This window comes from Vanessa cardui, chromosome 17, assembly GCF_905220365.1.
Source record: "Vanessa cardui chromosome 17, ilVanCard2.1, whole genome shotgun sequence".
NCBI lineage: Eukaryota > Metazoa > Arthropoda > Insecta > Lepidoptera > Nymphalidae > Vanessa > Vanessa cardui.
In genome coordinates this window covers 13,146,139-13,218,227 of record NC_061139.1, presented here as the reverse complement: position 1 = coordinate 13,218,227, position 72,089 = coordinate 13,146,139, and the positions used below count along the sequence as shown (strand labels likewise).

Genomic DNA, 72,089 nt, shown 5'->3' with positions numbered 1-72,089 from the left:
GTGAGCCAGTGTCATTACAAGTACAAAGGTACGTATGAGAACACACTGACCCCATTTGTTTCTTCTCGAAAATATTTAAAAAAAATAACTAGGATTGCGCAGTAGTTCGAACATATGAATCTTTAAAATTTATAGTATATCTTATTCGTCAACATTTATATTTATTCATATTTACAAGAGGGCTGGTTCGTTTTTTGCCCAGAGGATCGGAATTGCGATTCAACGGGGAAATGCTGCTAGCATTCTTGCCACCATTCCACGCGGTCAAGATTTATACAGTAACTAGTTTTAGTTCATATTTGTATATATATATATATATTTAAGCATTTAATGTTGTTAATTCTTATGTTAATAAATTGTTTATTCGTCTAAAAATAATGTGTTCACTATAAGTGTCCACAATATCTATATTACTATTATAAATGTGAAAGTAACTGTCAATCTGTCTGTCACTCTTTCAAGACCAAACCGCTGAATCGATTTTGATGAAATTTGGTATGAAGAAAACTTGAAGTCCAAGATAAGACATAGGCTACATTTTGCCTAGCATATGACAATTAACACCCTAAAACGCCAGCGACGCCGCGGGCCACTACTAGTGGGTTATATTCGAGTAGAGTTTTAAACCTTCTCCGCAAAGGGATGCTTACAAGATAGAGTTTAATTTTGCTGTATATATTTATAGCATATATCATACAGGACGAGTGACATATAAGGTTTGATTAAAATTTAATTTAAAAATAACTCGCATGTATTTTTGTGTACATAATAACACCGTCATTATTTACAGATTTGGAAAATTATTTCGTTGTTTTGGGAGGTATACTTCCCGTTTGGCCCCATTTCAATTTGATGACAAAATACCACCCCTTAGGGTGCAAAAATACGAAATTATTTCCTTATGGGGTCCAATTTAATTTGATTTTGAATCACTTTTTCTTTGTTAAAATATTATGTGTTAAATAGTGTGTTATCATTCTGATGAGTATAAAGTAAAAGTGATCATGCGTTTCATTAAACCGTCAAAGTAATTAGTATTATTTTATAAACATACGAGTCTGTTTTTATCGTTTTACTTTCACGGCCTGATGCCTTAACCGGTCGTTGTAAAATTTTCCTAGTTAAGGTAGTTTTGTAATGCACATAGAACATGGATACAGAACTTTGTTATCGTTTTGTTTTATTTATTTATATTATGAGTTGTATAAAATTAACTAGACTATAATATGTACCAGTTAAACAAAGGTAACCAGTTCAGTTCCGTGCCAGTACCGTTGAATTTTCATTTTATTAATTTGTAAAACCTTAACTAAAGATGATTTCTTTGTCCAGCGAAGAACTAACAGCGCTTTATTATGTTTTTGCTGGTCTCTTTATTTTGATGTAAAATATTCTAAAATATATAACATATATGTATATCATATAAAATTAAATGTCGATTAGAACCTCAAAGCTTATCCATCCAAAGCTCAAAAAAGCTAAAACACAAATACATTAAAATCAAACTAAAAGCTGATAGCGAGCGGATTAATTGGACAACGCTTAATGTGTTGAAACATTTGTTTTACGTTTAAAAAAAACACGTTTACATCATGTTCCGACACTCCATCAAAGTTAGCCTAACCATGGTTCAAGCCAAAGTTAAACTAACATTCATTCCAAACATAATTTATCAAAATCGCTTGTTAAAACAAACAATATAACCCACAACGACAGTAAAAAACCAACCTTATTGACTATAATGGAGAATCTAAATTTGAACAACTTTGAATTGTACACATGCGATGAGTTTTGAACTCTATAGGACAAAGCGAATTTAACATTTCCATGTGTGTGTTGAATTAATTGAATATGAGCTTTATACACTACAGAATAAGATTCAACGATTGTGACGGTCAATCTTAGGTATATATTGCATCATGTGCAATGTAAGATCAAGATCAAGGTTACATGGACCTATCTAGATTTAATAACTCCTATAAACTACTCGTATTTGATATGAGTAGCGTCAGGCGGAAAATGCTTTGTTTTAAAAATAATAATAACAAAGAGGTTTTACTCAAAATTTTTATTCGTTCTAAATTAAAAAAAAAACCGCACATAATATCGATATCAAGTATATGTTGTGTTACCAGAATTTGTCTTAGTTTTAATAAAAGTATCAATAATTGACATCATTGTGACATTTTATTTCATCTTTTCTTTTTTAAACATTTTTTTTTTAAAGTATGCATAAAAAATTTAACCAACTTAACAAAGGGCTAAGGTGTGAAACCTTTATTACTTTTCTGCCTTTGTTCTCAATCTTCTTTTATGAACCAATTTTAGCCATTTGCTTAGAATAATTCCAAGTTGAAGTAATGGTTCTTAAGCTACCACAAGAAACTCTTGTACAAAATAAATATTTTAATATCACTGGTAAGTTTTTATTTCAAGTGTACTTACATGCAAATTGATGTCGGTTTATTATTTTTAATAATATATTATAACATCAATCGAAGCGTCAGAGATTGTAATTATTAAAGACAGGCAGTCTGTCCGTCAACGATTACATCACGTGGACGGCTCTGACAAATGGATGGAACTTGTACTGTATGACAGCATGAATCCAAGGTCAATCTTGCTGACAGAATAAATGCAAAGTGTTTATCCCGAATCTTGTTACGTAATAACGCTTAAACGACTTGATAAATTCTAAAGAGATCAGTTATATGGTAAAACTCGATTATGAGGTTAGATCATTATGCCATTTTATATGTGTTATATTTATCAAATAATAAAAAAAAATCGTGTATTTTTGGTTTATGTTTTTATGTAATAGGGTCAGAGCTCACCTGATGTAAAGTGTCTACGCTCATGGACATCCACAACACCTTGGACTTACAGGTGTGTTGCTGACCTTGTAGAAACGTTTCTTTGGCCTTAAAACCATGGTCTCGTAGGGATCTTCTAGGGGAGATTGGATAGGGCGTCTGTGAAATCTTAAACTACCTTTATTGCTTCTAACGAAAAAAAAAATAACAAAGAGCAAAACTATATGTGTCAAATAGTTTTATGGAGCAGTTTCATGCATCCCAAGAAAATGGGATATGGGGTAAGGACCATTATAATAATTAATCGATAAAGATCTTACGACTCATTAATGCCAAGATTATACCCGTTTTAACACGATTTTCAGAATGCTCAAGTATATTTATTTAAACGACGATAGCTCCATAGCGATGTTAAGACGCAGAACGGTTAACGCTAATTTTAGTCACGACATCTGTTTTCACTTACCTCCCCCCGGGCGCGTCAGATGCTCGTGACGTCGGTACATTGGGAATTAAAAAAAAAAACAAATCTTTTTAATATGTTAATTGCTTTTTCATTGTTAATTATTGACGCAAATTGTACAATAATGGCATAAGGTGTTAACCAAAAGTTAACAAAGAGGTTCGATGTGATGTAAATGCTACTCATAGTACACATTGTAATACTATAAACCAAAGAGTACCTTTAATAAAAGTATCAGCCTGTATATGTGCTACTGTCCTGCTAAGGACGGTTCTCACGTGGAAGGTTCAGTTACATGTGGTCATTCAACACAGGCTGGTATCCTCACTGTGTTATTTATTATCGCCAAGCAAGAGATTAAAATGAACATAACACAATAAACCACGAGAGAAAAATAGAACTGGGTCATAGTTCCGAAGATTACCACATATAAATAAATGTTCGAAGCCAGTCTGGATAGGTAGCAGCCACTTATCAGATATTCAACCACCAAACAGCAGCAGTAAGCGTGAGTAAGTAAGTTACGAGATACACAAAGGACAAGACATCTTGCTTCCCAAAGTTGGTGTCGTATTGGTAATGGAAGAAGTGTTCAATATTTTACAGCATGATATCTATAGAGGATAATGTGACTATTTATTAGATGGTACATTTGCCACTTACAACAACAACAACAGCCTGTAAATTCCCACTGCTGTGCTAAAGGCCTCCTGTCCCTTTGAGGAGAAGGTTTGGAACACATTCCACCACGCTGTTACAATGGGGGTTGGTGGAATACACATGTGGCAGAATTTCTATGAAATTTGTCACATGCAGGTTTCCTCACGATGTTTTCCTTCACCGCTGAGCACGAGATGAATTATAAAGACAAATTAAGCACATGAATCAGCGGTGCTTGCCTACTTTCTTACCGCTGGGCCATCTCGACTCATTTGCCACTTACTATTAAACATCTTGTTACCAAAACCGATCATTGCTTGTGTTCTGAAGTTCTGTCTCCAAGGGATATTGAGAACAATTTTGTTAGCAAGTATGCACTTCCAAAGGAGATGTTCTTTGCTTTGGTCTCATCAAGGTTAAGTGACGTATCGTTTTCATTGTAAAGATATTTTTTTCACACATACAGACAAATATGTCGAAGTATCTGTTTGAATTTCCTTTGTTTATTTATTTGTGTTCGAGAGTTTTGTAAGCAATGTATTGTTTATTAAATATACGTTTCGTGTCCGATGAAATCTCACGCCTGTGACGTAGGACATTCTATAACGAGACCTGCCCTCTGATTGACTGACCGGGATACATTTACTTGTTATTTGAGGTGCTCAACAAGAGGCCCATGATGGGTTGTAGCCCAGATAGTATGAGAACCTCCTCCCCCTGTCTACGATTGTGTAATTATAGAAAGCAAAATTATTACTTTAAGGGCTGGTGCAATGCTGATACAAAATATACTAAAGAATTTGTTTATTTACGTCTTATTAAAAACTTACAAATGATCAGTGTTTCTTTATTATATTGTCCATGTATACTTTCCTTTCGAATCACTCTATCTATTAAAAAAAACCGCATCAAAATCTGTTGCGTAATTTAAAAGATCTAAGCATACATAGGGACAGACAGCGCTAAGCGACTTTGTTTTATACTATGTAATAATGATGATATTATATTTAATAATCAAAGAAAATTCCGTAACATTTACAAAGAAACCACAATATAACAATTATCTGCATCAGACGTTTGAAAATATAAAAAAAGAAATATTATTTCTTGAAACACGCAACGATTTATGAATTAAACATAACATAATATATCAATTATAGGCTTATAATACATATATTACGTTCATATAGCCTATAGCAATCGAAGAAGTAAATAAATCTTAGATTTACATATCCAATGTGATTCGCTAATAACTCTGCTATATTATGTTGATTTAATGTATAATACAAGACTATTCCACTTTACTACATATATCTGCATTTATTATTTTAAGCAGTATTTATTTTATTTAAATAACGCGTCACATGGATAATGTTCTTTATATAGCTTAATTACTATTGTGGTTGAAAAAAGCTGTATAAGATAGCTGAATAACTTTAAATACTACATGTAGTATATATATATATATACTATATAAGTATATATATATAGTGGTATATATATATTGTTATAAGTACGTAACAATATCACAAACATATGAAGAAATAAGACGTGCAAAAAACTATATGCCTTACGTTAATAACTGTAAGACCCATATTCGTCTTATACTAATTTGAACTCTAATCAAGAATAAAGGTATTTAACCTAGATGTAACCAAATTTTAGGTTGTGTATGTAATTATGTTCATCTGTTCACGCATATCTTGTAAACTGACTATCATAATTTGACAAGTTAAACATCATTAGAAGCATCTTTGTCATTCCTCATTATCTGTTGATTGTATGATATATGTCGTTACAATAAGCTGAATATGGCGCTCTCTAGAGAGCACAGCTCGTAAAGCTCTTAGTTGATGCTTTGCTTGCATCAGATCCATAATCATTATCATTACGTAGTATAAAACAAAGTCGCTTACCGCTATCTATTTTTTAACAGCTATAATGATTTGAGATTAAGGTTTCTGTATATATTACATGGACAATACAGCAAAGGAACACTGATCATTTGGAAGTTTTTAATGCGATCTTGTAAAAACTCAAATTCTGTAGTATATTATGATATCAGTTATTGTACCCGTGCGAAGACGGGACGGGTCGCTAGTTTAGTATAATTTACTTTCACACGACCGTAGTTGTAACTCCTACTATTGAAGAAAAAAACATCAAATAAACGGTTACAAAACGCCTGGCACCCGTTTGCACCCACTTTCACGGCTGTGAGCATGCGAGTGGGCAGCGTTAGTAGGCAAACACTCTGCCTTCTACGCTACCGAGTGTTCTAGGCAGAATACACATCACAAGATGTGTACTGAAAGTAAACGTAGCAATACGGCGATTGCTTTACCATAGATATAACCCATATCAAATAATTCGTTCTTTATTAACATAAGAATTAATAACATTAAATGATTTAATATATACAATTATGAACTAAAATTTGGCAAGAATGCTAGCAGCATTTCCCCGTTGAATCGAAATTCCCATCCTCTGGGCAAAAATCGAACCAGCCTTCCTGTCACCAGTGGAGGCAATGATGCGAGGTCTTATACTTTTGATGAAGCTTTTTGCACCACTATTCCAATGGCCAAGTTTTTAGACAGCAACTGAAACAAAAATGATATCCAGACAAACACTAAGATTAAAGTCCTTCAATCGTTATTATAATTTAGAGGAAACATCGTGACTAATTACGTATCAGGTGGCACTTGCATGCTCGCTTATATGTGTTGTTATACCAGTCGCGTTTTGATATAATCTCTAATTTATTCTCGATATAAGAGCAAGCGTTTGTCTAATTTTGGGCCATTGACGACAACTTTTTACTATGTCTCGTGTTTAAGTTCCAATGACATATCATAATTTTATAGCCATAAATCACAACTTAATAATTTAATTAACAGTTCTGAAATAATTATGAATAATTAAAACGAATATTCTATAAAATCAGATCGCTGTACATTTACAACAAACTTCGTTAAATTAACGAGAATTATCGAGAATAATAACTTTTTTAATAAAACCTAGATGGACTAAGCTAGGCCACGCATGCGCAGATTAAACAGCGGTTTTGTGGTCAGTGAGGTTTTGAACAAAAGATAATAAATTAATTATAAACACAAGTAAGAGTATTGATTGACGGGTCACAGCGGTAAATAATATTTATTAAATAAATACTTGTTTAATTGTAATATTTAGACCGATTGGCCCTTAAATCGCCGATACGCTACCAACTTTGGCAACTAATGTCCCTTTTGCCTGCAGTTACACTGACTCACTCAATCTTTGTACTAAATATTGCTGGATAGCCTAAAAAAATACATTACAATCAAATTATAGGATTGTAATTTTATTACCTATCACACAGTTATTGTGCAATAGTTTCTAGTATTGGATTTTAGATTCCTTTAATCTTGTCGACTGACCAGCAAGATTAAAGGATTCTAGATTCCTTTAATCTTGCTGGTCTCTCCATCATGAACACACACAGTCAGTGTGTTACGATGTAATGTCTATTATAGCAAGCGTTTGAAGTGAACGGATAGTCAGCTATATAAATAAAAAATCGAAAATCAATATCAAAATTTACTTTATTCAAGTAGGCTTTTACAAGCACTTTTGAATCGTCATTTTACAATTAAGTGACGCTACCACTGGTTCGGAAAGTAGATTCTACTTTACTCAGTAGTTACTCTTTTTCAACGTTTATAAAATACAGTCATATTAGTTAAAAACAATTATATATTCATGTAATGTAGCCTAACGCCTGGAAGTCAACAGGTAAAAAATAAAAAAAAGTTAAGAATCGAAATAACCTCCCATTGCTCATAACACAACTCGATATTGCCAAATCGGTTAAAGACTGGCGATGTAATCGGCAAATTGCATTTGATACGAGACAGCTCGGCGACGCAGCGATCCAATTATACTAAGCCCGTCTAACCCGCCGACATCAGGTGACAGGGCTTCGTGTACGTTAATTTCATTTTATACCTCTGCCTTAATCCTTTATTGACCATCGGCCGGCGAACCTCCGGGAGGGACTGAAGGATTTATCGCCTTTTGGGAATGTATTTCATTTGATATACTGAGAAACTACCGACTTTTCTAGACTCATAAGATTTTAAATTAACATTGTTATTATTAAAGTTATTCATCTTGTTCACGAGACTGAACACTCGTGAACAAGACATTCGTAGATAATGTCGAAATATCGAGCTCCACCGAACATAAAAAACATGGTAAATATCCCGAAATGAATAACTTCAATTTTCTAGACACGTTGATTCAAGAGTACTTCTAAATAATATTTTAATTATCTTTTTTATGAGCTATGAGCCGAGATGGCAAAATGGTTAAATAGAGTCCATCTTAACCGATGATTGAGGTTCCAAACCCAGGCAAGCACCGCGGAATATGAATGTGCTTCATTTGTGCTTATAATTCATCTCGTGCTTGGCGATCAAGGAAAACATAATAAGGAAACCTGCATGTGTCTAATTTGTCATGTGTATCCACCAACCCGCATTGGAACAGCATGGTGGAATATACTCCAAACTATCTCCTCAAAGGCCTAAAGAGAGGAGGCCTTAGTCCAGCAGTGGTAAATTTACTGTTGATAATGATGATGATGAATTTTATAATAATTTGTAAACTAAATGTTACTAACAACATTTTACAGACATGAAATGGAATTTACATTTGATCGTTATATGTTTATGTAACCAATTAAAAATATTTCAATAAAGTTCTTGACGGTTGTATCAGCTTTACGTCAAATGCACTCTAAAATGCGATAGCATGGAAACTCCCTTGATACGTTATTTGGCTTTTTTTCCACACCACGTGTAAGCTGTTGCCAGCCGGCTGAGGATGGCAGCGGGGGGAGGGTGTGTGCGCAGGCGCCGATAAACCGGCCACTGCAAAATATTTACACTGTGTGTTAGCACCGCGCTGTAAAACATGGCCTTGTTCGGGATTGCTCATTAGGCCGGCGCTACACATCTGTGCAAATATACATGCAAATCTTTCGATTGCTCGAAGATCACATTGCCCTTGCACCTGGATGGGTAACTCATCATACATGATATCACTAGGCAGATCTGTTCTCACTCCTCTGATTGAATATGCATTGTTTTGAAATATGTATATGAAAGTATAATCGACATAGTAACACATGTGTTACCAAAACTAATGCCACTTATAGTGTAAAAAAGTAAAGTTGCTTATATTTTTAAGCACAGCTGAGCCTCACCAGAATATAGTATGCTAAATCGCCTATCAAAAACTGCTCTAAAAATAATGAAACTTCTGTTTTCGACAATTAACCGCTATGGTGCAATATTTTACACAAAAATAATTAAACACATACCTTGACATGTGTCTGTTTGTAGATCTTCGCCTTCGTCGCTTGTGTGGCGCCGGGGTTAAGACATTGGCTTGTTCTACTGTGATCATGATTATATTCGTATATATTTGAAGCTCTTATTACGACGTCATAGAGGTTATATTGCTTTATCAGATAGGGCTGTCGAAACACTTATTAGATGTTTAAGGACAAATATTGCTGTATCTGAGATAATTTGTTTATGGAACCATTGTTTTTTTTATATTGGATATATTTTTAGACTATGTGTTAATATTTAAACTTATGATAAGTGGCTATAATTTGTTTAGTACGTTAAGAGTCATTTCAGTGCTAAAGATTATTTTTGTCCGCGGAAGTAGATACTTAAATGCAACGTGTATATGTTACATGCAAAACCTGCCGCTATCAACTGATATATACCATTAGTCATGGCGATTAAAATATCTCCTAAAACACTATTATATGGAGACAAAGAATGTGCGTAATTACAGATACATCGGTTAATTTGAACTCTTTTCATATTCAATTAAAATATTAAGTTCGCATTTCATAACAAGTACAAAAAATGAAATATGAAAATAATACATAATTGAGATGGCCCAGTGGTATGAAGGCGTGCATCTTAACCGATGATTGCGGGTTCAAACCCAGGCAAGCACCACTATATACATGTGCTTAATTTGTGTTTATAATTTATCACGTGCACGGCGGTGAAGGAAAACAACATGAGGAAACCTGCATGTGTCTAATTTCATCACCTAATTTCAATTCTGCCACATGTGCATTCCATTGCAATACAGGTTGCATTGGAACAGCGTGGTAGAATATGTTCCAAACCCTCTCCTGAATGGAAGGGGAGGCCTTATCCCAGCAGTGGGAAATTTACAGGCTGTTACTTTATTTTACTTTTACATAATTGATATTTACAGTCAGATTTTTTTTTATAAATAATTTATATTCCATAGCCTAATACTTATAATAGCGTAAAATTAACACAAATATCTTCTATGATTTCAAAGATCTAGACAACCCTATAATTCGATATCTCTTAGAAATTAATATATCATAAACCAGTGATGGCGCTGCGGAGGTCGTAAATGTAAATTTCAATCATACGAATCTCTCACTAATTATACATTAATTATACGTATTTAATTAATCAAATTTAAATTTTACTGATATTTGATTGGACCGCAATCTATACTTGTAAAGATAGTATAATTAATGAACATAAATATGAAATTAAAAATGCTATTAATTAGTTTTACTTCTGGTCAAAATTTCATAATGAACAGATAACCGGCGGGTAAATGTACCATCTGATGAGAGTGACCTAATGCCATAGACGTTGGTACGGTAATTATAACCATTCCTTACATCAGCAATGTACCACCACTTTGGGAATTAATCCGTTGCGTCTGTTATTACACTGGCTCACTCACTCTTGAAAAACACAATAATACCGAGCCCTACAAAGCATACTCTTTGTATGATTACGTTAATTATAACATGTTTTTCCAACAAATTTCCATTTCTCAGAAGCTGAACTCGTTACACTATTATCTCTTGTCAATGTACTGCTATTTATAATCTGTGTACAGTGACTCAGACGGAAACGTTAAGAAGAATGGATGATACGTGTTTTTTTTCACGTAGGCCTCTGATAAAAACACAAAACACATTGTTATTCTGACGACCTCTGTGGTCGAGTGGTGGCACACCGGCTTTCATACGTACGCCACTCCGTGGTCCCGGGTTCGATTCCCGGCCAGTTTTTTATGTTGTTTTGGGTCTGGGTATTGTGGTATCGTCGTTACTTCTGATTTTCCATAAAACTAGGGTTAGCTACTTACATTGGTATCAGAATGTGATGTTGTCTCATATTTATTATTATTTATTCTGTTAAACACTAAATTTGAAATATTCTTCATGAAATGCAAATCGAAATTCAATAATGAATTTATAATATTGAATTTGTATTCAATTATTTGTTCCATTTTAATTTTTATACAACAATTGTGTTCTGAGATTTTTCTCAGAAGTTGTAAAGGAAAAAATATTGCTAGAAAAATCTCTGGTGTTAATAATACATTTCATTAATATGTGTATATACCAATATATATTATATACTCAATCGAAAACGTGGTCTATGTTATGTCATTTCACAGTTTTCAAGGGAATTTACAAAAAATGCAATACTATAATTATATATTATTTTTATGGGGCAAAGCGCTGAGCACTTTAGTTGATAATACTTGGAATACTAGATGTAAATCTAGTATCTCTAAACTATATTTGTGTTTATATTTAAGCAAAAAACATTTACAACAAACAACTAAATATATTTATTTATAATTGAAGTCACGAGTGGATATGTAACATGTTATAAAAAAATTATGTCATGACACCTTCATTTGTGACATAAAATTAAATTAAAAGAACATAAATGTCATAAAAATGTAATTATATTTTCAGTATCATAATGCAGTGGATACACAGACGAAATGATATTTACACCCAACGTGCATTCCACAAACCTGCATTGGAACAGCGTGGGGGAATATGTTCCAAACCCTCTCCTTAATGGAAGAGGAGGCCTTATCTCAGCAGTGGGAAATTTACTTACTTTTTTACTTTACCCAACGTGCTTACAATATTTTCATTAAAACTTTAATAATTCCTAATAATGAATAAAAATATCGAAGCGTTCAAACGGTGTTCGTATTTATAAACGCTGTAAATTATTTGTCAAGAACGACGATTCACTGAAAGCACGAATTTACATTAATGAATATTTGTTACGTAGTGAATGAAAACACACGCCTGACCTCGGCTGAGTCATTCCAGGAATTTCATTATCTTCAAATTAACAATATCACGCCACTAACTACTTACAATAAAACGTGGAATGAAGGGAAATTTCAATTTATTCGATGAAATGTGACTCGAACCCGTGAAACCTTTTTTAATTTGGGCCGTTGACGTGACAATGGGATTTCATCTTGTTTATTTATAAGGGGGCGAGTTAATCAGACGCCTGGTTACCTTCAGCGATAGGTAATGACACTGTTTAAAGTCAATCACTTCTATCTGAAAACTTAATTGTGCTCGATCAGGTTTGAATTTGGACTACAGATCCTATTCGCGTTCTAAGCTATGGCCTATATTGATCTATCTTAAATTGCTCAACTGTGATATACAGACAAAGTAACGGAGTAGGACTAGTCATACCAAAGTCGCTTAACACTTTCTTTCCCTATGTATGCTTAGATATTTAAAATTATAATTATAATTTAAAATTAGCGATTTTTTAATAGATAGATTGGTTCGAGAGGAAGGTTTTTGCATATATACAAGTTTGTAATGTGATATCGTAACATATTTTGTGATATATTTATTATCAGTATTATGCCTGTGCGAGCCGGGTTAGGTTGCTGGTATGTAATAAATGGATTCACTGAAAATATATGTGTAACACTTTAACCCGTACGACCTTAGCCTTAAATTCAAATTTAAACATTTTAGCGCGAAGACAGACAAACAGGGCGTTCCGACACACCTTTCATTATATGTTAATATCGACAATGCCACTGTAAGTTTACGAATGATGATTAATATATACATATAATAAGAGTAAGGGGTACTTGTCTGTCTGTGAAATGTTTCATAAGAGATAAAAAACCTAAATATTATATAGACACTTATATCGTGATGGAAAAGAATAAACACTGAGTTTTTGGTCGGTTCACTAGAATCTACTTTCAGAAACGGTGGTAGCTTTATATTTAATTCAATACATATTTGACTTCATAGTGTCGTTTCATTGGTTTTTTTAATAGCCTTCTTGAATAAAGAAGTATTTTGATTTTGATTTTATAAACGTATTTTTACACGCAGAAGGAGAGATTTAACCCACCAGAATGTTAGTTTACTAATATTATACAAACATCCAAGTTGTTATAAATAGTTAAGGAAATCTATTATAATAATATATTCGATTACTTATTTCCAATGTGAGTAACGTATAATATAAACATATTTTATAATTAAAGTATTTTATAAAGAGTAATTTCATTATAATTTGTAATATTTGTTTTTGACCAATGAAGTATTTGTAGACTGGTAAATATGTGACTTGATGGTAAATCTATAGACAACATCGTCTACCTTTACCAACTTTGGATTCTATTTACACCAGCTCAACCTCAGACCCAACCAGAAAACAAAAATACCAAATATTGCTGCTTCGCGGTAGAATATATCAAAGCCAAAATATCAAGTAATGTTTACTTCATGTGCTCCAATTAAACAGGGTTATTCAGATTGCTCATAAATTTACATCGATGTTCATACATTATTACGTGTTTCGCGTTAAGCCAACATAACAACGCCATTAAGGGCCGATGTAACCGGAAGCCCTTTGGAGGCAATAAAAAAATTCTACATAATTTCCTTATTACAGTCGAACACATGGTGGTTATAAAAAAAATATCATTGATTCTACAACGGGTAACAATGGAATTACGTCGAATTTATTTCGAAATTTTGCACATACTACATTTAATACATTCACACGCAAATAGCAATCGTAATACATTAGGATAAGGTTCAAATTCGAATACAATCTCGAAGTTATACTTGTATCTCCGTGCATTCAGTTCCCTTATTATACAGGGTGGGTCGTAAACCGGGACCCACCTATTTTGCACTCGTAAAAGTGTCTCGTAAATTTAACGTCACAAATGTGTCTTTGTCGACTGCTGGCTGCAGATAGGACGGGAGTACCGGCCCGATGATTTTCGCCCCGGAATAATAATCTAGCGATAAGTCGATATATACGTCCTTACTCGATATACGTAGTGATGTTCTTTTAAACTAGAAGAAACTTTTTTTTCAATTAATTATTTTTTTAATTTATATATTTATATTTGCTCTTGTTTTATTGTAGGTAGTAAATAATATTTTAAATCCTTGGTGTTAATATGATAACAATACCGGACATATTGGTATCTAAAGATATGTAGCGTTTCGATTAATTATTAAGAAAACAAATATTTCATTAAAAAAAATATGTTTAGTAATATTTTGTGATTATCGATAAAGGTACATCTCTATATCAACAACGTTTTTGACACAAACACCCTCCACTCGGGATTGTTTTACGTTACGACAGTTTTGCACAATGGCCGGGATATCTGAGATCGCAACGCTTTGTATATTTATTTGAAAGCATTACCTAAAGTAGTTTAGGCGAAATCCTACATAAACATAAGTAATGTTAAACCCACTTAATATTATTTAAAATAATAGTTTGCACACTTTTGCGCGTGTTATCGCGAATTTCGCTGACTGGGAGCGCTTTTGCGCAATCACGCAAGCGATTACTTTTATCGGTTCGTTTTTTACGCGCGTACGATCGATGCAAATTGATTTTTCCAAACATACGGGGCTCTGATATTGGTAATAAGAGTGGAATCATTCGTTTTACTACCGAGGGGGAAGATAATATTTAGTTACATTTTTTCGTCGATGTTTTGAAACTTTGATTCATAAAGTTTTCCCTATATCGGCAAGACAAACATTGGATTATTTGAAAAGTTTTAATGTAATAAATATATCATTGCCGATAGCTCAAGAAAAAACTGTATTTAAATTGAAGATATCGGATTCATATCACGCTACTGACTTTTCATTTGTTGTGCGTGTTTGTGGTGTTAATACGTATATCGTTATTGGCGATTATAGAACATGGAGTGCAGCAGTGTGGAGAAGTTCCAAAGCAAGAGTACTAGATAGAACAACAGCAACAGCCTGTGAATTTCCCACTGCTGGGCTAAGGTCTCCTCTCCCCTTGAGGAGAAGGTTTGGAACATATACCACCACGCTCTTCTAATGCGGGTTGGTGGAATACACATGTGACAGAATTTCTATGAAATTAGACACATGCAGGTCTCCTCACGGTGTTTTCCGTCACCTTCGAGCACGAGATGAATTATAAACACAAATTAAGCACATGAATATTCAGCGGTGCTTGCCTTGGTCTGAACCCGCAATCATCGATTAAGATTTTTTTTTTTTTTTTTTGGCATAGGTGGCAAACGAGCAGGAGGCTCACCTGATGGAAAGTGACTACCACCGCCCATGGACATCTGCAACACCCGGGGGCTTGCAGGTGCGTTGCCGGCCTTTGAGAAAGGAGTAGGCTCTTTTCTTGAAGGTTCCCATGTCGTATCGGTTCGGAAAAACCACCGGCGAAAGCTGGTTCCACAAAGTGGTTGTGCGAGGCAGAAAATGTCTAAGAAATCGCGCTGTTGTGGATTTTCGGACATCAAGATGGTGCGGGTGAAACTTAGAATTTTGACGAGATGTCCGAAGGTGAAATTCAGCAGCCGGGATTAATCCGAACAATTCCTCGGAACATTCCCCGTGAAAAATTCGGTAGAAGATGCAGAGTGATCCGACATCTCTACGCAAAGCCAAAGGATCAAGGAGATCGGAAAGGGCTTGATCGTCGATAACTCGAGCCGCTCTACGTTGGATGCGGTCAAATGGAAGGAGCTGGTACTGGGGAGCACCCGCCCAGAGGTGAGAGCAGTACTCCATGTGAGGCCGAATTTGCGCCTTGTAAAGTTTTAGGCGATGGGCCGACGTGAAATACTGTCTCGCCTTGCTGAGCACGCCCAGCTTTTTTGAAGCCAATTTGGCTTTGCCTTCCAATTGACCGCGGAACTGAACGAGGCTCGAAATATCAACGCCAAGTATTCCGATACTACCTGTAGCGGCTATCGGAATGTTCTCAAATCGTGGAGATACGACAAATGGTGTCTTTTTAGCGGTTAACGCGCAAACTTGCGTCTTTTTGGGGTTGAAATGGACTAGATTTAGCCGGCCCCAATTCGAGACTTCGTTTAATGAAGACTCGATTTCAGACACAAGTTTGTTCCGGTTCTCTTCGACGTTTTCCCGAGAAATATTAGCGCGGCCGGTGTATAAGGTGTCAACGGTACTGTCGTCTGCATAGCAATGAATGTTCCCGATTTGCAACAAATCATTGATATGCAGAAGAAACAGAGTGGGTGATAGAACGCAGCCTTGTGGAACACCAGCATTGACGAATTTTAAGTCAGAGCATGCACCGTCGACAACGACCTTGATGCTCCGATCTGCCAAAAAGCTGGTAATCCAATTGCATAATTTCCCGGGAAGCCCATAGGAAGGAAGCTTCGAAAGAAGCGCTTTGTGCCATACGCGATCGAAGGCCTTCGCTATGTCCAAGCTGGCTGCTAATGCCTCCCCCTTGCTCTCAACTGCTTCAGCCCACCTATGAGTAAGGTAAACTAGAAGATCACCGGCTGAGCGACCCCGACGGAAACCGTACTGGCGGTCACTAATCAGCTGATTCTCCTCTAGGTACCGCAGGAGCTGGCAGTTAATAAGGGACTCCATTATCTTGGAGAGCAAGGAGGTGATGGCTATAGGCCTATAATTGGACGGGTCTGAGCGGTTGCCTTTTTTAGGGATCGGATGCACCAAAGCTGTCTTCCAGGAATTCGGGACGACGCCTAATGTGTAGGATTGCCGGAAAAGACGCGTTAAGACCAGTGCCAACTCGGGAGCACATGTCCGTAGCACGATTGGAGGGATACCATCGGGTCCGCTCGACTTATGAATGTCCAAGGAAAGAAGTGCTTTACGAACTGCACTTTGCCGGAATTTAACTTCCGGCATCGTGGTATCACACCGCGGAATTGTTGGTGGAGATTTTCCTTGGTCATCCAGAGTCGAGTTCGACGCGAAGAGAGAGCCTAAAAGATCAGCTTTCTCTTTCGCGGTATGGGCCAATGACTCACCGTCCCTGTGCAGAGATGGAAAAGAGGGCTGACAGAAATTCCCTAAGACAGCCTTAGCGAGAGACCAGAACGCTCGTGTTCCTGAAGGGAGACGCACCAGTCTCTCGCCAATTCTGCCAATGTACTCCGTCTTCGCCCTAGCAATCACGTTTTTGAGGGACCTAGAGGCAGAGTTATATTCCTTTTTGAATGCGCTGGTATTTACATCACGAGAAGCAGATGCATTAGCCCAGGTTTGATAGCGTTCCCACTTTCGGCGTGATGCCGTTTTGCAGAAACGACCAAACCAAGGCTGGGACTTGCCACCGACGGGTACTGCAGAGTAAGGAATGAATAGTTCCATACCCTGAAGCACCACATCGGCAACAGAGTCAGCAGCAGCGTTCGGATCATCCGGCGAGAAACAAATCTGCCCCCATGGGTACGATGCAAAAAAAGACCGCATCCCATCCCAATCTGCTGACTTGTAGTGCCATACTCGGCGGCACCCAACAATGCGAGGCCGTGAGTACCGCACAACCGGCACTGTACTCCGGACGAGACAGTGGTCAGACGAGCCCAGAGGGGGATCGACGATAACCTGATAGCCATCCGGATGCGAAGTCAGCAGAAGGTCCAACAGGGAAGGTGTATGATCCTCCACATCCGGTATTCGCGTTGGCGAGTTGACCAGTTGTGTCAGATCATATGCTAGAGCGAAGTCCAGAACAGATCTACCCGCATGATCGGTGGTGCGTGAGCCGAGCCATTCTGCGTGGTGAGCATTAAAGTCACCCAGAATAATGATCTCTGCGGATGGAATCTGCTGAAGCACGGAATCTGTAGCCATTTGGACGTGCTCAACCAGTCGGTCGGTTTCGGCATTACCGCTATGGGACCTATAAAGGCACGCATAGATTCGCGGGTGATCATCGCAGTCTACACGTAGCCAGATAATCGATAGGTCCTGTCCTTCAAGGCTGCCGAGGCGTCGAGAACAGATATCATCTCTGACGTAAACGCATACCCCAGCTCGTGGTATAAAAGAATGTTCCAATTTGTACCCAGGGTACGAGAGAAAAGTCGTATCGGCAGGAGAAGATATCTGGGTCTCGGTTAGAAAGAGCAAGGCCGGCTTCGCCGTTTCCAGATGGTAGTGAACGGCGTTGAGGTTGGAGTTGAGTCCCCTTATGTTGCAGAAGTCCACAGCGAGGGTGGTAGGGGTTGCCTTATGATGCCTGCTCCGCTTGCCCCGAACAGTGGCGAGCGCAAAATTGCCCCCCCCAGAATTCGGAGGGCAGCCTGGGCATCCCTGCTCAGGCGGTGTACGTCCTGAGCATGGATGCCCAGAGAGGGATTCTCCACCGCTGTCGCTGATGGTACCCTCCTGGGGTAATTTAACCAAATTCTGCACAACCATCAAGTTTTGGGGGGGAGGGGGATTGGGCCTCCGGAACTCTCACTTACCGGACGAAACGCGGTAGCATAGCCACCACTTTACGCCGATTTTAAGTGAGAGAGTGGTACTTCCCCGGGCGTGCCGGCCCATTCGGCTGTAACCCGAAGGTATACAGCGTGGCACTACCACTTTTATATTAAAGTTAAAGATGCACGCTTTCTAACCACTGGGCCATCTCGAGCCATATTAGATAGAACACATAAGTAACTGTTAGGACGTCTATATGCGTCACATAACAGAATGGCCTAAGAATCTAGAAGGCCTGAAAAGTCATAAATTATATTGCTTTAATAGATGTTTTTAGACGTCAATGTCAGTTACATATATGTTTAGTTAAGCTGACGTACGGCGTATCATACGATTGATATAAACAATTGCAGCATAACAAACATTGAAGACTTAATAAAAACAACGTTGATTTCGTAAACAAGTCGCAAGTTGCCATGAATGCTGATTAGACTTAAAGGGCGATCAAAATAAAAAGTACTCGAGAGTTGTTTTTTTTTTCACTCTTAACAAGAAATCTTTAAACAAGTGAAGTATCAGATTAAGAGCAAAACTTTTAATGATCCCCTGTATAAGCTCGGATAAATTCAAATAATAACTTCATAATTTGTTTATGTTAAAACGCGAATTATGTTTTTAAACATTGATGCTCTTTTTTTATGTAAAATGTTTTACAAAGTTTGAATATTACAGTTAATATATTATTGAAACACAAATAAATACTTTAATCTATATTAATGTTATAAATGTGAAAGTGAGTCTCTCTTACGGCCAAACCGCTGAACCGAATTTGATGAAATATGGTATGAAGCAAACTCCAAGAAAGGACATAGTGTACTTTTTTGCCCTGACACATGACAATCAATACCCTATTACTATACAGAAAAGAGATGTTTATGTGTCTTATTCACATTGAAATATTAATCATTTTATGTTGTTTTCATGTGTTTGCAAACACACTGGTTCACTAACGGTTCAAAACTGTACACAGCAATATAATGCCGTTTCGGATACATCTCAGTGGTAAGAATACTGGAATCTTAACCGAAGAGTATGAGCTCCGATCTGGAGACACAACACTGGCGTTTTATTTTGTTATATGTTGTGCCCAATGGTCAGATGAAATTCATAAACCCACAATAGATCAGCGTAGTAGAATAAGATTATTTTTAGAGGTAATTGGACTGCCAAGAGTACGCAATATATGTGGTTCCTAGTAAACAACCAGACCGGCTTGAACCATCCAAGATAAAAACCAAATATTTCAGCATTATTACATCAAATTTAATTTATAATATGATGAATGCATATTACCCAAAAAAAATCATAAATCTGTCACCCCTTCCACGTACAGCCGAATAATTAAAATCTCCCAACATAAAACAAAGTACTCGGAGGATTTAATTTGATCACCCTTGGCGAGGGCGCTCCCTCATTGAGCAGTGAGGACCATTCATTCGGCCCTGAGGGCTAAAGCCCTTACGGGTCAAGTTTGTATCGATCTTAGAATTGCCTACGCTTGTAATATCGTTTTGGTTAAAATTGCACCCATCCATCGTTATTGATAATGCATTCGAGCAGTTACGAAGTGATTGATGCTTTAAGTGCAGGGTTTGTCGCTCCAAACTCTATCTAAACTATAAATTAAACTCGCCTTGATTTATGGTTGCTACCAATAATTTGAAATTGATACAAGTTACTCGATTTATCATTGTTTAAAATATTCAAATAAATACGAAATAGCGTTATTAATATAGTATAGGTGTGTCATAACTAATTAAATCTACGTTAAATAGTCTTTTATTAACGTATATAAACATATTTATATATGTATATACGAACTATAGTACAATTCATTTCATAAATAAGAATAGAAGGTCAATTAAAAACAACAAAATGGGAACTAAAAAAGGGTACATTGTAGAGAAATAAATGAAAGGAAAATTCATTACATATATCATATGATGCAAAATATACTAAACCAAAATCAAAAACATTTACATAGAATGTTGTAAATATTTATTGGCTTGTAGTGTAAGACAAAACGAAATAATTCGTCAAATATTCACCTTTTACAACAAAGCGTAATTGAGTGCCGGCGACCGGCGAGTAATATTCGCTGACGTAATACGGCTCTCGGCGCTCAAAGCGATGTTACGCCCGGATTATTTCTCATTTCCACGAGCGAGCGAGCGAGATCGAGCGAGAACGAACCGACCGAACGAAACCGAACGAGACCGAACGACACCGAACGACACCGAACGCGCCGACGCTCCCCGCTCTCCGCAGTCGCCTCACGGGCCCTGCTCGGACGAACGTGCGAATTCGCGTTCGCTCTCTCGCGATAAACCGAAACCATTACATAACTCTACCACGTTAAAAATCATATCGTATAACACGGCCATATCGAAGAGACTGCTCCAATCGAAGTTATCGTGCATAAATGTGTCGTCCGGTATTCAGCCGGGTTATAAACACAGTCGGTCATTACGAAAATGCAAAAGCGTTCGGTTCAATGACATTTCATAAGTTTGTTTACAGAGTAGGTTTTTGATGATTACTTCAATTTTGAACTTTGTTATATTATTACTGTTTTAAATTATCATACATTAAGTAGCAAAGAGTAATGATGGAAATTGAATGGACCAACGATCAAGTACTGACATTGGTCAATGAATACAAGAACAGGCGCATGTTATGGGACCCTAACCACGACATGTACCGCGTTCAGACAGCTAAGTACGAGGCCTGGTGCGAGTTAGCGGACATATTTGAATGCGAAATACCAGATTTGCGGAAGAAGTTCAATTCAATCTTCGCCTCTCACAGGCGGGAGAAATCGAAGGTGCGTCTGGGGGGGCGGTCGACTTGGTTCCTGTACAACCATTTGAGTTTCCTCCCCAACCACATTGAATGTGACGAATTAGCAGAGAATACCACCGTGGTAATCATCATTGAATATTTTAACTAATTAGAACTTTATTGTATATAAAAATATTTTTTTTTTTTATAAATATGAGACAACATCACATACATTACTCTGATCCCAATGTAAGTAGCTAAAGCACTTGAGTTATGGAAATCAGAAGTAACGACGGTACCACAAACACCCAGACCCAAGACAACATAGAAAACTAATGGTAATCTACATCGACTCGGCCGGGAATCGAACCCGGGACCTCAGAGTTGCGTACCCATGAAAACCGGTGTACACACCACTCGACCATGGAGGTCGTCAGTTAAAAGGTATCTTCGTCTGTTCCTGGTTTGCAGTTTTCACCGCCGAGGTTTGAACCGACGAATGCCGAACCATCAGTTATAAAACACGTATTCCAACCACTGGGCCATCTCGGTTTAAATAAATTTAAACCTTTGCATTTAAACGTCAGGTCAATCTCGCGCTGAAAGGGTTCCGTTCTATTTCGTAGGAATTTAATTTTACTTAAGTTAAATTCTCAAAACTAAACGCATCAAATGTGCAATGGTTTACGAGTCGCCTAGATATAAAATGTCGCAGGTTCGATCCTGACCGCTTAGGCTATTGAGTCAGCACTGTCACAAGCCTTAAGCTTAATTAGAAGGATAATTAGGAATATTATTAGTACTCTCAAATGAGGCATTGCTACTTTTATCTTTAAAAGAAGGCGTGTTTACCAGATTATTCGCGACGTCCCATATATTCAGAGAAACAAGTGATTGATTGGTGTGTTGTTTTTTCATCGATCGTACGGAACCCTAAAAAGGCAGTTAAATATTAATCAATCAAGCTATCACAAAAACTCGGCTTAGATACGCCATGTAAATATTTAAACGTATGTTTTAGTATATTTTTAAAATATAAACCTTTAAAGTAACTGCCCATAAATGTCTTACTGTTGGTCAACGACCTCTCTTCGTGAGATGGATTTGGGGCAATCACCACACTGTTTCAATGTAGGTCGGTGGATTCAAATGTCAAATAATAATTCGGATTGATTCGCTTTCATATGGCAACACCTTACAAATTATAGAAGCATATGCACGTTTCTACGTGCTTATCACCTTGGAAGACGCAAGGGATACTAAATAAGTTCTTGATTTCTTTATACCTATATACACTAGCTATTGTTCGCGACATTACTCTCATGGAAATTGCTTATATTATTTGAAATTTTAAACCCTATTTTACCCCCTTAGGGATAGAATATCCAAAATTCTTTCCCTAGTGTGTGTCTACTCAATGAAACGATCCTGATCACCAAATTTCAACCCCTAACTGTAACAGTTTACAATCAGCGATGTTGAATGAGTCAGTAAGGATTTGTCATTTTATATATATAGATTAGGTTGTCTTTTGGTATTGGAATAAATTACAAAACAAATAAATTGAAAAAAATTGGCTTTAGTTTTCAAATACAACAAGTAGAAAGTCTTTCAAAAGACTAGATGGTTAACCATTACCAACCTTGGGAATTAAGGTATCCTGTCTCTGGTAATTAAACTGGTATACTCCTTCCAACTGTAGCACAACAGTACCAAGTGTTGATGTTTGGCGGTAGAGCGGTTACATAATACGAGATTAACCGCTGAACGAACCGCTTCCTCGAATCACCAGCACTCGGCTGATATTCGATATGTGGCAAACTCACGCTTCGAATACTTATTCGCGCATTGCAGTTAATAGTATTAAAAAAACTTTACATAATCGGCTTCGAGCTTAGACGAGCGGTATCGATCACCTAATGCCGCGTCTGTTACACGAGTGTGCTCTGTATGAACTACTTGTTATGTGTGACAGCAGTCCCACAACTGGACATGGGGCTCGCTCGATAATGTCCACCTCACCGATTTCGGGCTAGCGGCCAATCTCTAAAAAGTCCAACCAACTACGCAGGACGTATTTATTACATAGCACAAGATTGGGCACAAACATAGGTACACTCCAGATACACACTGAAAAGTACCAGGTACTCACCAACAATAATGAATTAATTATAATAAATTGTGTACCTTACAATTTCAAAGCTAGCCTTATAAACTAGAAGCCAAAACCTAACTTCTTTACTAAGTAATGCTATGTAGAATTTGTGATGTGTGGTTGATCTATCTAGGGATAGCGTTTGCAGAAAGTCTTAACACCGATGAAAGTAGTATTCGATTTTTTGACTTATAAGAATAAAATACAATTTAGTATTGATTAGCAACTCATCATTCATCTTATCTTTATAAGCTGTTCATTTAATAAAATTAACGTAGATAAAGATGAGCTGGAAGTGGAAAATTCATTAAAAATATCAATCATTGAAGTTAATATAATGTATAAAATTTAAATATTTCCTATCACTATCGAATATATAATAACTAAAGAGATAAAATTAATGACACTTCTCAAAATTTCCATCTCTCTATGATTAAGATTACGACTGTTATCAAAACTGGTTGATATATTTTAAAACTAGCACACTAATTGATTTGACTTACTATATTTAAAGCTGTGTCATAAAAATGGCAAGTTGTGTTGTCAACAAAAAGTTACTTAAATTAATGAGATAAACCGACGTTGAAACAGTGAGATAACACGAGCCTTATATGCATAATTCATCTCCTGATCGCGTTAAATAAATATCTTAAGACCTTATCATTACAAAATTTATAGGATGTACGTATCAAAATGTCTTATCACCATAAGTCAGTTGTCAACAATTCACGCATGAGTAACAAAGTGTATTCTTATACACTGATGCTGTATTTGTCGGACACAAGTCGGCTATTGAACCCGCATTAGTCTAATAAGCTTTAAAATTTGAAAACCAAGAAATCTTGGTCGTTGTAGGCATCAGTTCAACACTACGAGCTCAAAGTTTAAGCAAAAAAAATCATTAAAATAAGCACAATAATGTTTCGATCAATGTCAGCTTTATCAATGAATTCGATATTTTTATCAAACGTCAAATCATAGAACTAAAAATAATAGCTTATGTCACTATAAAACCTGCACCTTCAAGTGTTGTCGCTATATATTCGCGACCCTGACACATAAATACATATATTTCTATGTATTTATGTTCAATTGTTTCCAATTCGGCGGTGATAAGGAATGACCTCGATTATATTTTGCATATAAGTAATCATTATACTTCTGTATTCGTTTAAATCATTTTGTACTGTATTTATATATACATAAGAATCATAATTGGTCAACTCGTTACGGACAATGCGGAATTATCGTCTTTAATTTAAATAAAATTAATATTTACTTTAAATGGCAATTGTAATAATAAAATCGATAATAGTTTATCATTGGAAGTTTGTAAGATACAGGTTTTTAGGTCAACGAGATTTTAAATGCCTACATAATTTCAGTTTTAATTCGTATATATGTGTGTATTAAATATATTTTTTCTTTAATTGTTCTAGGTAAAGAAACGTAAAAAGAAAGAAATAGTCGAAGAACCAGAAGACGAGGAGTCTGATGATGAATACGAAGCGAACGGTGACGAGAGTCCAGTGCATATCGTTATCAAAGAAGAACAGGAAAGCATAGAAAGAACGCCACCCAAAATTAAATACGTGTGTTCAAAACCCCGGCTTACGCGAGTCATCAAACGAAGGATAGTTAAAGACAACACACTAGCTGATAGAAATAAGTTTTTAGAAAGAAAATTATACAAACGATCCAATCTTTATAAGAAGAAGGACGAATGCGACAGTTTCGGCGAATACATCGCGATATCTCTGAGGAAACATGACGAGAGGACGCGGTCTATGATAAAGCAAGCTATTAATAATATTCTCTTCGAACAAGAGATGAAAAAGTATAACAACTCTGCACAGTACGCTGTAGTTATATCGAATATGGATGAAAATCCGCTCATCATCGGTGATGAATGTGAAAAGTGATGGACAAACTGTTATTATGATGTTATTGAAGTGATTATCATAAATAATTACAGTATAAAAATGTTTTGTATCCTTTGTTCACGTTAAAATATATTCTTATTAAATGACAAATATTAAAATGTTATTTACCAGTTATTTTACATACAGCAACAACAGCAGCCTGTAAATTTCCCACTGCTGCGCTAAGGCCTCTTCCTTTAAGAAGAAGGTTCGGAATATATTCCATCACGCTGTTCCAACGCGTATTGGGGAAATACACATGTGGCAGAATTTCTATGAAATTAGACACATGCAGGTTTCGTCTAAATGTTTTCCTTCACCACCGAGCTCGAGAATTATCAACACAAATTAAATAGATGAATATCAGTGGTGTTGGCTAAATTTGATCCCGCTATCATCGGTTAAGATGAAGATGCACACGTTTTAACCACTGTGCCGTATCGGCTCTTTATTCAAATAAATAATTAATTTCTTAACTTGTATTTCTTTTAAAAATAATGATTGACAGAATTATACGACAGGAAAAAGTTCTCAATAAATGATACATTAACACTCGAACGAGTGTCACGCACAATTACCCCCGCACGCAGTGCACTCGCTGCAATTTTCCTTAATTTTTTGCATCCATCACTCCGTCCATCTAGAACAGCCGTCTACGTGCCGCGTTGCACGACTGACACCGCTTGTAATACTAAATCTACATTCGTTTGGCAAAAAACAACTCGTTTATTAAATTCGTTATACATTTCATCTCGTATCTTGAGATTTTCACGAACCTAAACTACTAAATCAGCAATGGAAACATCTAAACTATTAGCAGCTAAGCATATTTAATGTTAGACATCTTGTCTTCTCTTGTGATTAACTGCATCAGTGTTTCTATCGCTACTATGTTGTCTATTTCTGGTATATCTTATTTATGAGCATGTAATGTTTAAACAAATTCAGCAATGGATACTTATTTGCTATATATGCAATGTGTCGGTGGTGACTGAGTGCGTTTGCGCAAATAAGGCAGATCACGCCACCTCGCGTCACTTTACTATGCTATTTATGAAGTACTGCAATCTAGTTATTTGCATGGTAATAGCTGACTCGGCAATGTTTAATATTTCAAAGGCACTCATGATATGATTATTTTGTACAATTGGAGAATAAAAATAGTGTTGTTTTTTTTTGCAACACACCGATTGTGTTTCAAACGCGACGCCTGACTGTCTGTCACAGTTAAAAGTGCAGAATCAATTGAAAATTGAATTTCATTAACAAAAAATTCACACAATCTTACAAAATAATACAGTATTGAATTATTGCTTGGACTACGATATATTAAACCTCAATGGTTTAGTTTATGAGAAAATAACAGTAGGCACAATAGCTACCTACCTATATTCATATATTTCGATTGCATCAAAACAGCTTGGTAATACGTGATTAGTATAATAACACTACCTGCCATAAGACTTTCTTCCTTATTAAACGAAAAGATTTGGAGCTAAATATTACACCTTTGCCCAAAGTCAATATTGAACAGTCATATCTCCTCCAATCCAGGAACCTAAAATGTTTGTGATGCGTGTAACAGTGGCTCGTTTTACAAATTCATACAAACACAATATAAACTTTCATACATACAAACTGGACCACAAAAAGTCCAAGAAAAGTCCAGAACATGATGAACTTGCATACCCATTTGCGCTTGTACGGATTTTCACCTTTTCCAAAAAGGTCAGGAGGCTTTAGCCCAAAAGTGGAACATTTACATTTACCTTTTTTTTATGTTATAGGTTGGCGGACGAGCATATGGGCCACCTGATGGTAAGTGGTCAACATCACCCATAGACAATGACGCTGTAAGAAATATTAACTACTCCTTACATAGTCAATATGCCACCAACTTTTGGAACTAAGATGTTATGTCCCTTGTGCCGGTAGTTACACTGGCTCTTACCTTATGGGAATATTTCGTCTACGTCAGTTTATGAATGTTACGTGCATAATATATTAGACAAAATATTACGTTATAATATTCCAATTCATAAATATTCGCTGTTATCGTATACATTACAAGCACTGACTTTCCTAACACTATCTAGTGTTACATCTCAGTCTCAGATGACGACGATAGCTTACCGCGGGTAAAACCGTGTGAAAACCTTTCTATTCGAGTCATATTCATTTAATTACAATACATTCGAACACGTAATGCTTTCTTTTGCATTTGAAATTAAGTGCAGCAAAGGTCACACATTCAGTGGAGCTGAGTTTACATAATGGCAAATTATATGCTGGGGTTTTTGAGCGTGTTAACTGTGTATTGAATCATCAATACAGCTCGTAACATGATCTAACTCGCAAATCATCTTTCCATATGCTTTAGTTATGTTATGCTATATCTCGACAAGGAGTAGTACAGAGGAGGAGTATAAGGAGTAGTAGGAAAACGTGATAGAATAGGCAAGAGATCTAGCCTTAGCGGAGAATTAACGATAAGAAAACGTTTATTTGAAATTCGAATATTATATTATAGCCTTACGAGAAGATACACTTTTTGTTAGGCTATAATATAATATAAAGATTAAAAATACAGAAATTCTCATCATGACTCAAATAGGACTTATAATTCAGCTTCTAAATTGGATTCCAAAATGAAACGCTGTTTAATGATATCCTTTGTAGCTATAAGTCATCTACAAGCTTAAGTAGCTTAGTACCATAATTATATCTGTAACAATAGAAGATCAAGTACATAATAATCATTGGCTAAAGGGCATTATGCATTCCTAACATTGTCAAAGCGTTGCAAGCGATTGAATCCAAGTTATGTATTTGTGCCTTAATTGCACTTAATCAATTACCTGCTGAGGACGTTAAGTCACAGTGATACAATACATCTGTTTGACGTCCACGTAATCAACGTGTAGGTGGTACCACCAGGATTACCATTGCAAATTACTAGTCTATGTTATTTCTGAGGCCATCTTTTCAGTTTCAAGGACTTCAAACTATGGATATTTTGTTGATATTATCAATCATAATACATTACGAAATACAATACAGTATTTAAATATCAAAGAACACAAGTACAAAAGAATATACATAAGTTAAAGAAAAATTTTAGACTAATTTTATTTGATTAAAAGCTTCGGGGATTTCTTACACATATAGTAATAATAACTACTACTAATCATTAGTATAATATATAAAAGTAAATAATTTCCAATACACATACATACTCACAACACTATAAGTAACTACTAAGTTAAACTATTATTCTTAAAAGCATCTCTTCGCGAGCCCATGTTAAGTGATAACTATTGACAGCTATCTCTTCAAAATCAGAAAACAGTTCTAAATGCGAGGACACACCGTAACATTCTGAGCACTTATAAATATTGTCACGGAACAAATTAAGGAAATACGAATATTCCGCGTGAATTGGAATTGCTGTTTACCGTTTGCGGAAAACAAAATAAATACACTTTAATTCATTAAATTGTTCCTTAAAGCTACTCGGCCTTAATTGTAAATGTTTAGCGAGCGTTTAGAAAAACACTTTTCCCTATTTAATTTCTTATTGACTTGTCATTAAAATCATCCCTTACTTTCGTTTGTAATGCAGTAAATGCTTAAAAACTTAAGCGGTTTTCTGTTGTATTCCATCTTTAAAGTATCACTACTCACTACACACTACACAGTATAAAACAAAGTCGCTTTGTCCGTCCCTATGTAACTTTGTATGTTTAAATCTTTAAAACTACGCAACGGATTTTGATGCAGGTTTTTTAATAGATAGAGTGATTCGAGAGGAAGGCTTTTGAATAAAATACATGGACAATATAGTAAAGAAACGATGATCATTTTAGAAGTTTGTAATGTGATGTCGTAAATAAATAACTTCTGTAATATATTTGCTATCAGTATTGTACCCGTGCGAAGCCGGGGCGGGTCGCTAGCTGAAAAATAAACTCCTTTAACGACGCAATGTTCCAATTCATCCTGTTATTCTAGGAAGTTCTTTTCAACATCTTTAAGTCCACACCTCAAATAAATCCACGCTTATCCGTTGACATAGATACCGTTATCTAATACATCAGACTATTTGTCGCCACTGCTAAATAAAGAACTTGCGTGTTTTCAGTTGTTTTCACGTTTCATCTGCCCGGCCTTATTGCGATACGCATAGAGATCGTTTTGCTACACGCGTTTCTTATTATCAGCGAGCATTACATTTACAAACAACAGAATCCTTGCTGTGACATCAGTTCTTATGATCATATCTTTAGGGATGTATTTGTTTTGCTACGACAATATAAGTTGCAGTTGTCTATTTCAAACTTGTCGCCAATTTATTTTGCGATTCGAACCTGCCTTATTTTTATTGTGTTAAAGTTTGTTTTCCTTTGATCAGAATATCTTTCGCTCGTGAAACATGACCTCGAGGTATCGCGATTAAAGACGTGTCTACGTCATTAGCCGTTGTTATTGTTACCTATTGATAAATAATGTTTCAAATTATTGCTTTATGTTAATCTTATTTACTTTAGATAATCTTGGCTTATTTGAATTGATAATTATCTGTGATATTAAAGCTATTACTGAGGTCAAATTGAATAATGATACTGCTGTTTATTAGTCCACTGAATGTCAAATTTTGATATAAAATTTGACGTCATGCTCTGTTTTCCTTTGAACTGGATAAACTTAATCAAATAAATTTTCCCTTGTTTGTTTAAAATATATTCCAACATTTCCAAACTTATTGAATTTACTTTTATGCGAGTTTTAAATTTAATTAAATTTTTAAGTCTTTGTACAAACCTGCTTGGATAAGTAGCGCTCACTCATCATTATTTTGCTTCAAAACAACAATACTTGCTATTGTTGTATTCCGGTTTGATGGGTCAATAAGCAAGTGTGACTGCAGGCACAAGAGATGAAACATCTTAGTTCCGTATAGTGGTTATGTGAGCTAAACTTATACTCAGGTAATCTGTATTCCAATCTCTCAGCATAAAAAAATGTACCCTTAAAATTTTGGGTTTGGAAATGAGTGAAACAGTTAATAAGCCTACATAGAAATATAGAACTTATCATGATATATTTTAAAATTAAAATTTCATCAGATATATTTATGACATATTACACGAAACTTTCCGATAAATTTCAAAGAATTAATCGGAGAGTTCCGTGTAGCGAGATTTTTCCTCAAGCCCTGAATATCTAGGTCTGACGTGCGTACGTGCAACGGCACACGGAGCTTGTAGTGCAGATATTTCGGGCCAGCGAGACCGTCTCTTATCGACGCTTCAATGAACTGTTATCAGCATTCATTGCGTTATTTAATAACTCACATATTACACGATCAGTCATAGACTCGTACTTTGTGTCCATATATCAACATGTTTGTGACAAATTTATGACGTTGCTAAATGAATTTTGCACCTCAGTCCATAAGCGAACATCTCAAATTTATATTAAGGTCACCTTCTACAGACAAGGCTAATATGATGCTAAATTTAAGAAACGTTAGTATTTACAAATTCCATATAAATGTTTGACCTTTGTTTTTATACACACATATCTATAATCTTAAGTTAAATGGCTCGAGCTTGTCTCGAGTTCATAATTTATTACCTCCTTATTCAAATCCTACAATTGTTTAAACTTTACTCTATCTGCATCAGGTGATGTCGATACCTGCTGATCAGGGTCCTTAACCCTTTTCACCCATCCCCTTCCCACACGTTGATAGTCAATCACCCATCTCACTCGCATCACGATTTCACTGATTACAGTCACGTAGACAAGCTTGGCAAGTGATCTAAAGTTTTACAAGCAGTGACATAACGTGCCGTAGGAATAACCAAAATATAACAGCTTAGTAAAAAAGTCCGGGATATATTTATTGTGAGCTATTCGAGATTTATTAACACGCTGAGTTCGTAATTAATATAATTATCACATATGAGTACTTTCTTTACTTTAAATGATTGAAAAAAACAAGTGACTGTTCAAAAGATGACAAACTAACATTATGCGCGGACATAAAAATACTTAGCGTTTAATAAAAACTTTAAACCACTCGATAGGCGAACGTGTGACCTGTAATAAATCATAAAATATATCTTGTTTAATAAAATTATAAATTTAATTTTAAAATAATTGCACTTTTAATTACGGACATCAAATGTTTTATCACTTTATTTTTACAATGATGTGTCAAGCGCTAGTGGTCGTCGCGTTGAAACGAGTATTGAAAAAAAAAAACAAGTAATTTTTTTGTATATTTTGTTCGTATGTTAATTTTTCTATATTAAAAACCTTGTTCGAACGGTTTACAGTTAAAATATATTAAACACGGCTTTTAATTGTAAACGACTTCCTTCAAACTGTTTTAAATTATTTTTAGATGACTTTAACTTTAAGAATAGGTTAAGTAATGTTATTATCGTGTTTCTTTGAGCGTGGCTTCGTATGGAGTTTTAATATGTACAAACAGTTCTATAATTTTTCGGAACCAGTTTAATGTAATAAATTATCATAAATGTTTATGAAATGTATCCATTAATCTATTACTGCACGGAGACTCTTTATGTAACACACATTAGGCGTGTTTGTATAGAATTACAGACTGTAAATTTAATTTTACTTATTGCAACTAGCTACACTGCAGGTGGCTTGGGTTTGAACCCGCTTACTTTTAAAATTCACGTGTTCCAATCACTGGGCCATTCGAGGCTATGAATCATGTTATGCTTAGTTTGAAATAAACAACAAAGAGAATTATAATAAATCATGTCCAGTGAAAAGTATATTCTTTGTGATTAAAAAATCAACAACGCTTAAATATTTTTATTCAATATTTCTTAACAAATACACTCATAAACAACTTGAGACAGTTTTGTGTAAAATAGTTCTATCAATAATTGGTCACAAACTAATCTTTTCGTCTGATTGACTGACGAGACCCTCGCTGTTACCGATCGTTCCCATCACTAGTAGTTTGACTATCTGAGGCTGCAACTCCATCGCTCGCTGCTCAGGCATGTTCCTCAACATGGCCGACACGTACTTGCCGAAGCTGTCGTAGCAATCATCCCTACGGCTCGTCGTAGGTTGGTGCGACGTGTCCCGAGACAAAGGCACGTAGGTGTTGGAATACGATTCTTCAAGTTTTGACTCGTTGACCGATATCGAGGAATTCCTCGATCGTTTGACCCGCGGTACGAACTCCTCCGCGTCCTCCTCGGAGTAGGAATTGTTGTCATCTGTAACCGCTCTCGATTGCTGATACTCCTCGTTCTCCTCTGGCTCCGACTTCACCAAGACGCCATAGTTGAAGAGCTAAAACATAACAAAACGACGTTATGTAAACATTACTTTAATTTATGCTAAGTTGTGAGTCACGATCAAAGTCAAGGTCGGGGGCCGGTTGTGCGGCAATTAAATACGTACCAATTTGGAGTCCCTCGTCGGTTGCAAGTGAGGACGCAAAAAGGAGTCCATTTTCGAGAACCAAAACACTCTGGGCCGGTAAACTGGTTCCTCCCCGGCGGCGACGCTGTTCGCTATCTTTTTCAACTCCTGGCAATAAGAGTTCCGCAGATTTTTAAACTTGATTATGACGTGCCGGAAAGTGAAATGTTTTAAGTTAAGAATTTTAGCTATTCTCTCGGCCGCCTCGTATCTTTTTGATTTAATTTTGTAAGCTTCTGTAGTCGTGTTCCAGAGACATTCCTCCTTTTCGTATAATTCGATGAGTTGCAAGGTTTTTTCGTCGCTGATGCGCAGGATGGACTGTTGGGTGATTTTGGCCATGGCGGCGAGGCTTGGACGCGTCGTCGCGATACGCACGGTGTGCTCGCGCGGCGTGACCACGCCTGACTGACGACGAGGCGTGGCGCTCCGCGTCGTGACCTTGTGCCTGACTCTAGGGATAATTCGCTCGGCTCGGAACCCGACCCCGCTTTAAACAGGCCGTCACGCTATTATACTTTTTCGTTTGACGCGCTTTTGACCAATTATAGCGGACTATAGAGAAACGACATTTTACCGGTGCAGCGAATATATATTCATAAAATTCGTACTGCATTACTTAACGTCGTGACATTGGAATTGTAATTCAAGTTCAAGTTAAGGGCACGTTTAATTACTTTCGTCTATATATAACGTATGTGTAATAATTAGGTATCTGTACACCTAAGTACGTTAGGCAATCGCAAGTGTTTGTTAAAATAAAAATAATGCAAAACTAGCGCTTGTCATGTCATTATCTAGACCAAGAGGTTCGTGTTTCGAAACACCTGTAACGTGAAAAAAATGCAAGGAAATAAATTCTAGTTTTTTTTACTAGCATGCAAATCATTCAAATGCAAATTTCCTGCATTTTTTATGCACCGCGTTGTCAACAATGGATGCAATTATTTTCGTACGACTGTGAAGAAATTATTTTGCTTTGTTCGAAAAGGCGTGACGTTTTGTTACACGTTTTAGTTACCTTCTAAATCTATACAATGCGTAAAGTTGTAGAGTTGGTTTGTTTGGTCAAAGCAGAAAAATACGCTATATAAAGCTACCTCTAAATGTACTTTTAAAACTCGTCTACGCGAGCACATATTGTCAGATAGCCCCTAGTTCCCATGATATCCATTTGTTTTAATTATTTTCAAGCCTATTACTAATTACCGCCTTAATGGTTTTCTGTTTGACTTAAAGGTTGATTGGCAGAGAATGCCTTCAGGTATTAAGTCCATCTTTTGTCCTATTATATATATGGTGGTCAATAAAGTATTTAAATAGATAAGTAAGTCGAAAAATAAAGGCCACCGTTTGGCTTCTACGTACATACTGTTAAAGTAATTTGACGTTACGCGAGTGTGAAGCTTAGCATAGCTGTCATGCAAACCAGGATAATATGATTTCGTTTGTTCTTTTGTAATGCGACACTCTATTTAGATGTATAGACCAAATATACAAGGTTCAAAATCTAAGGTTTATTAATTAAGAAAAGTAATTGGATACAAATTATTACTCATATCGTATTATATACTAAAACAAAATTACTTAACATGTAAGTAATATAATGACAAACATTACAATAATGCCAACTAACATATCGTTCCGTTTCACTCAAACACTGAAGCTCTTCAGTCCACAAGCCTCGCCTGATTTAGGACGTGGTCACGTCAGTCCCTCGCGACTAATGATTTTACCCCAAATTAATGTCACGTTCCATTTATATTTTTAATTAATTAAGGAATTAAAATTTAAGATTAAAAGGTACATCTTTCTTGTTTCATAGTGTGTGTAAGTAACCAACTGCGTCATAATTATAATATTAAAAAGTTATCAATTAATTAAACAATGGTAGTTTTTAAGTGTCTGGTCACTTAGGAAAGAATCTATGTTTAAAATTAAAGTTGTAAATCATAAGGTTAAGGCTACATGGACGTATGTATATTATATATTAGTAGTAGGCTTGGTGGAATTCGATTTGACCAACATAAAGCATAGTCTTAGCCCAGCAGTGTGACTCGGCAGTTTTTTCATCGAAGTTAAGTTGTGTATTCAATTCGAGCAATGAAGATAGAAGCAACTTGGATGCCATATTGCGGGCTGATAAGGTGTGCTCAGATCGAAGTGCTACGTGTTACGACGACCATAAATGTGGTCCACAAAATTTATTGTCTAACTTTATACACCGATGCCTTTGATGTTTGGAAACACCGACATCCGAGTTATCATTGAATAATACAAATAAGTTTACTATATGTTGCTCGTAATATTATTAATTTGATAGTACAATAATTAATATGAAGTTAGGTCAGCTACCTATGCAGGTTACCCAGTGGTTAGAACGCGTGCATCTTAACCTATGATTGCGGGTTCAAGCTCAGGCAAGCACCACTATTTGTATATATGTGCTTAATTTGAAACCTCCATGTGTCTAATTTCATCGAAATTCTGCCACATGTGCATTCCACCAACCCGCATTGGAACCGCTTAGTGGTATATGTTCCACACCCTCTCCTTAATGGAAGAGGAGGCCTTATCCCAGCAGTAGGAAATTTACAGACTGTTACGTTACTTTAGGTAGATCGTTAGAATACTGCTTGATAGACTTAAAATGAGGCTGCGTGTTGAAATAAGCAGAGCACACCTTCTACAACGAGAGACTTATTACCAGCTGTCGCTTCAAAAGTGACTCCATTGCAATAGAAGACAATGTTCCGAAGTAATTCTTGGTAAATGGTACCACTAATGAGTGACGTAACTACCCAGGTGCCATTCGGTCTGCCTCGCCCTACCTTATCGAGTTATCGTGATAGATAAGATTGGCTCTCTCGAAATTTCCAACGGAATCAACAGAGCGTGTGCTTGTCACTTGGCAACTGTGACAACATTGTCGATAATGATCGAATCGTACATATTTATCGTTTTCAGATTATTGAGAAATTCGGGTAAATCATTTTTTTATGAATAAAGAAATATTATGATGGAATATTTCTTTACATCAAGTATTGGAATACTTTAATAAGATATAAGATTATTTGTTGCATTTAAATAATTTTTTTATTGTAATGAAAACTTAAAACTTCTTCTACTTCTCTCAGTGTGTGATTAGTTCCGAACTGGTGATAGATTTTTGACGGTCAATATGTGTGTAATGGTTCTGTATAAACCGGTTTTGACTTTAAATTTGACAGTAGCTGGACTCTTTAATTTTATTTGGTTAAGTTTACTGCTTAATGATTACAGTCTAACAAACCCGTTGATTAATTAAATAAAAAAAATAACACGAATGACTAACCTATACCTTTCAGTTCTTTATTTATTTATAATTGAACACAATTACCATCACTACATAACAAATAAAGAACAGTTTAATTTGAGGGCAACTTATACATAACGTTTGAATGTCATAACTTCTGTCACGTGTAATTAATTACCCTAATCTTTCAGTTATAAGTCTAGTCTTATCTATTAAAATAGAGTTTAATAGAACAAATAATAATTAATGACCGTTGCAATGTGTTGGCTTTAATTAGACCTCACATTTTTATGGTAGTGAAACTTCCTTAGATTAGTTGTGATTTGAAACTCATTAAAACGAAGAATAAGATACATAAAGCCTAATTAAATTTCATTATTATATTTCACTCCTACCGCGTGTGAATTGCACACATACAACACATTTCGGACATTTATTTAGATTTGTACGTCCTTCGATTAACATTTTCACTGTAATACTAAAAGCATAGATAGCGTTCGCTCTAAAAATAAGACTGCAAATTCATTTGAAAGCAATTTCCTCTGCGACTAAAAACCTAACTGACATTATCTCGAAACCTACAACAAATAACTCATGTCAGTCTTAAAATTATAAACTAAAATAATATATAAGTTTAATTTCAGATAAATATAAACTACATCTTAATCTGAAATTAAACTTAAATATTGATTAAAAAAATCGAATTAAAAATAATATACGTACTGGTTAACAGGCGCATTTTCACTTGTGCTTTAGCGGTTAGTCGTCATATGTTAGGCATATAACCTTCCTTGGAAATCAAACATATTTCATAGCAAACCTCATCAAGTTTGTTTAAGGGGCTTGGTCGAGGAGCATCAGACAGACAGAGTTACTTTTACATATTATTATTATTTATATTTAATAAGCATGCTTCGAATGGTTTGGTGTTTATCATCATATCTAGTTTTCAGCTTATCTACGGCCGAGCTTCCAGGGCACGGCGACTATTTTACATATTAAGTAAACACTGATACTATATATCAATATACTTGATATCGAAGCTGATTGTATAATATTTATTAGCATATCTATACTCATATAATAATGCTTACGAGTTTATTTGAATGCAATATCTGGATCAAGCTTTTGGATTTAATAAAATCTTTTTGTTTCTGATATTTTGAGTAGTTATATATCCCTCACGCTTCGACTTTCATATTAAATTCGTTTATAATTGTAACAATATAAACTATACTAAAATTACACTGTGTTTCATGTGGAAGTATTCAATGTAAAAGATAGATAGATAGATAAACTTCTTTATTGCACACACGTAAAGTTGACAATAAGTAAAAGAAATTGACAAGAGAAAAGACTGAATAAAATCGTAAAAACTATATAATGATTTTATTTGTGTATCGTATTATTAATAATTATTAAAACGAGAGGTTTCTGTCTTTAAATACTAACATTGGTACAGAGAATTAAAAATAGATTCCCAATTGACCGTCACAATCACAATCAATTAAATTGTCGAAATTTGTTTTATTTATATAAACAAAAAAAAAATGAATGCAATAAAACCGTTACGACTTCGAATGCTTTATTTACATTTTATAGTTTTTTTTTATTTCCAGTCGAAACGAGTCGAGTTCGATTATCACGTGGTCTCGCAAATAATAAAATATCTTTGTATGAATCATGGAGTTGATAGTTTGGTAATAATTTCACATATGACTCACTGTTTACTTCGATAGACGGCTGTTAAACGAAAACGTGTCTTGAATTGTTAATAAACATAAAAAACACAAGTTTAAAACGGTGTAAATAATCCTTACGTAACGAACATTTTAGCTTCTATCATAAAAATGATATTAAATTAACCGTGATTTATTAGTTTGTGTACAAAAAACATGTTATTTGTATTATTATCATGTTGTTATATTATTATTTTGTTATAAAATAATTGCGAAGTTTCATTGTATTGTAAAAAATTGTGTGTTCAAGTTAGAAACTGTTTTCATTTGTTTCAATAGGCTGGCTGACTGGTTTTTAAATCCATTTTATATTATTAAGTAGATGTTGCCCAGTAAAAGTTGATTTATTTATTTCTAGTACATGTTTGCCGAAAAATATCATATTTAAAATTCCATATTTAAATAGCGCGCGAAAACGCTACTTGGACAATATGGCGCTGCAATGAGGTCAGTGACGTCACTTGCCTATATTTTAATCTGTGGTACATATAGTAGACGAGCAAGGTTAACAAGCAAGTGACTTCATCATAAGCCTGGCCAATCAGGAGCGTTTTGTGTCACGTGACAAACGTTTAAAAATATGCATTTTTATTTATGAATTTTTGAATAATATAAGTTTTATTTTCCACATTAGTTAATTGATAACCATTTTTAAACTCATAATACATACTGATTATTGTAATAATTGACTCTTTATTTTTCGCGTTGTCAAATAGCCTATTCTCAATAAAAGGTTATTTTCATAATTCAGTTATAAAATTAAGACTTTTGAGTGACATGGTGACGAGTTTGTAGCCTTTTTCTCATGGAAATAGGAGTGCTTGCCCAGCAATGAAACCGTTTTATTTCTTTAATTTCAACAACCGCTGTTCTTACACTCGACGCATTCGCGATCATAACTATTATTATATTTTTAGGATAGTATATGTTGTTATTTCCACACTAATATCAATTGCAATTTCAGGTATTATATATGTCTTTTGAAAGCCTTCTCTATACTTATATGCAGTGGCGTTGCTTTTTTTATATTTCATTATTACAAATCAAATATTTAAAAAAAAAAACGGAATGTAAAAAAGAGGTTAAAAAAACAAAAACGAAAAATGTAGTTATTAATTAGCGAAGTGAGTTTACTCTTTCATTGAAGTCTGCTAAAAAACCTGTTCGTTAATTCATTAAATATATTCTTATAAACAGACGCTGCTTCTTTAATTTAATTACATATATGTATATTTTTACCCATTAATGAATACTCGTGGCGTTTTCGCATTGCACAATTAATAAATAATTAAAAGCGGATATCGTTCTATCAATTAATGATGCAATAAGCTTAAGATTGTTGTAACTAGCCGCCGTAATGTACTTCACGTGAGGTCACACGATATGACACTTAGGACCTTTCATTTATAATCATTATTACAAATTTATTACAATCATTACACTTTCTTTCAATCAGTTTGCTTATGTGTAGGTTTCAAGTAAAACGTTATTATTGCAATGATATTCTAATAAACAGATATGTTATATCCAACAGAAAAAAGTGTGCCGCGCCGGGGACCGTTTATTTTACATTTCGTTACAAGTAAAAAGGATAGCTTGATAAAAACAATAAGTAAAAGGGATAACTAGATGTTTTAATTACGGAAAACGTATTACTACATAATTATGATGTATTATAACGTATTACTAGCATAATTATGATGAAAACGAGTAACGACTAAAGGCAAACGTCCCAATTATGACGTTTTCTAGTCTTCACTTTTTACGCGTTAATGACATATCTGTTTACTAGAACATCATTGTATTATTGCGTATATTCAGCAATGGGACGTGCTCATCTATTGCTATAAATTAAAAGTGTTAAAGCCATACAGTTCATCAGAACGCCGCTAAAAAAACGTTATCACTGTTCTCAATAATCTTATAAAATTAATAACACGACCACATTGAACTTTTTAACATTAAGATAAAGTTAAAATGAAATAATAATTCCAGATTAAAATTACAATAATTAAGTTAACTTCAATACAACAACAAAAACAACAACAACAGCCTGTAAATTCCCACTGCTGGCCTAAAGGCCTCCTCTCCATTTGAGGAGAAGGTTTGGAACATATTCCACCACGCTGTTCCAATGCGGGTTGGTGGAATGCACATGTGGCAGAATTTCTATGAAATTCGTCACATGGAGGTTTCCTCACGATGTTTTCCTTCACCGCTGAGCACGAGATGAATTATAAAGACAAATTAAGCATATGAAACAGCGGTGCTTGCCTGGGTTTGAACCCTCAATCATCGGTTAAGATGCACGCGTTCTAACCACTGGGTTATCTCGACTCTTTTTTTCAACTTCAATACAATTAATATTTAAATACATAGGAGACTGACAAATTAAATGCTAAGTGTTTTGTGGTCACTATAAAACTAAAGTAAACCATTCCTTACATCGCCAACAATCTTGAGATGTTTTGCCTCTTGTGCCTGTACTTACACGAACTCACTCGCCTTATACCTAAACCGGAACACAAAAATATTTTTTGGTGATATAAAATATGGTGCCTTATAAATTTAATTTTCATATTCGGTTGTAGTATTTTTAAACTTGAAATTTTCTCATAAGTGAAATCCAATAATCTTGATGACGTTTATCTACCTTAATATTTACAAGACTGTAACAAAAAATTGTATACATTTCCATTATCTAAATTATAGCATATGAAAATATTACATGGGATGTTATGAATACTGTACATATTCCATTGGGTATAGTATAGGTATCAACTTTCTACGTCCAGCGTTTACGCTAAACGTAAGTCAATTATTACTGACATATAATCAGTAATATTTAGTTGCTATAATGTATTCCGGCGTCTTTTCTCGTCGTTCGCGTTATTATCGACAAAAATTAAACTCAATACAAAATTGAAACTTTGCCATCCGGAAACGTATCAAATTCAACTGTTAATATAACATCTTTTTATTGGTCCTTAATTTAATATTTATGTCGACAGCTGAGAGAACACCTATGAGAAAACGTAGCATTTAGCATCAATTGCCAGCTGTATTAGTTTTTTAATTAAACGTGCTTAAGTGGTGAAGGAAAAAATTGAAAGGAAACCTGCATGAGTCGAATGAAATTCTGCCAAATGTATCAACCAATTCGCATTAGTGTAACGTGGTGGAATAAACCAAATCTTTCTCCTCAAAATGGCTAAAAGTGTGACGCATACAGGTTGGAACTTTTTCTTATTATGAATAAAAAGGTAATTAGTATAATGAATTTGATTTAGTAATACATCAATAGAAACACATACACATAAATATGTTTGTATGTATACACAGACTGTTAATTTATTTTTTGTTATACTAGTGATAACATTGTTCGATTACATCTGAATATATTTTTTAAATATAACTTACGTACAAACACTTTTCATTACAGTTTTATTATACATAAAGACACTCTAAGTAAATTACAGAATCGCGATAGGAAACGCAGTAATAATTTTCTAAATAAGAACTTCGCTTTCACAAAACCCGACTACGTACGACTCCGCCATCTTGCGGTGCGTGCAACATGCTTTATCTAACACTAGGTATTAAATGCGACTATTCATTAAAGATTATTTATTAATATTGTATTATGTATTAAACAGATTCAAGCTAAGTCAGTATTTTTATCTCTTTATAAAAATTGCCAAAAGCTTCTATAACATAGAAAAGTTAATCTGCTTTCCTTTACAGTATTAATTATATTAAATCATCTTTCTTTTTCTAAATAAATATTCCACTACTGGGTGAAATACTCGTCAAATAAGATTTTGTATGTAGTTTCGATTTGAAGGGAAAATTAATGTAATAACATACAATTTTCCAATGGGAAACTACGCGAACTGAGCCAGTGATGAACCAATGAAAGATAGAAGTGTTAAAATAAATCAATATATGTACCTACTAATATCGAAATTAAGGTTACATTTTATCTAACGCCACATATGGCTGGCTCAATGGTGGCTCTTTGTGTTTATTTAATAAACTCTGTATGTATTTATTGTATTTTTGTAAATTATTATAAAATCGAACAAATTGGATTTTTTTCTCAGATATTGAAAAAGGGTACCTAACTACTGAGTTTCTTGCCAGTTCTTCTCGGTGGAATAAGCATACCGAAGCGGTGGTGATAGGTTCTCGTAAAATAGTTGATTAAAAGTCTACCTTGATTTTGAATTTTAACTCAAGCTTTCCATAAAGTTAAACCATGTAATAATAACCACTGCCTTTATTATCCATCAATTCACATTACTATCGGGTAGAACGTTTAGTGATTTGCTCGCCGTCTTTACACAGAAAAACTAAATACTCATTACTTTATACACAAATAAAGTAAACAGAAAAAGACAATGATAAGAGGATTAAGTCCACTCTCCGTGAGTATAACTGAACGGAAATCCAGATAAATCTGGATTTATCCGGTTCGATAAACTGGCCTACATATTCCTATAGATAACGAAGCGTAATTGGTTATCTGTGCAGACATTTAAATGAGTGACTATAATAAATGTAATGTTGTCTTAAATTTTCGCGATGATTACACATTTAAATAAAACTATTTATAACGGATGAATCGCGTATATTAATTATTTTTAAACATCCCGACGTTTCGAGCACTTTGTCAGGTCAAGCTTGCACTCCACCAGAACAAGCTGCCCGTGCCTCGCCAGCATCGCAGAAGCCGTATCAAGCCACCCACAGTTGAGCGACAACCTGCATTTCTACCATATGTGAAGGGAGTTACAGACAGGATTGGCAACATCTTGAAGCGAGCTTCAATTAAAACCGTTTACAAGCCTCATAAGAAAGTGAGCCAGTTCTTGAGACCTATCAAGAGTAATATTCCTTTACAAACTGCAGGAGTATATAAACTCGAATGTGAGTGTGGTTTATCTTACATAGGCCAAACAAAGAGAAGTATCGGTACCAGGGTCAAGGAACATATAGGAGATGTCAAAAATAGGCGTTCTTCTAAGTCTGCAGTCTGTGAACATGCTCTGGATAAACCTAACCATTTTATCCGATTTGATAAACCACAGATCCTCGCTAGAGAACACAGATTCATTCCTAGAATGATACGCGAAGCTATTGAAATTCAAAAACATCCGAACTTCAATAGAGAAGATGGTTGGAGACTTTCTAACACCTGGGATCCACTTATTAAAAATTTAAAATCCCAAATCCAACAAACTGCAAGACCTAAAGATACAGTTAGTGCCTTCTGCGTGCAACCGGAACGTTACTCAAGATATCAATTGAGAAATCGTTGGCGGTAGTTGTTAATAATATTTCCTTTGTTCTTCAAATAGACAAATGTCATCTTAGTCTGCCCGTGACCACGAACACTGCAAAGTGCTCGAAACGTCGGGATGTTTAAAAATAATGAATATACGCGATTCATCCGTTATAATAAATGTTTTCTTAATGAATAATGTAAATATAAGACTATGTAAGAGTTTCATAAAATGACGTTTCTGTCTGTGTGTAAATACCCAACCCAAGGCTTAGGATCTTCTCTCCATTTGAGAATGAGATTTAGAGCTAATTCCTCCACGCATTAAGAATTACATTAAAATTGACTATATAAAACTTGCAGGCATCCCCCGCTATGTTTTCTTTCACATCTATTATATATTACATAAATGCAAATTATTCACATAAAAATTCAGTTGTGTTTGTCTGGGTTTGAACACGCAGTCATTGGTTAAGATGCACGCGTTTTAACTACTAAGCTATCCCGGCTCCTTTGTTTAATTCCCATTAATACACCGGTAAGACCTTGTGATAATTTGTATTAAGGTGAAGAGCCGATATATTAGGGCTTCCCTACTTATACCGGTATAAGGGCGTAAACATTAAAAACAACGAAATATTCACAAAATAAAACTTTTGGGGTAGTAGTTTTGGGGTAGTGGATACTTAAAGTATCCTAATATACATTATAATTAAAATATTGAATATGTTATGTATAAAAGTAAAATACCACTCACTGTTGTCACTGTGTCAAAGTTGAAAAAAAAACTGGTAGGTTCCTAGGTTAGGAGGTTTTACGAAACCCCTAAGGGGGTAAAACGGTGTTTGGAATTTAGTTTTTAATAAATTTTGCGCGGGTATAGCTGCAGGTACATCTAGTATAGCATATTTGATTACCCAATTTTATAATCAACAAATCGCTACTTAAATTCACCATCATTCCTTTGTTTCTGCAACTTTGGTCATTTGACCTGCATAAACCTTAAAAAATAATATATTTCTTTGTTGAGTTTGAAAGGTGTGTAAGCCAGCCAAATTAAAAGTGCATTAATTCCTAGTTCCTATGCTCAGTGACGCATCGACGATGTATGACATCATAAATATTTAAATTATAAAACTAGAAATTCAAATTTCGTTACATTGTTTTCTTTTTAATTCCATTCTAGTTGTAATATAGAAAGATGCTGCGTCTGCACTCCGAAGGTTTATATTAAAACTTGCCAAAACATATTCGTTTGAAAGTATCGTTACATTATACTGCAATGCAGGACGTACGAACAGACAGTCGTTGTTATATTAATATATTAACAGAGCTGAGCTTCTTTTCGAATGTTGAAGTTGCATGTTGAATAAATAGTTTTGGTGTAGTTTGACTTCTTTCGATTATTTAGATATTAGATTACTCGAACTCTGTTTCTGAGTATAATTAAATTTAAGAAGCAACAATATAATAATTAACTTTTACTTTCTACAATTTCAAAAATGAGAATTAAAACAATTACACAGTTAATTTGAGTTGTTTGAAATATTGTTGCATAAGATTTAAAACGCTGTCAGGATGTATAAAATATTACGAAAACTGACTCATCAAGATGTGTGATAATGCTTCCATATCTTGGTGAATTTTCACGTACTCAATTGGCTACATTTGACGCTTGAAGATAAATAAATATTGTGTGCAAACCTGCATGCTTCGTATTAAATTCTAACTCATGAACCAACTCACAAACCGCGTGGTAACTTGAACAAAGAAAATGTGACTAAGTAATTTTTATTTTAATATCATAAAATAATTACTTAAACAACACCTTTTTTCGTCATATTATAAGATTGGTTTGGACGTAAAGCGGTTCGCAATGTAAAAAATCGTATAGAAAGTTTAAATTGTATTATTTGTACTTTTTCCTCAACCACATATGTAATTAAAAGAATATATACTTTATTAAAATCACAAACTTCCTGCTCCAAACTTTTTTATCATATTTATAATCTTGTACAGAAACTTATTTTTTATTTATATTTTAATATTTCTATAAGCTTGAAATATATTTATGTAATACATACATAACATTCTCCCTCAGTAACATTAGAGTCTCATTCAAGCCGTCATATACATAATTCGTATGTGGTTGGGCATGTATGTTGTGCAGTTGTAGATATCCATAATTTCGAAAATGAAATGAAATTGAATGAAAATTCTCACGGCTGACATTGACCCATAAAACATCACCCTGGTGACACGAAACCCAGTTTCAAACCAAACTGGTTGCTTTATCGAGAATCGAACCTGTTTTCACAATTCTCCGAACGTTGTTTTGCTTCATCAGTCGCCGTACTTCTGGGTAATTAAGTCGGTGACTGGACTGTTACTAGGGGAAATGAAAACTAAAGTAAATTAAAAACTTACATGTTTTAATTAATCAATAATACTTATGTCAATATTTTTATTTAAGCAAAAAATAACCCTATATATTTAAGTTCCCTTTTCTTATTTATTATATTTCTGGTACATATATATAATGTTACATTTAAAAATAAATGTATTAAATAACCTTAACATTACAATTAAATTTATCCTAAAACAAGTAATTTTAAATTTATTAAAATTAAATTATATTAAGCTTTTTAATGTTATTATTATGGCATAAAAATAAAGAGAGTTAAGTAACAATTTATAAATGTTTCATTGCTGGGCAAAATTTAATGTTTTAAGCTTAACCATGCTGTTACAATTAATGGATCATTTGATGGATTTTAAAGCATTAGAATTTCCCACTACTGGGTTAAGATCTCCGCTCCCTTTGAGTATGATGTTTGAAGATATTTCCATCGCGATATTCCTATGCGGGTAATACATACATGTGGCTGAATTTCATTAAAATAAGACACCACTGAGCACAAGATGAATTTTAAATTAAGCATATGAATATTTAAGAGTGCTTGCCCGAGTTTGAACTCGTAATCTTCGATAAAGACTATTCTAACCACAGAGCCATCTCAGTTCATGACGTATTGAATGGAAATTAATATCAAAATGTGGTAAATAACATAATTCCGATTCAAACATTAAAATATTACTTCCGGTCCCGCGGTGTGTAATTAAACACGATGATTTGACAATAAATTAATGAGTCATTTGGTCCAATCGACTTTAGCACGCGCAATTATGAAATGAACATTATGAGTAACGCGTTATAATTTTACGTTGCTGACCTTTCACAAAATTTTCTATTACTGTGTAACCTACTGTTAATAAACAGCCTTTACACATTCATAAATATAACGAATCAGAAACAATTCATTTGTATTTAACATAGTAATTACTGAATATTTTTTTATGGTATAGGTTGGCGGACGAGCATATGGGCTACCTGATGGTAAGTGGTCACCATCACCCATAGACAATGACGCTGTAAGAAATATTAAGTATTCCTTACATCGTCAATGTGCCACCAACCTTGGGAAGATGTTATGCCCCTTGTGCCTGTAGTTACACTGGCTCACTCACCCTTCAAACCGGAACACAACAATAGTGAGTACTGTTATTTGGCGGTAGAATAACTGATGAGTGTGTGGCACAAAGCCCTACCACCAAGTACTAGTTTTCGTTTGTTGAAAAAAATTTATCTTAGATACTAATATTACAAATGTGACAGTAACTCTGTCGGTCTGTCTGTCGGTCTTTCACAACCAATTCAATGAACCGATTTTGATGAATTTTTTTATAAAGTACATTTAAGCACCAAAAAATTACATAGGGTACCTGTTTTTGTTAAGTCGTGACAAAATACGCAAGCGAAGCCGCGGACGACGACTAGTAATTTATACATTAATTTTATATTTAATATATCCCATTAAATAACTACATAAACTTTATGTCTACTTGAATAAAGCATATTTTAATTTTGACTTTATAGTCTATCGACTATGTGATAGATGCCAGTGGATGCTTGGGATCCGTAACCGTAACAGAAACTATCTAACCGAAAAAAACTATCCGAAACCGTTAACGAAACCGATAAAAAAATTGTTTATTAAAATATTGTCTTTGCATAGTTACACTTAAATAGGGGAACCAATTGATTTTTAACCCTTTTTGTGCTCATACCTTTAAACAAATAGCCTTAAAGTTAAGTCAAGTTACTCTTCGTTACTGAAACTGTACTTAACAAGCGTATAAACCCAACATAATTTCATATCAAGATCCCAAAGCGACGTATACATAACATACTGGTAATTACAGCTCAAATAAATGACAAGATATCCTACCAACATAACTAAACCAGTAATTAAATAATACAACCCGTAATCATTTATAGATATATGTAAAGTATCCGCTCTTATTGCTTATGGGGCTTGCTCAAACCCGTGAGGTACCACTCTCTCATCAGATATTCTGCAACTAAATAGAATAGCATTATATTTTGTCTTACAGGGTAATTAAGGAACAAAGTACATGAGGCTCCCAGGGTTGGTGGGGCATTGGTAATGTAAGGGTGCTTAACATTTCAATACGGTGCAAATGGCTATGGTTATCAATTAACACCAGCAGCCATTTGCCTTACACAAAAAAAGTATACAAAATATGGCTAAAATATATCCCAAATAACAGTTAAGAATGGTCTTATGTTACATAACGTTACAAATGATAATAAATTATTTAATAGTAAAATTTATTATTATATTTGACTTCAAATTAATCACAAACTTTTAAAAAACCCGAGCTGTTTAAAAAATGCCTTTGTTTAAATAGATTTGATAAACTATTTCCCATCTTTTGTAGTTTGTTGCAAAGTGTGTTTTCCAATCAAAGTTGTAAAGTCACTGTAATAAATTAGCTGTGTTACAGTTTATTAGATTATGATGAAAGGTTAATCAGAATTGAATAATTATGAAATATTTAATTCACAATGAATTATAAGAAATCTACAAGGGCGGTAAAAACTCTGGAAAGAGAGAAATACGGAGAGTCCATTGTCGAATTTATTTGTCAGCAATATTTTTTTGTAAAGTGTAATTAAGATACGAGGACCATAATATATGTCGGGTTGTAACACATGTACACGTTTATAATATCATAATAATTATGACATATTACACAATACATTAAAAGTGATTTAAACACAAGTTAGATTAAAATTAAGCTTTTTCATTTGTATCGTTGTAAGTTCACAAAACACAATTTTTCTTACAAAAAATGTATAACACGTTTTTTATTATACATTTTTCACATTATTTTTACATTTATGTACGAACTAAGTGACGTGACGACGTGACGTGATTCAAGAGTGTATCTTGAATCGTCACCATCTTATCAAGTGCAAAATTTCAAATTAATCGGTTTTGGACGATGAAAATATTATATAGACAATATAGTAAAGAAATACTGATGATTTTAGAAGTCTCTAATGTGATGTCGTAAATAAACAAATTCTGTAGCATATTTAGTATCAGCATTGCACTCGTGCCGAATTGAGTATTGAAGCAGGGGCGGGTCAGTGGTTGATCGATATATTGTATAGAACTTAGAGAGCTAATCACCAATCCCACCTGTATACTTGGTAACATTAATGGTATGTTTTTGTTCCAATTCCTAAAAGTCTAACGAACCACGTGGCTGACGCGACTACTGGCTCGTCTCCAGTAAAAGTGTATGACAATTCTTCGTAAGTAATTGCATCATTATGAAACTCGTTCACGGCATCACGCCACATACTTCTTAGTCATGTATCGACATGTTCCGTCATATGTCATCAGCCGATAAAACGTCATAAAACATTTCCGATATGACTTCCACTTATTGTTCATCAATTTCAAACGAAATATCACCAACGGATTATACACGTGGTTCGATAATATTGATAACGGTTTCATTTCCGGACATGTGAGTTTTCAATTTGATTTTTAAAAGGAAAGCTAGTAATGGCTATTCTATAATACTCGTAAGGCAGCTTGCACAATGGGTCGAAATTCTGTTAAAGATACCTACTGACATTTTGACATTGGTGAAGCATTAATATGCAACGTTACAAGATTGAGTACTTTAGGTGTTAATGCGTAGCAAACAAACAAACTTACTTTATTGTTTAAAATATTAGTTAGGATTATTACATAATTTTAAAAATAAAGAATGTCATTGAATTCACAAGCTCAATTTCCTCTCAATATTAAAAGGAATATTCATAGTATTATTATTATTAAAATCCCCGGTTCACCAACGTTGTGTATCGAGGAATGTTCGAGAAGATTCGGGAAGATTGAACAAGTTCGTACATGCTTCGGTCGAGCGCGCGCACGTCGAGCGTTTCTGCATAAATAACGTTAGTTTATGCGGATTTCTTAATAATTTAATATTAATAACGCGTCTGATTCACTTTAAGACTACGTGACCCTACCGATTCTATTCTATTCATCGTGGCAACCACGAATTAAACTAATTTGAAATTCACTCTTAATAACATTAAATAATGAAACAAAAATTAATTTTTGATAAAAACTTTATTTACAAAAAAAATATTTCTATTATCTATTCGATCGATAAGTTATTTACAGAAACAATAGCTGAATAACATTTAGTGTAAGACGATAATTTTGATAAATAAAAAAAAATATAAAAATGTTGAAAAAAGAAACTTATTAAAGTAATGATTAGTGAATTAGAGTAATACTGTTTTCTAGAATACATCAGCTAGGTCACGTAGGATCTATTATCGCGCTAACGACCTAGGTGATCAGTGTAATTGCGGCTATTACGTGCGTTGGTAGGTCTCAGGCGATTTCCTAAGTTGTAGTCAATATAATATGTCAATATATCTTAGGGTAATTACAAATATACTATATTTTTAACTTGGCTTAAGAGTCCATTTATATCCTCAACTACTGGTGGTAAGTCTGTAATTAAAATGGCGGGGAAGAGTAACTACTGAGTTTTTTTGCCGGTTCTTTTTCTTCAGTATATTATCTGCTAACCGAATCCATTAATTTAATATGATTTTATGAGCCTACTTGAATTTAGACTATATTGATTCGATTACATGATAGCTTTGTTCAAATGTTCAATGTTGGATGTAATTTCATTGATATAGATATATAATTCCACCTTTTTTTTAATGAATAGCGTTTTGTCCGTTTTGACGACCTTTTCATAGAATGTGATGTTTCCAGTAAAACGATTACTAAGTATACATTTTTCCATATTTCATTTATTTTGCAAATGACTATCATCTGTTAAAACCATTGAAGCATTAATTGTGTAAGTTTATTTGAGTTGAAATTGTCTATATCGTTAGTCGTTCTGGCACCATACCACCAAAGTCCAAAGTTGGCACAAAGTTGGCGTATTGGTTAATTGATTAAATGTTTCATCAGAATCTCTCAATACTTAAAACAAGTTGAATTTAACGTATATTCCATGTTGTTCTCGCCTTACGAATATCTATTTTATACATACATCTACATTAATTTAATTATTATTTCGTCATATATTAAACCTTTTTTTTGCAACATTAAAAAAGTAATGTGTCAAAGCGAATGTTCCGTGATCTTCTTTTGTTTTTTTTTTTCGTCACTTACTACTAATGACGAGACAGTGTATAATTAGATTGCAAGAATTATTAATATAAACTTGTTTTTAAAGCAATTTTTTGTTTAATTGACTTCGGTATCGGACTCCAGTGTCTTAGTAATACACATGCAAAATTAACACGAATAAAAATCAAACTCTTTGTCAAACATCTAGAAAAATCGGTTTCAAATAAAGGCATTAATTATAAAATTAACTAAAACAACCCACATCCTTATTCAATGGGTTTTAATAATAAAAAAAATAGTTCCAATTACAAATATAATTATTAATAGCTTGTAATAAATTTTAAAAGCTTTCACAGCCGAGCGCCTAGCAACAGTGACTCAGCTGAGTGACGTTACGCATGCGTCATACACACGTTTAAAGACTAGAAATTATTACGAAAGATGCTTCATATCGGCAGATTAAATCTATGACTATAATGAGAACAAAGATAACAAAAAAGAAACTAACGGAACCGCATATAAATCATGATATATATATTCATATGTAGAATGAAAATCTTATATAAAAAAAACATGCCTCAATTACATTACACATTTTTAGATTAATTAGCAGAAGGCTGTAATAAATAAAATTCATAGAAAAATCTTTATTAGGAAGTTAATATTAAATGAAATATATAAATCTGATATAATACAAAAGTAACAGCCTGTAAATTACCCACTGCTGGGCTAAGGCCTCCTCTCCCATTAAGGAGAGAGTTGGGAACATTTTCCACCACGCTGTTCCAATGCGGATTGGTGGAATGCCCATGTGGCAGAATTTCGACGAAATTAGACAAATGTAGGTTTCCTCACGATGTTTTCCTTCACCACCGAGCACGAGATGAAATATAAACACAAATTAAGCACATGTATATAGTAGTGCTTGCCTGGCTTTGAACCCGAAATCATCGGTTAAGATTCTAACCTAACCTAACCACTGGGCCATCTCGGCGCATATAATACAAGCAATTTACTTTTACTAGTTAAAACTATACGGAATATGTTTTTCTAAATGCGATCGAAATATTATATGAAAGTAATGTGCGTTCAGTTATGGAGCAAAATAATCACCATCCATTATCATCATCCTCCTACCTTCATCCCAATTTCATTTGGGATCAGCGCAAGTCTTCTTCCATACAAAAAATGGAACTCTTTACTAGCACACGAGTTCCCCTCCTCTTATATCCTGGGTGCCTTCATCAACCGAGGCGGGCCGCCATGGCGAAGGTGACTAGTGCAGCTCATTCTTGATGTGCGTACTAGTCTTCTTCGCGTTTGGATTCCATTTCCACTTACCATCAGATGGAGTGGAGTCTATGCCTAACCGGATTTTATAAAAAAAATACTTCTCAGTCTGACGTCATCTCACAAGTAACTTTCTTTATAGTCATATAGCAATAATTATTTAAATAAAATAGTGATAACACCATAAGATATATTCAACATTGCACGAGTAATATCTTCTGAATAAAACTGCTATATCCAACGCCTCCTTCAATTCCAATCTATTTTCCCTAAAATCCCGGAATCCCTATATCAATATTCAGATCCCGGGTATCTATGTCAAATTCAATTACGATCGCTTCGACCTAGTGATGTAACAAGAAACAGACGGACAACATCGCGTATAATATTATTGTAAGTCGTATTTCAGTGTAGCATTTTGTAAATTAGTTTTAAAAGTAGGTATTAAAGTAGCGATAAGCCCATTGATCGTAATAAGTCAAGGTTATACAACAAATACGTTAATCATAATATAAATGTACAATTATGTAAATATTTTTTTTTGACAGGCGATGTTAACATATAATAATAATTAATGGCCTCACTTATATTCGTCGTTAATCAAACGATGTCCTATCTCTTTCTTTCATTGCTGACTTCAAAATATGAAAGAAGAGGACAGGATGTTGAAGTAATAGCTCTCTGAACAGAAAATAAAGTTAAATGTTTGAACATTCTTAATTCTGGCGTTTGTAGGTTTGACTGTTATTGGTATAGTGGATAGAAACAAGGCAGCATATTACGAGGTCCTGGGTTCAGAATCCAGTCGATAAATAGTTATTGGATTTCTCAGAGGGAAAATTTGAAGTGGCAACCGTTTTTAACTATCATATATTTATCTACCGATGGTTTCTGGTTGAATGCCTTTTAGAAAGACGTTTCATTTTCACCAATAAAATAAGCCAGTTCAGCCACTAAAATTTAACCCAGCATAGCGAGTTAAAATCATGTAATTCTTATGTCAATGGGTGATTGTGATTCAATGGGAAACATAATGAATTTATTGTAAATAATGTATGTACCTCTTTGACTCAGTTAACAAAAATGAGTAATAACTGAGTTTCTTCTCGACTCTTCCTTGTACATTTCCAAGTCGAACTTGTAGTAACTTTAAATTAAATTTCGTCATGTGAAATGACGAAGCAACACTGCTCGACAGCCTATTTTAATAATACGAGTGTATGATTTCTGTGATGTTAATTCATCGTAAGTAGGAAAAATTAGGAACTAGAAACTAAACAGGAATTATTTAAAACTTTTTCTTTTTGTTACATATAGATATTATAACCATTCCGTGCATCTCCAATGTACATCCAACCTCAAAAAATTGGTATGTCTTTTGTGCCTGTAGTAGCTTAGTAGCTATCTCACTTTAAAACTGGAACAATATACAAAATATTCCTGTTTGTGGTATAATAACAGCTAACAGCAGGCAGGCAAGCCATACTAACAAGTAACTTCAATCTCTAGCCCAGCTGTGGGACATATACATTTGTTTTCAATATAGAAAGTTAAGGAACTAATACTTTAAGTATTGTATGACAAAGAGAATGATAATTAAAATGAGTGAAATGAACAGACGGCGTCCCGTTACAGTTTATTATATGCACATACGAATGGATTTCATTTGTAGATACTCGTTCTCTATAGTTTGTTAATACACGTGGGCGTATGTTTGTTTGTACGCGTTTTAGAGCATTACATCCAACAAAGCCATTTGCAGTCCGTTAATTATACATGAGTTTGCTGTGGGAAAAATCTTTTATAGGGCTCACAGTTACAGGTGAAAGAGTGATCGGTGTTTAGATGGCAGAGGCTCTGGCAACTGGTGCTGTTTTTGTATACCTACTTGTTTCAAAAATCTTGATTCTTGATTGGTCTTGATATGTTTTTATTTTTCATATTGATCATTGTTTGGGACATAGTATTTGTTTATAGTTAGTCACTACATTCGTTGTTTTGACCTAGTTTTGGAGATGGTTGACAATTATAAAAGTTATAATATAAATTAACTATAAAGTATAATAATATAAAGTAACTATAAATAGTCACTTGATACTTGGGATCTATCCCAACAACAAAAGAAAAGAGCTTAGCTCATTGATAGCAAATAGGTTCGATATCATCATCTAACAGCTTGATTAATCTATGAATTCCACACAGCTATGGGAATTTTGGAAGTAAATAAAAGTGGAAATAAGAAGTCAAATTTAATAGTGTTGTATTATAAATAATGATATATAAGCATAAACGCTAGTAGTGGACTTATTATTTTAATTATTAATAAATAAAATTCTCAAGTAAAAAAATCTCACACTAATATTAGGCCTTTATTAAAAGGTTATTTGTTAGTTGAGAAATTGTAACACCGATTTTGATAAAGTGCGAGCTATTTTTCCCGCGTGAGTTCATTAATTTTTCGTTGAAATTTATTTACTTCTATTGAAATTCCAAACACAAATTTTAATTATATTAAATACATTTATATTTCCTCAGCCATTGATATAGTAATATTTTATATGTGTTACCACTACCACTTACCATCAAGTGGAGTGGTCATATAACAACCCGATATGTATTAAAAAAAGAGATTATTAATCTGTGCAGCTATTTAATCTTTAATCACATTTTACATTTTAATTATATTAAAGTAGTTTATGCATTCCAGTAGATTATTTTTTTTATTAAGTTTCTAAGTTTTTATAGTTCTAAATGGCAGTGACAATTTAATTATTACAATATGAAACGCGATAAAGACATCATGTCGCGTGGTTTATGGTGTGTTACATGAAAATCGGTACAGTAAAAAAATATAAAAAAAAATATGTATGTGATATTTTGGTTTTTATAGGGCTATAATTAAATGATTACATTCGCTGTATTATGCACGCTCCCTTCACGAAGGGTCGCTTAGAATCATGTAGAACTATGAATAATATAGAAATGACATAAAAAATACTATAAATTGTTACAATGACTGAACTATAATAATAATACTTAATACACTCATATGAACGATAGATAATTATATGAATTTATTATTATAAGTAAGATTTTATTTATATTTTGAATGATTTCACGGATCTTTAGATTCAAAATAAGAATTCTTAACATATGCTTAAATTGTCAATAATTTACCAGAAAAGGAAACTCAGCGGGATTCTACTATTATAGTTTTATTTTATAAATATAGGTATATTCTTTAGATGAAATAAGCCGTAGGCGGTCACCTCAAACACAAGGTGTGCAATCAACTAAGAAAATACTTTGAAATATATTTTAACACAAAACGGTATTTAACGTTTTTTTAATCTTTCTAAATTTTACAATTGTATTTAAAAATAAATTCTATAAAAACTTAGTGCCGCCAAATATAGCAATAGAACGATAAAATAAAACGGAATATAACGATAATGAATGCCGGTAACACAATAACAATATTCTATTAGTTTGAATTAACATATAATCTAAATAAAAGTCGAATACAATTGACTCATCGCGGGAATTCGATAATAATATTTAACACGTGTCGTTATTTACACACGAAGATTAATTATTTATATATGAGTTATAGGTAAACGATAAAAATGTCCAATGTAGTTAGTTTTTTTTTTTATTCAATCGGTCGGTTATTCACGTGCACTTTATGCACTTTAGTAGCGACCCGCCCCGGCTTCGCACGGGTGCTGATATATATCTATACTAAATATACTACGGAATTTATTTACGATATCACATTAGAAAATTCTAAAATTATCAGTGTTTTTTAATCATATTGTCTAATTATTATATACAAATACCTTCCTCTCGAATCCGCATAAAAAATCAGAGTAATGTATGTCATGTTGTCCACTATAAAAAAAATAAGCGATGTCACTTCTAGTAGACTATTTGGTCTTAGGTACGTGATTGCTGAGGGGGACAGATGGTGATGAATACGCGTTTTACGCCTCACTTGAAGTTATTGGTTTGTGATTAAATATGCTAGAATGTTTAACGAAAACAGGGTCCTAGTTTTATATTGAAAAGTAACTTCGTAAACTCGAAAAAAAATTGCCAATTCTAACTTAATGATAGATACTGTAGACGGGAATAAATGTACATGTTTCGATTCCATTTTAAGATATTATATATATAAGATTTGTTTAATTGATTGTACATAAAGAAATAAAATATAAAGATGTTTCGAATTCATTTAGTTTTTTTATTTCACGTAGGCTTCCTCTAGTAAAGCCCCAAAACAGTAAATACGAGTCTCCAATTGCAAGCATTTTTTAAATATATAATTCTCAAGGTATTGAGGCATAAAGTGGCAAGACTATCAAATATTTAAAAAAAAATTAATATATAATAATTTATAAGCCATTGGCCTTAGGAAAAATTGCTGAAAAATAATCCAATCTAGTCAATCAATGGTGTCTGCTAAAACCTAGAACCAGGGTATTAGTACAAGGAGATGTTTTGCTCTTGTTCAGTTAAAAGCGCGTGGAATACTAACAGAACTGACAAGTTCTCAATTAAGAGGTGACCTCTTCTGGATGAGGAGAAATCCAAGAGGTCAAGCTGGAGGCGAACCTTACCCTGCTCTGATGTCAATGCGTAAAACAAACTTATACAATGAATACTAATATTCGTATTTATAAAAAACTGTAATTCGTTTTACATGACAATGGATTGAATAATAAGTATACCACTTTCGTAACCCTTGTTCTACATTCATAAACATCAATAATTTCTCGGACATTTTCTTCCAAAAAGCTCGCTAATGTATAGAATCAATCCCCATAAACCGTCAAATTATTTACCTGGCCCGCGGTGTTTGCTGCAATTATGGTCATTATGGTGGTACCACCAAGGTCATCGTTCCATAGCAACAGCGGGGGTTAACGGCAGCTGTGTGAAGGTGAAATCAGTGACTGTGTAACAAGGGGTTGTTTGACCGTTTGATTATACGAAAGGTGTAATATTATTCGTCACGTTATTATTCCATTTACAAATATTCAAATGCTATTCTTATTTTTTTTTAAACGTATCATTCACAGTAGGCAAAGGACTCCGATCAAACTGAGAAGTTTTGAACAACTTTATCGAACCTCTATACCGAAACCTTTCTACGGTTTAGTGGGGGGTTACATGTGTAGTATTTATTTCCAAAGTCAAACATAAGTTGATTATAAATAAGCTCAAATACATGAAAACTTGTTGGATTTGAACCTGCAATCTTATGGTAAGATGTACGTGTTCCATTGACTGAGTCATCACCGGACATCAATCCATAAATACATCCACTATTTTTTTATGCTTTTATAAGCTTTTATTAAAAAAAAAAACACCAATAATAATGTACACAACATTGTAACAATGTAGTATGTTACCAAAAGTTGCAAAGGAAATGTAAGCTATAAAAACATATAGTACATAATATTCATGAGATAAAGTTGAACATCGTTAAATTATTCAACGCTATCAACTGTTAAGTTGGGAGAAACTTAAGTTAATGTTCAAGTAAGACTTATTCCGCAGTAGCCGATATCAATCTTGAGTTTAACTTTCGCTTAATCCAAATGCTTCTGTCGTCTGTAACTTAGCAACTTGGATGCAATGCCTTCAGATTAACTTCTCGCTACAAATTTGTTTTTTATTTTTATTTGTAATCGATGTTAGGGCGTTTAATTACCAACTATTGCTTGAAGTTTATCCGTATTAATAGATAATAATAGTATTATTATTCAAATGTTCAATTTTGGTAACAAAAAAATCTAACAATAACAAATTAAAAAACAAATTTTAGGGTTGACAAAAAAAAATAAGATATTGAATAATCAATATAAACTTCAAAGTGTTAACCTTGACATTCAATTAACCCAAACAAAAATATTAAGAATGTTATTAAAAAAAAAATAAGTCAAATAAACATATTAGAAGTGGCAACCCTACACGGCGCCTAGCAACCGTTACTGTTAACAATTACGCCCGTTTGTATTACTCGCGCGAATCACTCGTCACTCGACTCGCAAACTAAACGCACTGTTCAACTTAACCCCTTTCTCTCACTGACAGCTCCATTCCACGTCAATCGAAATTCAACCATGCGTGAACGAGCGTGAGTTTATATTGCAATAAACTCAATTCCATGTTCTTTTTTAAACTTATATCGATCAATCTAATATCGACTGTATTGATAATAAGTGTAGTTCAAAATTCAATAAAGTGAATTTACGAAAAGCGATACGAAGTTCGAGCGAATAATGGCATATGAGCGTTTATAGTTGCAATGAAAATTTAGCATTATGAATGAAGCTTTAAAGTTCATAATTGAATAAGCGGAATTAACAATGATGGTCGTGCATTTTGGAAAATTGGACAAAAGCAATGAGATTGTAGTAAGCCTTTATGTTTCGAGTTGAATAATAACAATCGGAATTTTCTTTTGTTACTTTAAAGGGGCGAATTATTACTGTTGTGATTAAAAGTTTGGGAACATTTCTTTGGTGCTGGAAATTATTACATCCTAATATCGTCCGTGGGCGTGTCTTTTTCAATAATCACAATAGAAAAAAAATGTAATAAAAGGGATTACTGTAGATACTGAATGATGATAATACTAGTTTATGTTCGTCTGGTAATGCGGTTTTATAGATTTTATATAATTCTTCTATATGTCTAGGCTTTAGCATATCAGATACCTATAAATCTATAACAGATAATAAAACGATAATATTATAAATGGAAAGGAAATTTTATTTGTCTTCTCTTAAAATAATGTGAAATAAAAACTTGGAAAATGAAACCCTACGAGGTTAAATATTTCTTTTGTTCCACAAGTAAAAGCTACTTTAATAAAAGTACAATTACGAATTAAAAAAAAATATATATTATCAACAGCGTTTTTTATTAACAATTAAGTACATAGTACAAGTATATAATTAGTAAATACTTTTATAATATAGTAATTACTTACTGTTAACTTGTGATTGAGTCAAACTACATATAATTTTAATAACATAAAATAAAGAACAGAAACCAAAATGGCGCTCTATCATTAATTTCGTCGTCCACGATACGAAAACCTGTTCTCCACCATTTATCATTTTAAGCGCTATACAGCGACATAACAATCGAACTAAGCCATAAAATGTAAATCATTGAATTGTAAGCCTTATATCCATAACGTCAAAGTCTAAATGCATCGAGCGTATGTCCGGTGTAAGGCTAGTGGCTACTTGTTACGCCTGTAACTCTTAAGTCATAGAGATTAGAGGCGATATTTGAATAATATCCACCGGTGAGTCGTACAGTAGCGAGTATATAAATCAACTAGATGGTTCCAAATATAGGTGATTTTGTACCAAGCTGGGTTATAATTACCGAATAGTATTCCGTTGTTGTTCGTGAATAAATTGATGTAAATTGTTTGACCGAAACGAGTGGGTGGATTGATAATTAAGAAAAGTAACAATCATCCTAAACACGGTGTGGACACTTCTTATTATACGGTAATTAGAGCTTACATGGGACAGTGGTAACAACGTGTCACTTGACCGATGTGTGCGGGTTCGAAGCGAGGAAATCACTATTGAATTATCGTACTTTGTATTACATGTCTAACAGAACACGTATAGAAAAAATAGTGGCTAATATTTGGGTACTAAGTACCTGCACTGGTAAAATAATAACGTTGGGTGAGTGACAAGCGTAGGTAGCTATCACACACGTCAAAATAATGAAGTGAGCCCGTCATTTTAATTCTTCACTACTGCGACATCATAGATTTATAAATAATCCAAGTTACCGTCCAAATGTGTCCAAATTGGCCATAACACAAAATACGTCTTCGTTAAATTTTTGTGGTGATATTTTTATAATATCATAGAAAGTCTTGAAGCGATAAGTTTATCTACAATTTAAATATGCCTAAACTATCAAAGGGCTTTCAACTATATGAAAATATGTGGTTGAACTCATTATACTTACCCTTTATAACAATGCTGCTAAGGGGTGAAATGGTTGGTATGCTAATGGGGCTAAAATACATATATTTTTATAACATATTTAACATACGTCATAACACAGCTCGATAACACAGCAAACGGTTAGTGAGTCACCCTTTCCTATTTTCTTAACATGCAGATTCGGAACCAGTGGACTGGTTAACGCTGGATCCACATGTTCGCGAAGAATATAATATTTTACGATACGAAAATAAAAATAATAACATCGAAGACCTTGCCAAAAGAACTTCGAGAGTTGGAAGAAAGGGTCCATGTTTACGATGGTTGAATTATGCATGAACTTCATAGGCACCAGTCTTGATACGAAGTATAAAACGGATGCGACGGGAGATAGGGAGGCTGTAGGCAATATTGTGAGGAGTTAATTAGATTGTACATTCAGATAGGATTTCAACGAAATACAAGCTACGGTTTAATTTAAGTTAGTATATTCTTAAATTAAAGTCAAATGTTGATGTGTCAATATGGTCCGCGTTACTGCTGTATTTTTCTTGTGTGTAATATAATTTGAAATGTAATTCAGAGACGGATAGTCGTAGGTCAATATAAACTAGTCGACTGTGTTAAAAATAACTACTGACTTACTTAATCAACACAATTAACATTTTTAAACATTGGTAATATTAGACAATTAGATGCTGTATATGATTACTTGAATAAAGACATTTTCATTTTCAACATCATTATAATTGGCAATAGACAATATTATCTAGTATGTATGTATGTAATTTAATTGTTTATTTAAAATTATAACTTATTTTTATATATAAGTTATTCCATTTAAGAAATATTGCCACTCAATAATATATCATATTAGAAAATATATATTTATATAACAAATTATCTAATATATAATTCATGTATGTTTTATTACATGTACAGAATGTTACATGATGTTAATTATAACAAATATAATATTATTTCAATGTGAAAACACTTTTGTGGTTTCTTTCAAAACACTTATTATTTCTTGTGTCTATTTTTTTTAAATTTATTTAGAACTCATTGATAAAAAAAAAGGAAATCTAACATTAAATTTGTTTTTTTTTTTATTCTTTGTTTTACATTTATTTATTTTGTCGATATATTAGTAAAACATCTACGTAAATAATATGATTTCGAATTCGCTAAACTTCACAAAATCACTTTTTACCTTGTTCGGGTCAAATCTTTTAACTTTATTTCAAACTAGTTTTATCCTAATAAAAAACCTTTGTCGTATATATATTTGTACATTTATGTGTTTCAAAGTAGTTATCAACTTCTCATCAGCTATAAATATAAAATCTAAAATCATTTTATTTATTAACAAATCTTGGTCTATGTAATTACTATATTTACGGCCTTTTTAATAAAACTAGAACATTTGTGAGTAGAATTAAACAAAATGATGTTAACCACGTTACAAATAATAGACTATTCTCTAATAGGACAGAATAATAAAATCACCGTTATCTTGAAAATAAATTTATTTCTTTTTTTCATATGAACACACCAAAAATAATACAATTTAAAAGAAATACATACATGTATATATTTACCTATCTTCTTTTACCACTTAAATATAACGCAACATTATCGCTATAATCAAACAGTTTTAATCTAAAAACAAGGTCAAAAAATACAATTATAAATAAAATACTCATATAAAAAATGTTCGTAACAATAACATAGGTAGGTTAAATACAATAGCACACGTGTCCCCACTAGGAGACCCGACAAAACAAAGCAAATTTAAAATTGCTAATGAGAGGTTGCCTAAACTTTAAAGTAACGAGGCTTGAATACTGATTACGACAAATATTGGCCATACAATAACCGACCGAGTGAAATTGTAGCCGAGTCGGAATCATTTTCATAACAAACGAATACCTACATCATTTAGCTGGATTATCGGCTCGTGCACTTGTACAAACGTTTGTTACCACCTAAGTATCATAGATGAATAAATATCAAATAGGTACCTATGAAGCAATCTAATGGATAATGAGTTAGCTTATTAAAATTATAGCTCTTTATAAATGGTTATTACAAAAGTTTATTGTGATCAAGATTACATTCAGAGTTTTAATATATTTTTTCGACATTTGTAAATATTCATTGTTTCCATAAATAATTTTATGTAGGCAAAATATTAGTCATACTGTGATTAACTTTGATTTATATTTTCATATGATTTAAATTACAAATTTATTTATAAAACTAAACTATTCGTACGTGTGGATTATACGAATTTGTACTCAAGTGAAGGACAGTTTATCGACACTGGCGTCGTACATCAAGGAATTAATTTTATTGATCCATTATTAAAATTTTAATTAACTTTGAACAATAACGACTGTAACTGATTATTTTATATAATATTCTAACTTAAACCTAATGTTTGCGTGAATTAAAATGAGATTTTGAATAAAAAAGGTTTGTGTAACCGACTGCTAGATAAAGTTCTTTTCAATCGACTTACCAAGTATTACGGAGTTAGAAATTTTCCGGCGTTACGGTAAAAGTTGGTGACAGTTGTAGGCAAGTTGGAAAACAGGTTGGGACATGTCTGGACACGAGTTGGCTTGCGGGATTAAAGTAACTAGTTACACTGGTTACCGTTTCTTTTTTATACACCTATGAGAAACTCGTCGTCAGGTAATTTTTTTTTTGTGACTTTTACGATAAAAAAACCCTCGCATGACTTACGATAAATGTAAATTATGAAAAAAGCTTATTTTTACATTCTAAAGCCACTTATAGTTAATACAAAATCAAATACTTATTTGAATACAATGAGAGATCTTTAAAACAAATAACTTTTCTTATCGATGTTATTGTAGAATCGACACTTTTTATCATATATGCATAATTTATTTCGATAAAAAAAAATGTGCTCAGAATTTATGATAAGATTCGCTGTTGTTTTTTTTTTCAATTTCGTGGTGTTAAATTATTGATGGTCACGAATTGATCACGATCAGGAAAGCGTTCTTTAAGATCTACTGATCATTGTAATGAGTCATAAACTCAAGGCCGGGGTGCCGGCCGGCGTCGCTTAGCAACTCGCCTTTCTTTTTGTTTTTTATCAATGTTACAGTTTTCGGTAACTGTTCGAATGATAATGGCTGACGCAATACCTGATAACGATCGGAGACGATTTTAAATTAAGATATCGATATGTCGAACTGCAATTTATGCTTTGATAAGATATGATATATTTTATTGTATCAGACTCGGAATTTGTAACTTCTCATTTTATTTAAAAAAAAAAAAACGATTTCGTTTTTGTAATTTTTGTCGTTGTCAAAATCAAAAATAAAATACTATAATTTAGTGTCGAAAACATTAAGACTCAGAATTATTTACTTCCTGTTATATTTGTCTTTGTCAAAAAAACAAATTAAAAAAAAAAACTATATTTTTTCTTTTCACTAAGTCAAATTTCGAAATGAAACAAATAAAAATTACTTACGTTTTTTTTTATCACTCGATTTAACATATAACAAAATAAATTTAAAATAATAAATAAAAATATCATAAATAATGTTTTATCACAACGGTCTACTCGTTCGTTCATAAAGTATCGTAGAAAGTTCTAGCAGGCTGATGCAATATCGGAAATGTAATATCAATAACCGGCAAATTACCGGTAGTTTTTTTTATTCGAGGCGTTTATCTGAAACCTTACAACAGATCGGTTGCTAAGTGCAATATTTCCCAAGCCTGTTGACGAACTGCTAAAACAAAAGCTATTGTTCGAAGAATCAAACCACTTCAAACAATGGTTATCCTACTTGTCAGTAACACTTTGTTTCTTTGAAGTTAGTTTTTGTTAATCGTTAATTTTATTCTACCTATAAAATTACACTTGACAATATACATTAAAATCCTGTTTGAAACAATGAATTATTATACAGTACGTTCAACGATCGTGACATTATGACTACAGTATAGATTATTCTGTGGCAAACTCGTCCTCAGACGGCTAGCCAATCTGTCGCCTGTATGATAACATTATGCTTATCTATAAATACACTTATATCTTAATCTTAAAATAAAACACTTATCTTAAAATAATTCTTACACTTAGATTATACTAAACAAAGAAAATATCTAAAATAACTTAAAACTAATACAATTATAACAGTCTTAAAAACTAGCGAACTTTTATGAAACTTATAATTTTAAAATGTAATCGGTTGAAAACATCACGCGCGGCATTGTTCTTAACACTCATTTAAATTTCTCGAAATATTTCGAATCCGACCGAACTTTATTCCACCGGTGGAATTAGAACAAAGAAGCCGGCCGGCTTTCTGTCGGAAGCCGGTACAGAGCGACACAGAGACGTGCGCCGCTACTCGCAGACGATCGTGACTGGCGCGCGGTGCCCCCGCGCTCGCCCGCGGAGAGACCCCTCGCACCCCCGCCCTCGGCCTTCTATATATACCGCGAATACTTCCCGGCATCGTCAGTCCGTCACACAGAGCGACAGGGTCGGGTGGGTCGAACAGTGAGCCGAGGGCGAGAGACGAAGCCCTAAGGTTACGAGATCAGATCTGATGCAGTCGTGTTAACTTCGGACATTTTCAACTTCCAATCGATCTCTTCACGATAACTAGTCGCCGGTCGTGAAGCCGGTTGTTCAGTGCGCATTCGCAGTACAAAAGAGACTTGTGATATTTTTCTAGTTTTTAAGTTCCGGAACGGAACGCTTTAATTTTTTCGTAATAAAAAGTGTACAATATAAGTAAAAATTTGGAAAACATGGAAATCCTGCCGGTTACGAGTCAGTTTAGCGTCGGATTCAGTAGTGAAAAAGGTGAGTCGACTTTCTATTCTGTGAGATGGTGAGCGGTGAGGGAACTCGTCGACTTTCTAACCGGCCGTCAGCTGTGTTGCTAAGCGGCGCGCGCAGCGACCGGCGGCTCACGGCTCGCGAGCGGATGATGAAACATTTCGTCTTCGCGGTTATTTAACAAATGAAACACAATGAAATTGCTAATAAGCGCATACTCCGTATGCACCAGTGCGAAGTGTAAGACGAGCTTTGCGAACCGGCCCCGACCGAGGCCCAAACGTCACGGTCAGCTGATACAACAGCTGTTAGTCGATGCGCTCCTTCACCCTCTAATGATTTTGAGATTCAATTCTAAGGAATTCTTATAAAAGCTTCTAAGATTTCTTTTAAACTTGATCAGTTAAACAGTTGTTTGAATTCATCAGTTTGGCTATTGAGATCTTTTGTAATAATTGACATGTTAATAATGGTATATTCTTTTATTATAGCATGGAATGGGCCGACATGGCGAGAAGCACCGATGCCGGTGCCGACGGAAGCGGCGTTGGCTCAGCGGCTCGAGCGAGAACTTCGGGCAGCCAAGGGAGCCAGCGAGCTAGCGACCGCGGAGGTGCTGGTGCCGGCGGAGTTACTGGCGCGGGCTTCGAGACAGACACTGGCCCTGGCCGAGGGGGAGCCCTGCGGGTCCCGCGGCGCGGCGGTCATCGTCGACGTCGCGGGCCGCCGCCTGGCCGCCTTCAAGATAGATCCGAACACGCTCACCACGCACGAAATACATCTCCATCTTGAACACGATGCGACGAACTGGACCAGCCTGTTGCCGCAATTCTTAAAGTGAGTTTACTTTACTTGCAACCATTTCTAATGATTTTGATTTTCTTAGTTTTTCTTTTTAAAACTTTTCAAATTAAACTAAAGTTGCAACAATGAATAAACGAGTTTACTAACGAAGTACTTCTTTGCAGAAACCTTACGAGAGGCGGCACCATCATCATCAGCCCCCAGTTCACGATAGAAAAGAAAAAGCTTTTCCGGAGCCAGGCCGAGTGAACCGCCTGTGATATCGCGTGATGCGAGCGAGCCGACTGATTGCCCTCCTCGATATCTACGTATCGTTATTTTAACAAATATCAATATTATTATATGTATATTAATTATATTTTTAATAAGAAGAAAAAAAAGCACAGCGTGATATGTAATGTATAGTAATTAGTGGTAGATTAAGCGCGCAGGGAGCGCATAGTCCAGCGGCCGGCCGCGTCCCCGGAGCGGGCGACGGAGACGCGAAGTGCACTTTGTCGCACAAAGTGGCGATCTTCCCTCGCGGTCGCCGGCTCCGCGGGCGCGGCCGGCGCGTGCGGCGCGCGCGGCCGGGCGACCCCCCCCCCCACGGCCCTCCCCGTCCCGGCCCACCGCAGCGCTCGGCGCGCGCGTCTCCGCACTTATGTTAATCATTGTTCGTATTTTATTATCGGGTGGTTGATATCGGTTGATCGGTTGATCGGCTGGGTGGAGTGTGAGTGGCGTGGCGGCGTTAGGTGCGCACCATGATCTCAGTCGCCGCCGCGCGTGTGATAATGATACCCTGATCGATTTAGTGTTATGTATAATTTTGTTTCGAGTTCGATTCTATTCTGAAGTTGCGTAGAGTTGGTTCGATCATATTACATGTGTCGTAAGCGTATTTATTAGAGGCGATCTCCGCGCTCCGCGGGGGTCAGATATGTGTACGTTTTTTGTAACTGTACTAGTTCGTACATTTGTTTGTGATACTACTTTTGTAATGTATAAAATTTAAATGAGAAAAATATACTTTAAATGTCGTAAGCGAGCACGCATCGACTCGACAGCGATGCGCGAGGCCGCTGCAGCGGAGCAATAAGAGGGCGGGAGAATACTGCAAAGATCTCAGTTTATATTATTATAGTTATAACAAGTATTAAGTTATTTAAGTTAATATAAACGATTGTACTTTTTCTAAGATTGTTTTCTATTGCGATATAGTCCAGTGGGTGATACGATCAGTTTTGTACTATAGTTGACGAGATATTGTATGTCGGATGCATATTCTTCATCCTTTGTATTATAAATGTATATCAATAGACACAGTTTTTAAACGAAATCTAAATGTTTGTAGGGTCCAGTGGTCCAGTGTTCTAAAACGCACAATATCATAGTACTAGATTCACTTTCATCGATAAAAAAACATTTTAAAAATGCTATAAAAAAATTACTTCTTGAAATGTCGACATATACAAAACTAACAATAATAATTAATGTATCAATTGTTTATAATTGATATTTATTTCATAGACAGTAAAAGAGAAAATGTAGAAATTATTAAAAAATACATAGTTTCAAAAATTATACGCTTGTTTTTGTGTGACCCTTACCTTTCGTCATTATTCAAATGTATCTACTTTTAGAATACAAAACACATAAAAAATCCATACATTTACATAAAATCGACTTGGATAAAAGCAATCTAAGTTTGGAGGCATTAGATTTTGGTCGTACCGGTGTGACCGGTTCAGTGGATACCAGTTTCACAGTGCCCACTTACGACCGGTTCGATTCAGCCAGAGATCATCCTTGTGTCCACACGCAGATGAACAAAAAATGTCACCAACAAACCAAATCATTTTGGCCTATTATTTTTAATTACAGCCTTAAGTAGCATAAACAATCTTCCATATAATAAATGGCTGTACATACCATTTCTGTATGAGAAAAAAACCATTGAAAAAACGAAAGTAACTTTGGAACATTTTCATCCTTAAAATCCAGTCGAAAATTACAGTCAATGCTTATGTAATAAATAAAGCTTTGAACCCGCAATCATCGGAAAAGATTCTTGTTTCTCAACCACAAAGCAATGTTGGGTTGGTTACTGTCGTGCTAGTAGTACTAGTACGCATAACATATTTTATATCCTGTATGAACCACGCCCTTTTTATTGGCAAAATGCATTGGCGTTCAATAGTCCATTAATTAGCGAAATGTATGCTTAGTAACAATTTAAATCATTATAATACGAAACCATATTCACCACAGTGCATCCATATTTCATATAGTCCACAATCCTGCATTTGAGCAATGTGGTGGGCTATGTGTAAGGACCAAGCTTTCTCAAAAAAATCTACAGGCTGTTGTTTTCACTTCAATATATAAAAATCATGCCATATATAAGTTTTCCGTATACAGAGTGTTTTTTACTTTGTAAAATTTAATCAATTCCCTAATATAGGAGCTCCGAAAAAATTCAGCGAGGGTCGCCGAGGCCCCGACGCCCACGAAACTTTCTCTTATAAATAACGTCGAACAGGATGCACGCTCGAGATCCTAATTTCCGAACTTTTCGTGCTATGTCGACTGAATATCTACATTAATTCGCCGAAGTTCAGCTCATTTAACAACATTTGTTTTAGATTGAAAATGTCAGACATTTTTCGTATCGTATCTTTTTCATTAAGATTATATGTGTTTCTGTAGTCGTATGAAATGTAAGAAAAATAGTTACATAATTTTTGTCAGACAACAGACTATCCAATGCTGAGAAAAGGGCTCCATTCGTTTTGGAGATATGGAGCTTTTGACCACACGTTTAAAAAACTGGTTGAATATACTTAGTTGATATGCAGATACAGGATTCCTCACGATTCTTTTCACCGTCGACCACAAGATGAACTAGAAACTCATATTTAATGACAACAGATGTGTTTAACAGGGTTTGGAAATTATAGAATTAGTGAGCAGTGTCACCAATAAGATGACTACTTTTACAGCGGCTGAAGCAAGGCTGTGGTATTTGAAGATATTGATAAGAATGAACGTCCAGTGACCATAAAGTTCAATTAATTAATACAATATTACAGCTATAATACATACAATGTGGGTGACATTTGACGTCCAAATATTATTTCTTAATTTCCGTGTCTCGAAAGGAGGAACTATGATGAAAAAAATTCGAAAGTATATCAGATCTATACATTTGGAGATCTCATAATTAATGGTAGTTTCTTATTTATATGCATACCAAAGTTATTCATATGTCAGAGATAACGTGCCTTTCTTGTACTTGCATACCAAGATTAAAGACCCCTTTCTTCATCGACAAATACAACACCGTTTTATTAAACCCCTTTTCTCTATTCACGATAGGAAAATTAAATTCGATTTAGTAGGTCGCAGCATTCAGCCCTTACACAATAGGCAATTTATAAATCAAGGGATACTTCACTTTCTAACCGCAGCGTACGAACGAGATGATGATTGCTATCGTGATTACACGCGAATAAATACAATGAGGTGTAGCAGTAGCCGCACATTGGAGAGGAGAAACCATGAGGTTATGTCAGTGTCAAGAAATGACACTTATAGGCAGTCTTACTACACCCAAGGCACAAATCTTGTGAACAGGTACGCATTGGTGATGGAAGGCATGGTTAATATTTCATAGAGGAATATTAAGCGTTGCTATCCACTAATAAGGCCGGCAGTGTATTTGACAGTATACCTATTTTATAAATGTATAAAAATTGTTTTCAGAAATTTGCGACCATCTACCATCCGTTCTATGAAATAAAAATTAGAATTGCATACTTATAAATGCTAGAGAAATATTCAAAATTAAGGGAAAGTAGTTTGAGTCAAGGGTCAAATCAAATCGATCATTTGATTTGTGTGTCGTTAGTCAAGTTAAGTGATTCGGACTAAATAGTTTGTCGATTCCTCATTCCTGGATTTAATCCTTTTTTTACCTCCCCGGAAAGTGTATACGCGTTAACCAGAACTGGTATGTAGAACATACAAGCTTCGGGCACACCGGATATTGTACCGAAAAACCAGCGTCAGCCAATGTCACCAGGATCGTCACGGATTCGCTAGCGCATGCTATTATGGAAATAGATTTAATAAATGAGATTTTCAAGGAATTCTAACTTAAGGCCGCTAGGCCTACTGTGTGTGAGTGGATTATATTTTCTTTTCAATTCCATTGTGAATGGGAGCTGGCGCCGAAATAAACCAGGAAGGCTTTTATTCGAATAAAATCTCCAGTGTGCGACGTGAACCGTGATAACCGCTACTTCAAATAAAACAGTTCCAAATAAATTACATTGACTAATTTTAACGCATGGAATTCTTTTTATTTAGAATACGAGATGCTGTTTATACGACTGACAATATATGTGTTAAATTTGTAAAGCAAAATAATTACTATTATTCTTTAATAATACAATTTAGAAAAGATGATTTTGTTTAAACTTATCTCGTTTCCTTGTTGAAGTCGTGAAGTATTTATTACAATGATATAAAAACAACAAATTTAAATTAACATGTCCTTCAAAAGTAACCGCATATTTTATATGTTTATGCTAAATTAATTTCAATTACGATTCTACTGGTCACGCTCATTAGGTACAAAGCAAAAACACTCTGTATAATAATTGTAAACTTATATATTAAATGACTTTTTATAGCATTTGTATAAGAGTAAAAGTAACAGTCTGTTATTTCCCACGATTGGGCTAAAAACCTGCTCTATTTTTTTAAAAGAAAGCTTGGGGCTTTCACGTTCATTTACCACGCAGGTCCGATATGAGTTGGTGGAGTATATACTTACAAAAAAACATACTTTTGCTGGAAAAGACAATAGGATGATAATCTAATCCAAGTTTGACCAGCATGGTGGATAAGCTGTGAATATAAATTTAACAATACACAGAATTTAATATACTTCATAATTCAATCCAAAGTAATGTCCAGTATATATCCAGAACGATTCAGAAGCGTTAATGATTTAACGCCATCTAGCGGCACTGACTTATAAAATATTCAGAGGCAGCGTAAGGCGTGGATGACATGGCCCATTGCCCACGGCCTTGCGGTTAGAGGGCTTCGCGCTTCCAAATTTAAGGGTTAAACCACCCGTTCAAAATATGTAAATCTCAGTTTTGACGTAAAGAATACCAAAGATCTTTCTTTATATTAAGTATTTTAAGTTCACATGTAACACATATTTGGATTGTTATAAAAAAAGTTTATACACTATTAATAAGGTCAAGGAATGCGCTTGGACATACCTGACAGTGGCGTTGCTAGGTGAGGGAGGGCCCCGGTGCAAAGAAAAATAATCGGGCCCTCATCCCCTCTTTCCCATCCCTCTTTAAGTAAAAATTACCCTTTAAAATTGTTTGATACCTAATAAGAAATCTTGTCGTGATTGTTTGTGATTTTCTAGCTTCAGAAGCTTAAGATTTAGTTTAGAGGGCCTCCTAAACTTCTGAGGCCTGGTGCACTGCACTACTTGGCCCCACGATAGCTATGTCACTGATATTTGAACACATCAACAGGTCACCAGATACAGAACTAATTAATAAAAGGGATTCCGTTAGAGTCATTCCAACTCCCATTCAAAATAAACGATAGTTATACTTCTCATGATCATCAATAAACCTCTGTATAAATTAGTGGAATTAACGATGATTCCAATAGGAAAAGTTCGTCACATTAAACGTAATATATTATTTATTATTTTTAATAAAATATGAGTTAATAAACAATTATTTCTAGAACATGACAACGCCGCTTGGCCTTATATTAACCGCTAACTTGAAGACTAACCATTCAGAATTAACCGCAAACTGTGATAATCCTATTCACATTAAACAAGTTACGACACGCCATTGACAGATGACAGAAAATTGTTACCATGGAGAAGATACCATTATTATATTTTTTAGTAAGTACTAGCTGTGCCCGCGACATTGTACGCGTTTGAAATTAACAAAAAAAAATGTATTGTAGCCTAAGCTACTCCTTATTATATCAGCTATCTGCTAGTGAAAGTCCCTTATATATATCCTTTATATACATATTCCACCACGCTGTTCCAATGCTGGTTGGTGGAATGCACATGTAGAATTTCGATGAAATTAGACACATGAGGTTTCATCACGATGTTTTCCTTCACCGCCGAGCATGAGATGAAGTGTTAACACAAATTACACACACACATATATATATATAGTGGTGCTTGCCTGGGTTTGAACCCGAAATCATCGATTAAGATGCACGCGTTCTTACCACTGGGCCATCTCGGCTCTGTTTTAGTGGTACGTGGTACTATTGATTTTTAGGA

The 72,089-nt window shown here is 34.5% G+C and overlaps 3 protein-coding genes across 3 annotated transcripts; 2 read left to right on the top strand and 1 right to left on the bottom strand.

Moving 5' to 3' along the window:
• Positions 1 to 20,893: 20,893 nt before the first annotated feature.
• On the top strand, positions 20,894 to 25,508 carry LOC124536782. The gene is made up of 2 exons (XM_047113376.1): positions 20,894 to 21,539; positions 24,992 to 25,508. Exons 1-2 carry the CDS (start codon positions 21,222 to 21,224, stop codon positions 25,472 to 25,474), a joined length of 801 nt encoding a protein of 266 aa, XP_046969332.1. The 5' UTR covers positions 20,894 to 21,221; the 3' UTR covers positions 25,475 to 25,508.
• Positions 25,509 to 32,324: 6,816 nt separating this feature from the next.
• On the bottom strand, positions 32,325 to 33,385 carry LOC124536822. The gene is made up of 2 exons (XM_047113443.1): positions 32,933 to 33,385; positions 32,325 to 32,821 (listed from the first exon to the last, which is right to left on the bottom strand). Exons 1-2 carry the CDS (start codon positions 33,293 to 33,295, stop codon positions 32,408 to 32,410), a joined length of 777 nt encoding a protein of 258 aa, XP_046969399.1. The 5' UTR covers positions 33,296 to 33,385; the 3' UTR covers positions 32,325 to 32,407.
• A 31,219-nt stretch (positions 33,386 to 64,604) lies between these two features.
• Positions 64,605 to 67,315, top strand: LOC124536627 (protein charybde-like). Its single transcript, XM_047113144.1, has 3 exons — positions 64,605 to 64,969; positions 65,437 to 65,782; positions 65,914 to 67,315. The coding sequence occupies exons 1-3, from the start codon at positions 64,915 to 64,917 to the stop codon at positions 65,996 to 65,998; spliced, it is 486 nt and encodes a 161-aa protein (XP_046969100.1). The 5' UTR covers positions 64,605 to 64,914; the 3' UTR covers positions 65,999 to 67,315.
• Positions 67,316 to 72,089: the final 4,774 nt, after the last annotated feature.

Excerpts from the sequence above, each read along its gene's own strand:
- LOC124536782 (XM_047113376.1), top strand. The coding sequence starts at position 21,222 with ATGATGGAAATTGAATGGACCAACGATCAAGTACTGACATTGGTCAAT. Across the intron at positions 21,540-24,991 it reads TAGCAGAGAATACCACCGTG|GTAAAGAAACGTAAAAAGAA; the intron begins GTAATCATCATT and ends TAATTGTTCTAG.
- LOC124536822 (XM_047113443.1), bottom strand. The coding sequence starts at position 33,295 with ATGGCCAAAATCACCCAACAGTCCATCCTGCGCATCAGCGACGAAAAA. Across the intron at positions 32,822-32,932 it reads CGACGAGGGACTCCAAATTG|CTCTTCAACTATGGCGTCTT; the intron begins GTACGTATTTAA and ends GTTATGTTTTAG.
- LOC124536627 (XM_047113144.1), top strand. The coding sequence starts at position 64,915 with ATGGAAATCCTGCCGGTTACGAGTCAGTTTAGCGTCGGATTCAGTAGT. Across the intron at positions 64,970-65,436 it reads CGGATTCAGTAGTGAAAAAG|CATGGAATGGGCCGACATGG; the intron begins GTGAGTCGACTT and ends CTTTTATTATAG. Across the intron at positions 65,783-65,913 it reads CTGTTGCCGCAATTCTTAAA|AAACCTTACGAGAGGCGGCA; the intron begins GTGAGTTTACTT and ends ACTTCTTTGCAG.